The sequence below is a fragment of the Eleutherodactylus coqui genome, chromosome 8, assembly GCF_035609145.1.
Source record: "Eleutherodactylus coqui strain aEleCoq1 chromosome 8, aEleCoq1.hap1, whole genome shotgun sequence".
In the NCBI taxonomy this organism is placed as follows: domain Eukaryota; kingdom Metazoa; phylum Chordata; class Amphibia; order Anura; family Eleutherodactylidae; genus Eleutherodactylus; species Eleutherodactylus coqui.
In genome coordinates this window covers 86,918,175-86,990,263 of record NC_089844.1, presented here as the reverse complement: position 1 = coordinate 86,990,263, position 72,089 = coordinate 86,918,175, and the positions used below count along the sequence as shown (strand labels likewise).

Genomic DNA, 72,089 nt, shown 5'->3' with positions numbered 1-72,089 from the left:
TCAGAGAGAGAGATGTAATCGATGGAGGAGGATGTGTTAGAGGGAGGCTGAAGATCGCTTTTGCTTCTGCCTACGCAGAGCTGTGGGCCTATAGCATTTACCGTGAGATGCTCTTCCCTTCAGGAACTGAAGCACCTACCCTGTTTCCCTGAAAATAAGACATAGCATGATTTTCCAGAATTTTTGAGGATGCAAAATGATTTTTCAGGCTTTTTGAGGATGCTTGAAATATAAGCCCTACTCCAAAATTAAGCCCCGCTAACAGTTAATTAAAAAAGTCAATTTAAATAGTGTCCAGGCAGCTATACATGTAAAAAAAGTTAAACCTTTTTGAATGAAAATTAATATAAGACACTGTCTTATTTTCAGGGAAACACAATAGTAGAAACCCCTGCTATGATGATTCATGAGGAGTATCTAGATGCAAGGAAAGGACGCAAGAGTTGTATGTTGCCCCACAGTGTGATGAGAGGACCCCCGGGGATCGTACCTCAGATAACTGGGATTGAGGACATCTAGATTACGGAAAGCAAAAGTGCCTCCTAAAACAGCATGTGTGTGAGTAACCAAATGGAAGTAGAAGACGTTTGTCAGAAGTGTTGTGTCTAAGACTGTTAACTTGTGCTGTTCCTGAAAGAATCAAAGTTGGATTCAGTGAGTAAAGAGAAACAGTGTACCCCCGGTTTACAAATCTTTTTGGTTTGTGGACGCTCTTATTTAACGATGAGCATTCGTTTGTTGGAACAGAGGTACTGGCGTCATGTGACAACACAGTTTGGGACTAATTATCATCATTTACCATTTGTCTGTATTATTTTACATTGTGTGTGACTGAGCTGGCCACGTTTTTTCGCCATTGCCGGGGAGAGATCACAGAGCAACCCGTGACAACCATCGTAACCACCTTGTGGTCTCACGTGCAACAAAGTGGTCCACGGCACCTGAACTTCCCTTATGGAACAATCCCGGTTTCACTGCACTACAATCGGTCCCAGACCCACAATACTGGGTGTCTCAGGGGATACACACACTGGATGATGTGTACACGGACGAGACACTCCCTACATTCACTCAACTACGCGACAGGCTGCAATCCCCACATCTCCAATTATTCAGATTCTTCCAGTTGAGGCATGCGCTGAATTCTCAATTTCCACCCACCTCAACTCAAATATCCAAATTTCCCATAATCGGCATCCTTAAATCCCAAGGGCCCAAAGGGCTAATCTCGGCTCTCTACTCGCACCTTCTCTCGGCTAAAATAGATCACAATCCACTTTCAGTGTATGACAAATGGAAGCAAACCATTCCATCTCTCACACCTGAAGACTGGCAAGACATCTCTAAATCCCACCTATCGGTCTCCCCTGCCATAAATAACAAATTGATTCAGTTGTACATAACACATCAAGCCTATCTCACCCCCGCCATCTTCACAAAATTGGCAATATATCCTCTAACTCCTGCCACAGATGCCGCCAGCCGGAGGCAAATTTTTGGCACCTGATATGGGAATGCCCCCTTGTCAACGAATATTGGTCCCAAATTGTTGACCTCATAAATTCACTACTCCCTCCCCCACTTACTGTTAACTTAGACCCTAAGATGGTATTATTTGGCCTACTGGAGGAGGAGGTGGGGCCATACCACACCCGCACTTTTCTCGAGAAGATGCTATTCTTAGCACGTAAGGTGATAGCCATGAAATGGATGGCTGCAGAACCCCCCTCAATTCCACACTGGATTCAAATAGTGAATACCGTAATCTCCTATGAAAAAATTATTTTTCAGAACAGAGGCTGCACGAGCAAATTTCAAAAAGTGTGGAGTATCTGGATAGACTCCCATTCCACCTTGTCTACAGAATAAACCTTGAGCCCCAATTCCATTCCCACCCCCCATAATCCCCCTCCCTCCCCCTCCACCCTTACCAACAAGCGCTTGAAGACTTGTAGTATTTTCTTTTCTTAAAATCAGTATTAGACAGAACGGAACGGTTTAAAAAAAAAAAATAAGTTAAAAGTTTATTGTTATAAATGTTCAAACAATTTATTCAAATAGTACGGCAGCAATTACTGTATTAAATCGTACACAGTTCAATAACTATGTATCTATTGACATATATCTGACAAAGTTTTTTCTTTGATTCTGTACTTTGCAAATTTTTCAATAAATAAAACGAATAAAAAAAAAAAAAAAAAAAAGTGGTCCACGTCTTGGCAACCGTCTACTTACCGCATCTTCTCCTCACTGATCTTCTCCTGGCTCCTGAAATCCCCATATCACATCACCTCTAGTCGGCCGAATTCTTCTCCCGGTGACGTTACGTAAATTGCCAGCATTCTCCTTCCTGCAGGACAATGTACGCTACGTCACTAGTGACGTAGTGTTCACTGCCTAACAGGGAGCGCTGAATACTATGCCGAGACTGCACATGTGAGCTGTCTCACGGCGAGAGTTGCTATACTAAGAGGATCCGGATGGCTTGCGGCGAGGTGATACGGGGGGACTGGAGGAGCCAGGAGAGGATCGGTGAGTTGAAGATGCGGTAAGCAGACTGCCTGGAAGAAATAAGTATAAAAACATAGTTTTTTTGTTTTTTTTGACAAAACCCCTTTAAGGCCAGTCTCACACATGCATTCTGGAAATGCTGCTCAAAATTGTAGCATTTTTACCCCAATTTTGAGTAGCGTTTTTGAATGCATATCACAGCTTTTAACAGCGCTTTTTAACATACCATCATTGTGATGGGTGATGAGGTGGGTTAAAAATTAAAAAGCACTAAAACACTCGAAAATAAAAACAGACAGTGCCTGAAAATCACGGCGTTAAAAACACCGCATTTGAATGCAGTTCTGCGAAACCCCATTGAAATGAATGAGAGTGTTGTACCACGGTTAGCGCAGCGCTCGGGACACCGCGCTAATCGTGGTAAAAACTGGTGTGTGAGAGTGGCCTTAGTTTCAATCCGTTTTTTTTGTACTGGAACATAAGCGCAGACATTGGCACTTTTGTTCCCAGTTCAAAAAATAAAACAAAAAAACGGATCCACCTTTTTTTCTTCTACATTGTAGTTAATGGGGGACAAATAATGGAAAATACGGGTAATCCGTGTTCATCCATCTTTCCTTTCTGTTTTTGTGCGAGGTTTTACTTCTGAGCGTGCACAGAGGAAACGAGACAAAGAAGACCAAGACGGATACGTTTATAATGCAACAAAACAGAATTGACAAGGAAATGAACATGAAGCATGCTTTCCGCTTTTTTGAAGGATTCGCTTGATGGATCCACCAAGAAAACCCGAAAAAACAAAAAACAACTTTTCGTTCATTTCAGTTTCACTTTTTTGTATATTTCCGTTTTTTGTAAAATGGATCCGCCAAAAAATGCTAGTGTGAACTCAGCCCAAGGGCTCATGCCCACAGTGTATACGTAAACCGCCTAGGGGCTTCCTGCATTGTTTTACGGATTTTACAGCCATAAAGAGAGCCGTCAGACTTTTAAAAAAAATTTCCAACTCTGTTCAAAGCAGGGATGCGTGTGCGAATTCTGTCCGTAAGCAATGTATTGCATATGGATAGCGTATTACACGCTGCCCATACAAGTGTATAGGGCTAATGCTGCATGCGAATGCAGAGAAATAGAGCGCACTGTGATTTATTTATCTTGCGTATTGATATCCAATGTCTACACGCCGATGCGCATGGATTAATGAAAGTCCATTGACTTTCATTGACTCCATTCACCATATATCCCGCGTCCGTGAATCGTGGCGGTAATATGTGCTGAAAACACGGTCGTGGCCATGAGCCCTAAGGCTTGATTCACATTTGCCTTCTTCCATCCATCATTAAGCTGCTTTCAGTCGAGCGTATTTTAGCTCTGTATTCGGTCCGTGTTTTATGGAGAGTAATACGGAGCTGATGTAAATCTATGCATCTATTCACATGGTTGTAATTTTCGCAGTCGTTTTTTTTAACGTAGCATGACCTATTTTTTGTGTTCTCACCTCTGTTTGACTATTGTTTTCTAATGGAAAAATACGGATCATATTGCATAATGCGCTATTTGTGCAGTTAAAGCTAAACTAAATGCAACCGAAGCAAGCGGAAACCCTTCAGGTTTTTTGACGATCCAGTGAAGTCAATAGCAAAAAAAAAAAAACTGAATCCAGGTGGAGCTAGAACGAACTAATATGGAAAAAGTGGGGATTTTACTCGATCAGCTGTTTTCCAGTTTTTCTGCTCTTGGGATGGAGCCGAAAAATGGAAAATAAAATGATGCTGTGAACCCGGCCTGACTGGTGCAGTTACTGTCACTGTGGTTCCTGAGTGCCAGTCACAATGGTCTTCATGGTTAATTATTGCCTATTTACTTGCTTCTAGGTCAAGAGGAACACAATTTGTAATTCATTTATGTATGAATATGGGGATGTACTTAACTTTTCTATTAATGACCGACAGGACATACATGATCCCTACAGGAATTCCCACCAATGCCAGTCATTATGCTCAGAGGAGGAAGCAGTAAGGCCACTTCCACATGGACTGTGAGAAAATTTCAGCAATTTTGCAGCTATGTTCTGTGGGATATCACTGCGTTTTCTCGCGGTGATATCGCGATTTCGTGGCGCTACAAGTCATGCGACTTTGTCGCCCTCTTTTGCTGGGATTTTCAGGGGGCTTGAAATATAAGAGCTACCCTGAAATTAAGCCTTACTACCTTTAACAAAAAAAAAACAATACATCACCCAACAGGCTCTGGCCACTCCGACGAACTTCTCCTCCGCAGCTCCGGCACTTGTTTGTAGTCTTCAGCCAGAGCTTCCTGGTCAAAGGGCTCAAAAACCCCGCCTCCAGGAAGGGCTGGCTGTAATTGGTTCTTGAGCGCCACGGCTTAGCACTGCAGCGCTCGATGAACCAATCAAAGCCATCGCATTGAGCGGACAGCGCCTGTTAGGTGATGCATTGTTTTTTTTCCCTAGGCAGCTAGGAAATATTTTAGGACTCAAACAGTAGGACTTCCTATCCCTATGGCTGGGTTCACACGGGACGTATTTGCTGCGGAAATTCCGTGCGGAATTTCTGGGTGGCAAATCCACCCACGGCTCCTAATCCCGAGATTAGCCAGCCATGTGGACGAGATTTTGCAAAAATCTCGTCCACACGTGGCGGCCAATTCATCGCGGCAAAGCCGGATAGCACCGGCGATGCGGCGCAGAATTGAAAGCCGCAGCATGTCAATTTTTTTTTTCTTTTGTTGCAGCCTCACTCCTCTCTATGGGGAGAAGAAGCTGCAAGGGAATGCCGGCTGCTCCAAAACCCGCGGCTCTCCCATGGAAATATCACAGCTTTTCGGTGCGGCCAAGCTGCAAGATTTTCGCAGGATTTTCGTCCCGTGGGAACCCAGCCTAAAAGTTGCATTGTTTTTGTACAATACAATATAAAGGAAGGCTCTATAGGGAAACATGGGCTGCAAAACATCGCAAATCGCGGCTGTATAGAGCATGCCGCAATTTATTTTTCTCACAATGTAGCAGCCTACAAAACATGGCTAATGTGAGGGAACACATTGGAAAGCACGGGCTTCACATACATGTGATTTGTAGCGCTGTCGCATCGTGGTAAAATCGTGTGTGAAAGCAGCCTAAGAGCTGACTATAGCGCAGCATCCCGATTTGGTATTGCAGGTGCAGCTCCCATTGAATACAACGAGAGCTGCACTGTAATACCAACCCAGGCCGCTGCGCTATAGTCAGTGCTTTCTGCTTTGTCTGCTGTCTATAACAGCAGCAGCAATGGGAATCAGCTCATCAGCAGTCCATGGGAGCCTCCAGCGTTTTACTCAAAAGATAGGTCAAGACTAGAGATGAGTGAGCACCAAAATGCTCAGGTGCTCGTTACTCGAGCTGAGCTTTTTGTAATGCTCGAGAGCTCGTTTCGAGTAACGAACCCCATTGAAGTCAAGGGGAGACTCGAGCATTTTTCAAGGTGATCCTTGCTCTGCATTGTTTTCAATGGAGCCGCCAGCAGCAGCAGAACAATGGTCTGCCGGTACCCATGAATTGTTTATCAGGGAAGGGCTTTACATATAAGCCCTTCCCTGAAAAACAATAATTTTAGTGTAAAAAATAAATAAATAAACTTACCTCTCCACCGCTGCCATGTTCCCCCGGGGATGTAGAACATATCTGCCGCAACTTACCAGATGCAGCAAAGGAATTCTTTATCCCTGCGGGGAATGAAGAATTCCCTACCACAGCCGTCACAGATGACAGCTGCGGTAGAGGATCCTGCTGCTGGCATCCAGTAATTGTTTTTCAGGGAAGGGCTTTAAACATAAGCCCTTCCCTGAAAAACAAGAAGAAATGGTGAATAAAATAATAATAAAAAAAACTAATACTCACCTTTCTTCAGCTGCTGGGGCTCAGCCACATCCAGCTGACTCTTCTCCGTGCACTGTTCTCAGTAGTATTTAGCAGGCAGCTCTCAGCTATTGAATGACAACTGAGAGCTGCCTCTGATTGGTCCCTGCGCTTAGCCAATCAGAGGCAGCACTCACCCATTCATGAATTCATGGCAGCTGGCTCCCCTACCACAGCTGTCATCTGTGACAGCTGTGCTAGGGAGTTCTTTATTTCCCGCAGGGATGAAGAATTCCTTTGCTGCATCTGTCACAGATGCGGCAGGTGCAGCAGGGAATTCTTTTTCCTCGTGGGGATGAAGGAAACATCTGCCACATGCGGCAGATGTGTTCTTCATCCCCACGAGGACATGGCAGCAGCGGACAGGCAAGTTGTTTTTTTGTTTGTTGTTTTACACTAAAATTATTCTTTTTCAGGGAACGGCTTATGTTTAAAGCCCTTCCCAACAATTGCCGGGTGTCGGCAGCAGGATCCTCTACTGCAGCTGTCACACATGACATAGGGAATTGAAGAATTCCTCTGCTGCATCTGTCACAGATGAGGCAGATGTAGCAGCAGGGAATTCTTTTTACTAGCGGGCATAAAGGAAACATCTGCTGCATGCGGCAGATGTGTTCTTTATCCCCACGGGGGACATGGCAGCAGTAAGTTTATTTTATTTACACTAAAATTATTGTTTTTCAGGGAAGAGCTTATGTTTAAAGCCCTTACATGAAAAACAATTCAGGGGTGTCGGCAGACCATTGTTTTCAATTATGTCGCCGGCAGCAGCTGCAGCTCCATTGAAAACGTGGGGAGGAGAGGGCGAAATTTTTTCGAGCACCGCGTGGTGCTCGGCTCGAGTAACGGGTGCATCGAGCAGGCTAATGCTCGAACGAGCATCAAGCTCAGACAAACATGCTCGCTTATCTCTAGTCAAGACCTATCTTTTCCGGCAGCATGAAACATTGGCGACTGAAGACGGTTGTTTTGATGATTTGACGGTGTGATTTTTTTCATGCGCCCGAATATCGCAGCTAAATAGCTGTGTAAAAACGCTGGTGTAAGGGGCAGCTTCACATGGATGTATTTGCAAAGGTTCGTTCTCGTTCCGTAAGTAGGACCTGCTCTATTTTTGTGCGCATTTGCGCACTGAGGGTTCCTCATTAAAGTCTATGGGAAGTGCGCAAATGTGCGCTCAATACATGAACAAATGCAAAATACGCTAAGCACTTCCATGGAAAAAAAAAGGAGCACATCTGGACCTCATTAAGCTAAATAGCCATTTAAATCAGGGTGCGTTTGTCTGCTGCACGCAAATAAACATGCATACGTAAAAACCACAGTAAAATGCGCTCATACGCATGCAAATCAACCTCGTTCATAGCCCAAATATGTTGCACTAAAGTGTGCGCATTTGCACATACCCCCGTGTGAAGTCGCCCTGAAGCAGGATAGGAATTATCTGGTATTCTAAAAAAACCAAAAAAACATATATATAATAGAAGTTCTTAAGGCTTTAAAACCCTGGAATGTAAGGATCCCGGATACATCGTCGGCTCGTTCAAACGACAAATCCTTCAGACTTGTTCAGTATTTCATATTGGCTGTATGAGAGGGACAGAATGAACGCTGCTTAAACCGAACGATAAGCAAATGAGCCAATAATGTTTTTAATACCTGCATAAAATGAGCGACGAGTGAAAAGTGAACGATTATCGTTCGCCGTTGGCACGCTTCAGACTCAACGATTACATTGTTCACTTTCGCTCATTTGCAAGATAATCGTTCCGTCTAAAAGCACCTTAAGTGGCGTAGATAGATAATTAGCTACATAGCCTTAGGCTAGGTTCACATGGGACGGATTTCCCGGGATTAGCAAGCAATGTGTACAAGATTTTGCAAAAATTTCGTCCATACGGGGCGGCTAATCCGTTGAGGCAAAGCTGGGTGGAACCGGAGATGTGGCGTGGAATTGACAGCCGCAGAATGTCAATTTTGTTTTCCGCTGTGGCCTCACTCCTCTCTATGGGGAGAGAAAGCCGCAATGGAATGCCGGTGGCCGAACCGCTCCAAAGCTGCGTCTCTCTCGGAAATCTCGCAGTTTTTCGGTGTAGCCAAGCCGTGAGATTTCTGTCCCGTGAGAACACAGGCTAATTTATAGAAGAAAAAAAAAAAAATCGGTCTATCATGCTACTGTTGAGTATTGTATTACTATCTCCATAGTCAAAAACCAGAGTGGACTTTGGAACGGCATGGGTTAATCAGTAAACGTTCCCGTTCACAGCCTGAGAAGTAGGTTTGTACTTTCACAAAGAGCTCAAGAATCTTTAAAAAAAAAAAAAAGTTGTCCCCTTTGTGTCCCCATCACTTCGCAGCTAATCCCGCACAGACCTCGGCTCCGGGCTCGCTGGGCTACCATCTAGTTGCTAGTTTCAGGCCCGGACATTTGACATGTGATTGCTTATCTGCTTTGAATGTAAATTGTACTTCGTGGCCAAGTGAGCGCATCCCCTCGGGGGATCTGCCGCGGGTTCCCAGGAGGGTTTCCACAGACCGTGTTGTGCGGCCTTCTAGGACGTCAGGAAGGAACACACAAATAAAACAGATTGCATTTTAGATATTATAATCCTCCTGTTCGCCGCAGAGCGTTGTGCGCCGGATTATAAGCCATTTAGTCTCATTTGCTTTACTGTTAACAAGTAAAAAATTATAAAACAAATCAAAATAAGTGAGAGAGCTTTTACACGGAATGGAAGAGACCGCACCAGTCGCGGGAAATTGCGCAGCACAATCCGCAGGATGTAACTGTACCGTCCTGTGGCGTTAAGGGGTATGTAGCATCATTTGTCCCCGTACAGTTGTCATTGGTTGGCTGCACATACGTCTTTATGCGCACATAAACAGTCAGGTCAGCTAACGAACGAGTGTTTTGCTAATCATCTGATGATTGTTGGCCCTTTTACCTGGCCCAATAAATGTGTCATGTAAATAGTTGGTAACACATGCAGGTTTTGTGGTGGATTTGTTTGAGGCCTATTATGTTCACTCCATGTGGGTATCCACCACACAGTCGATTTCACATCTACATCAGAACCTCCGGCTGGAGGTTCCATCACCGGCTCAAAATACCAGAAGGGAAAGCGCTGCATGCAGCGCTTTTTCTTCCATCCAAAAGCCGGGCATCTGGGCGGAAAGCGGGCGGACCCCATTATAGTCAATGAGGCCACCCAGCGCTGTTTGGTTCCATCCAGAAATGGAACCATTCAACTGCGGGAATTCCCCTTTCCTGCAGGATGTGGAACCCTGAGCGCAGATGTGAATTCACTTTAAGGCCGGGATTACATAGTTTTCCGTGAGCGTATATCTGCAGTGTATGTCCGCATATGAAGCGAATTGCGTATGGTCACGTATGCATACGGTTTTCCGCATGACTGTACAGTGTATGGACAGCGTTTGCAAGCAGGGAATGACATCAGAAAGTTGCCCGACCCCTGAAAATGCCCTTCTATTGCTCAGGCGATATTCTCTGGTGCTGTTGTGGAGAGAGCGGTTCTGAGAGCCTTCGGACCGGGATATTGCTCTCTAGGCATCTCTGGTTTATACTACTTATTTTAGAAGTAGTATAAACCACTTTTTAAAAAAAACAAAACAAAAACCCTATTCTTGTGGAGGAAGAGCCCAGAAGAACAAGCAGAGGTTGCAGCCAGCAGTCTGGATGGTGTGCTGCTCCCCAGACTGTCTTGCATTGTCTGTCCACATATTCCTGTCTTCTTTATACCATTTGTGTCCTAGCAACGTGCGTACGAATCCGCGTCCATTAGCGATGTTCAACTGGGCTCATATGTGCGGAATCGGCGGCAAAATAGAACACGCTGTGATTTTTCTTCCGCTTGCGGAATACGCAATTCTTACATGCAAGCGTGAGCGAAAATGCGTAAGTCAATGTATTTGATTGCCCACGTATTACCGGGTATCATACGCTGGAACGGCAATCTGCTATTCAAATGCGATCGCGTGAACCTGGCTTTAGGCCATCTTGACACCCTATTGCATAAATGCTACAGAATTTCCGCCAATGGAATCTGCTGCGGCATTTACAGCATAAGCCATGCGGAGGACATTTCTAAAATCTTACTAACAGGGTGCGGATATTTTTGCAACGAATCTACAGCTTTTTTGAAAAATGCTGCAGATTCTAAATGCACAGCAAGTCCGTCCGTCATGGCAGGCGGCCATGCGCAGTGCAGTTAATTGCATGCAGTAAACAAAGATACACCGATTGAAATGGCTAACTAGTTCCAGATGTATTCTTCTTCCAGCGGACAAACACAGCTTTTCACGCATCTCCTTGCGTATTGTGTGCACATTTGCGCATCCCCATTGACTTCTATGTGGATCTTTGTTGCGCCAATATACAGAAAAACAGAGCACGTTCTACTTTTTTTGCGCGACCGAGAAGCGCTGCAAAATACCGAAATGTAAATGAATGGGTTCTAGTCTCTGCGCATTGCACATGCAAAATTTGCACAGGCAAGTACACCCGCGTGAAGCCGGCCTAGATCATTTGAAGGCTGGTTTTATATGAGCATACTTTACCTTGTTCGTATTACGGATAGCTTACAGATGACATCACAACCGATGACATCACAATGCTTCTGTATTCTTTTTATTTCCTACATGTCGAATACTTATCCGTATTTGCCCCATAGAAAATAGCAATATGGAGGCAGAAACACAAAAAAATAGGTCAAGCTGCGTTTTATTTATTTTTTTAAAAGGGCGTGAAAAATACATAGATCTATATTCGCTCCGGATTAGAAAACATGGACTAAAGCGCGCTGGTCTGAGATAAGAGAGGGGGCTGCTGGATAATGACATATTGCCCGACCCTGATGAGACTTATCAAGCAGGAAGAGTCCGCCATTGTGAAGAAGTATCTCTAGTCCTGTTTATTGTATTTAGAATTTTTATTACAAATGAAGGCGAAAACACAACAATAATTTAGGAAAATAAAGCGTTCCAAATAAGAAAAGCAGGAGGAGGGGGGTGGGAGATATTTTCTATTTCAATTGAATAGCCTTGACAGCGAGGTGACACCGGGGTGTCGGCGCAGAATGCAGATGAGTTATACTCCAGCAAAGCAACTTATTTGCATATAGTGCTAATAAAATAATAGTTTGGATGAATAATAGATAGGAGGCGGCGGGTCGGGAGTAGGTGGTCAGGCGCAGGACACAAATCGGAATACAAATAGAATGAAAAAAAATCTACACGCAAACATGGCCATTAGTGCCGACTGCAAACCCATCCCAGCTCCATGGGCACAGTAAGTGACTGGTATACAATGTAGGCATAACCATAGTGCCACAGCTTCTAGCACCATCTAAATACTCCCCCCATACCTCAGGTATGTCCTTAGCTGGATGGCGGCTGGTATGGATACCACGTGGGCACCCCAGCTGGAATAGTTAGGCAGTGATGCCTCCTGTGCAAGGGCTGCTTTACACGGGCGTACTTAGTTTTGGTCCGTGCAATACAGATCCAAATTGTGTGTATTCTGTGAGTTTTGCAGTTTTTTTGTGTGCGTATTCACTGCGCTTTTCACACGTGCAAAAAAGATGCAAGAAGTCCCCGTTGATTTCATGCGTTAATTCACAGTGAAGAGTATTATGCGTCTTCACTGCGTGTTCACACGATCCTTTTGACTTTATTGGGCTATTTCAGACCATAATAGGGAGCAAAATAGGCCATGCTGTGATTTTTCTTCCATGTGCGTAAACTTGTAAAAAATACACCAATTGATTTGCACACCAATGCGCGTAAAAAAAAAGACATCAATGTGAATGAGACCCAAGACTGTATTTACATGGGTGATTATGACTGGTAAAAAACTATTTTCACGTGCGATTTCCATCCGTTTTTCACAAAAACTAGATCCCCACTTTTTGGCGCGCCTATTTTTTTCCATGGTCTCTATGGTTGCATGCATAAAATGGATCACGCTCGCATTGACTTGAATGGGCAGTTCTCATCCAAAATATGGACCAAAATAGGGCATGCTGTGTTTTTTTTTTTATCTGAAAGCGGTCTTAGGTTTCCATTCATATTGCCAGCACAATATCTGGGCTGAGAAACCCAGCCCCATATTGCGCTTGTCAATGTGCGTTTTGCCTGCGGGTGCAAGGTATTTTTCACGCAAAACCATCTCGCATCACTTCTCTGCAATTCCGATCCTCTGGCGCTTTTTTCACGAGTGTTGGAGGATCGGCAAGCGTTTCTCATTGATTTCCATGGGAAACATTACTTCACACAGCATGTGATGTGTTTGACTATCCTATTGGAAACAATGGCCGACGTGTTCCAAGAGACGCAGAAAATTAGAATATGTACTGATTTTTTACCTTGCAGCATTGCTGTGAGGGGTTAAAATAAACAAAAAAAATCGTTCATGTGCATGACTCCATTGAAAAGAATGGAGTTTATATTTGCGCGAGTTTTGTGCATATCACAATGCAGAGAATTCGTGTGAATGTAGCCATTGAGTAGCCTGGAAAAGAAGTGTGACAACCCTCGTAGTCACTATATTGGCTGCTAGGCGAGAAGAAACTGCATGCATTTTTTTTTTGGTGAAATGATGATTTTCACGTGTGATAGAGGACCACAAGTGTTTCCCATTGATTTCACGCCATGCGATGTCTTTTAAGGTCCCACTGAAAACAATGGTCATTGTGTTCTGTGGAACACGAAAAAAAATAAGACTTGCAGCGATTTTTTTTACCTTGCAGCATCGCTGTGAGGGAAAGCATCACTTACGTGTTTTGCTCCATTCAAAAAAATGGAGTTCATATTTGCGCGACTTTTGTCGCAACACACACAACTCCCGTGGGTTTCACATTCGTGTGCACGCAGCCCTAAGGAACATAGGAATCTATGATGATGAGAGTTCCGGTTAATAAACCTTATGGTCAGGACAAATATTACAGACATAGACATGGGGCTGTAACTAGTCCATGGGAAACTGGCCTTACCATTAATAAGGGTGCTCTCACATGGGCGTAATAAGCCCGCAATCCGCACCGCAGGATGTGGTAAATTCCGCACCAAAATCTGCAGCCCGTGTCTGCGTGAAAACACTTGGCAGTGTGTGCTTCCCTACTGACTATTATGGGTCCGCTTGCTGTCCGCGTGTCATTCATTTTTTTCACGTCTCATACACAGGGCAAAAAAATGCTAGTATTTGGAACGCTTTGGTGCCATTTGTGCCACAGGAGGAAATGCTTTGCCAAGTGTGTAAGGCGTGCAGTTTTCCTATCCGCTTGGCCAGGCTGTAAAATGCTGTTTTGATTTCAAACAACTTAAATTTTTTTTCTAAATTTCACCCTAGAAATATGATAAATCACAGAAATGATGTACGATTGGAAATTCAGTAAAGCCTTATTATGTTATCTCTACTGCCACCCAGTGTTCAGATCCCAGAACACCACCAGCGTGGATAAAGTCTGGGCATTCAGTGATGTAGCTAACAACATGTTAGAGCCTGCACGTTACACTCATGGGGCGATGATGTATTTCTATTGATACATTCTTATATCTGGGACCTCCTGCACTGCTCATACAGAGCTTCCTGGTTCATGCATACGATGCCAGAACTACTATGCCCATAGGAAGCATGGGATACCACAGACCAAAGGGGACATCTGTCCAACAATTCTTACTACAAACCAAGTAATAAAGTGACAAGTCCTCTTTGTATTGCAGGCTCCCATTGGAACACCATTTTAACATTTTAATATGTGGTGCGATGCGAGGATCAATACGTCCCCACAGTCATGCCAGGCAGTGTTGAAATAAAGACGCCTCTCATTCGCAGGGATATCACATGTTGGCAAGCGCAATATTGGGCTGTGAATTACGGCCCGTTTAAACCCAACGATTCTCGCTCAAAATTCGCTCGAAACTGTCTTGAGCGAGAATCATTGCGTCTAAATGCACGGACATTGTGCAGTTTTCGTGAATGAGTCGTTCCTCGCTCAATTCTAGTTTTCTTCAATTGAGCGATGAACTCTTATCAGTGGTGCAGGCTGTTATCACAGTCGGCAGCACTGATAAGATTCTTACAGCCCCTGTGCCACTGGTAGTTCACAGCGGGACATGAGCTGTAATCACAGAGAACAATACAGCTGTTTGCTTATGCAGAACATCTGTATTGTTCACCGAAGGTTAGCGGTGGTGTCCTGCTCTGCCTGCATAGCTCTTAAGTAGCTACTTAACAACTATGCAAAGATGAGCCCTCAAAACTGTCACACGAACTGTCGTTTGAGCGACGTTTGAGCAATCATCTGTCAGTGTAAATGGGGTCTTAGGCAGATATGGAAATGATTACAACTATGGAGTGATTAGATAGACGGTCTTGCCATCTGAGGCCCTAAGGCTAATTTCCCAAGGGCGAGTGCAATATTGGGTGGTATAACTTGGCCCAATATCGCTCTTGCCAATGTGTGATTGCCCCGCAGATGCAAGGTGTTTTTGTATCAGAGAAGTAGCAATCATGTGGCGCGGCTGCATCTCCCATTGTTTTCAATGGGTAACATTGCATCACACTCGATTGCACCTTGCAATGTCAATTGCGGACGGGCCGCAGAACGGACGGTTTCCATTGACTTCAATGGAAGCCGTCCGCACGGAATCTGCGCTAAAATGAAGCATGCTGCAATCCGGAATCCGGAAAACAAATCCGCATGTGCTAATTGGGGTGTGGATACCCATGCTTCCCCATGGGCGGCTTGAACTGTGGGTCTTTCACAGGCAGAATTAAATTGTGGAACCCGCGCGAATGATCCCCAGTTCAAGCAGCACATAGATAAACATGGGCATCGGCACTGGAAATAAAGCATGTGGATTTGTTTTGCGGACCATTTCAGTGTGGATCCCACACGGATGGCTTCTGTTGAAGTCAATGGATGCCGTCCGATCCACGGCCCATTTGTAATTGAACTGTGGACAGGCCGTGGATTCTGCGGGAAAGCAGGAGTTCAAAAGAAAAAAAATTGTAACCACGCATGTATGCTGGCCGGCACACCCGCACGCATCCACGGCCCAGAGAAGAGAAGACCCAGACAGGTAATCACAGGGTCCTCGGTCGCGGGCAAGGTCGGATTCTGATGTTGGCTCCCGCATATGGAATCCGATCCGCCTGTGAACATGAGGCCTATGGCTCATCCACATGAGCGCTAAGGGTTCCTGTTTTCCTGCTCTGTTAAGCCCCCCCGGAGTGAGATCGGGGGAGCAGTGCGGGTGTCATGGCAGCCGGTGTCCTTCTGAAAGACCCCAGGGCTGTCATGGCAGAATGCCTATCAAGCCACCCCCATGGGGTGGCTTGATAGGCTGCCTGTCAGAATGCAGTATGATCTAATGCTATGGCATTACATCATACTGCATAAGCGATCTAAGCATCGCTAGTTGTGGTCCCCCAGGAGGACTAAAAGAAAAAGAAAAACAATAAAGTTTTATTAATTATTTTTTAAAAAGTAATAAAAAGTTTAAAAAAAAAACGTATTGCCATATTTACAATAAAAAAATCTGAATAATAATACATATTTGGTATTGCTGGATCCGTAAAAGTCAGATCTAGCTAAGTAATGCATTATTTACCGCGCATGGTGAACGTTGTCCGAAAAAAAACAAAAAAAAAACACACACCATAAATGTACTTTTTTGGTCACTGTTGCCAAGAAAAAAAATCTAATCAAAAAGTCCTATGTAATCCAAAATGGCACCAACGGAAACTGCAGAACGTATCGCACAAAATGAGCCCTTGCACAACTATATTGACAGAAAAGTTAAAAAAATATTGTGTGCAGAAGATGGAGACAGAAAAAAATAAAAAAAAATTAAAATACTTAAAAAATATATATATAAGTAGTCCTGACCCATAGAAGAAAGTTATTGTGTCATTTTTGTTGCAGTTTGTACGCAGTAGAAACAAGAGGTACTGAAAGATGGCCGCTTTTTTTCCATTTCTCTCCACTTAGAATTTTTTAAAAGTTTTTCAGTACATTTTATGGTATGTTAAAGGGCACCATTGAAAAACACAACTCGTCCAACAAAAAACAAGCCCTCATACGGCTACCTTAATGGATAATTACAGGAGTTACGTTTTTTTAAAAGGGGGGGGGGGAGGAAAAAACGAAAATGGTAAAAAGCAAAAAAGTGTGGTCACTAAGGGGTTAAAGTCCATTAGTGAGGTCACTAAAAAGGAGCATTGGCGGTCACTAAGGGGTTAAAATAGGACAGAATTGGGAACAATCGCAGCATGCAACAACATTTTAAATCTTTTTTTGCCAGAAAATTGTGTTTTTCTTTTTGTGACTATGTGGCCAGTTTCACACCACAGTGTCCCAGCGTGACCAAGGGTCTGCTCACCCGAACACGGAGCATCGTCCATGATGCCCCCCCAAGTATGGTTCAGTAGGCCAGGGGTCGGGCCCAGACACCAGTCTGTATCACAGGCGCCCAAACGTGTCCAGTATATGCTTGTTTCAAACTGGCTTAAAACGAGGAATAATAATGGTGTCATTATACCTGGGCAGTCCACTAAATTAGATTCCAAGACAGGTCAAACTGTTCACCAGGTGGACACATCAGGGGGCTTCTAGAAGGAAAGATAACTCTTAGAGATGAGCGAACGTACTCGGATAAGCACTACTCGTCCGAGTAATGTGCTTTATCCGAGTATCGCTGTGCTCGTCCTGAAAGATTCGGGCGCTCCGCTGCTGACAGGTGAGTCGCAGCGGGGAGCGGGGCAGAGCGGGTGGGAGAGAAGGAGAGAAAGATCTCCCCTCCGTTCCTCCCCGCTCTCCCCTGCAGCTCCCCGCTCCGCAGCGCGTCCCGAATCTTTCAGGATGAGCGGGGAGGTACTTGGATAAAGCACATTACTCAGACGAGTAGTGCTTATCCGAGTACGTTCGCTCATCTCTAATAACTCTATGTAACAAAATGTAAAACATTTTCTGTTCCTGGTTTGTTATTTCCTGCCTAATTGTGCGGTACTTACCTTGAATGTAGTTGTTATACTTCAGAAACCTTGTTTCTGTGGCTGCCACAATAATATTCTAGTATTTACGTATTCTAATATTTACCCACTATATTCCAATTTCTTTGTTCGTGTGCATTAAAGGCACAGTAGTATAGGACAACTAATTTCTGTCTGTTTCACTCGTTCGATAAATACTAATAAATATATTTTTTTCCCTATTTTCCGAGTTCTGATAGAACATCCCTGAATTCACTGTTACTCGTTTGAATCTGTATAAACACATAAGTACATCATGGTTCAGCTTAGTCTTCCCACAACTTTCCCACTGTTTGGGCGCAGATATAGCTGCAGGCATCCGGCAGAGGCGTTTTGTTAGATTTGTGGGGAATTTTTTAAAGCAAAAGGAAAAAAGTTCTCCATTTCATCAGCAATTAAGATGTGTGAAGCGTACGAGGCAGACCCTGGAGACCAGGGCAAATGATGTGAGAAGTGTAAGAAAACTCTGGGAGGACGGTCCGCAGGAGAAAAGGGGGCTATGAAGATTGGTGTTCCACAGATTTGGCGAGAACCCATTTCATTACTTGGATCGGTACCAGACTGTACAGAAATTCTGATAATCCAGCACGATATAAAATATAATCCTGCGTCCTATTCTCTAATGTAATGACCTACGGAGTCTCCACGCTGGGGCCTGCATGAAGGCTACACTCACAAGTAGCGGAAATGGAACAAAAATGCTGCAGAAAATTCATATCATGTCTGCATCAAAAACTGTATTAAAATCTGCCCCGTTAACGCGGATTTTGACTCAGATTTTGGTACGAATCCACAGCCAATTTCGCCCTTTCGATAGAGGGGGTGAGGTCTGCTGCAGATACATGATGCCGATCTCCGCTCTGTGTGATCATACCGCGTGAATTCCGCCTTAAAAAAACGTGTAAAAATCTGCATCTGCGTGCAGATCCACGACAAAGAAGTTCTGCAGTAAATTCCGCCGTGTGAACGAATGGTGCCACGTGGCGGTTAATTAAAACCACACAGGCATGATCAATGAACAGCTAGTGAACTCTTAATTCATTAGCAACATCAGCCATCTGCATGGACCTGCATCGCCCTCGGGGATCTCGGCCACATCGCTGCCACGCAGCAGTCTTGCAGAAACTGCGACTACGAAAGTCCTGCCATTCTAACTGCGGATTTTGATGCCAAATTGCAGTCAGATTTCAAGCCACATTCAATTCTCAAAAGTCATCAGAGACAACCTCTTGGAAAATGTAACCAGCAGTTGCAGCAAGTCGCTGATTTGACCGGGGAAGCTGCATCTAGCCAAACATTTACTAATGTAGTATTGCACTGTGGTCATTCAGTTGGACGGCCATCCATGTAATACAAGGCTGGCTCTAGTGTGGCAGAACGCGAGCCACGTGTACAGAATGGCTCTTCATTATGGCTCAAAGGAGTGCGATTAGGAGGAGGACCCTGGATTATGTGTAATAATAATCATATGATATACAAATCAGCTTGAAACAAACGGAGTGGGAGTGATACAGGAAGGACGGGGGGGATAAAGCACAGGGGAACACAGGCAGTATGGGAGTTACATGTGGAAATCGGTTATCAGGAAGCACATGGTGTGGGGCGCTAAGGAGGTGCAGGGTCATATGCGATAAGCAGGATGGAAGGTGTGGAGAGCCATAGGGAGGGGCAGGGGGACTAGGTTACGAGATTTGGTATGCCTCCCTGAAGAGGTGTGTTTTTAGGGCGCGTCTGAAATTTTGTGCTTGGCAGATTGTCCGGATGCCTTGGGGTAGAGCGTTCCAGAGGATCGGTGCGGCTCTGGTGAAGTCCTGTAGGCGAGCTTGTGAGGTTCGTGTTAGAGGGGTGTTTAGTCTGAGTGTGTTAGCAGATCGGAGAGTGCGGGCTGGGTGGTGTACAGACAGAAGGGAGGCGATGTACGGTGGCGAGGCACCATGGAGAGCTTTGTGGGTGAGGAGTTTAAATTTAGTTCTGCAGTGGATGGGCAGCCAATGCAGCGACTGGCATAGCACAGAGGTGTCTGAGAAACGGTTGGATAGAAAAATAAGCCGCATTAAGGCCTCATGTCCACGGGGAAAATCAGGCCCGCTACGGATTCTCCATGGAGAATCCGTAGGGGGTCCCTCCTGCCCCGCGGACATGAGCGCTTAAAATAGGAATAAATCAGAATTAACTTACCTCTCACACGCTCCGGATACTTCCTTCGCTGCGGCGTCCTCTTCTCTCGTCGCGGCCGGATCTTCTTTCTTCGGCTCGGCAGATGTGCATGATGACGTCGGTGACGTGCCCCGCGCATGCGCCGGGCCGAAGCAAAATGATCCGGCCGCGACTGAGAGAAGATGGCGCTGCGGCGAAGAGAAGAACCGGAGCGTGTGAGTAAATGCCGATTTTTGTCTCCCGCGGATCCGGACGGCTTCCATAGGCTTCAATAGAAGCCTGCTGGAGCCGTCCCCGCGGGAGACCCGCATGAAAATGGAGCATGGTCCAGATTTTTTCATGCTCCATTTTTTTTAAAATCACTTTTATTGACGATCCGCGGGTATTTATCTACCCCGCGGGTGGTCAATGCATCCCTATGGGGTGCGGATCCGCGGGCAGGAGAAGAGTTAAAATCCGCTGCGGACTTTAATTCTTCTTTTGCCCGTGGACATGAGCCCTTAGTATGGATTAGAGAGGGGAGACTCTGGTGCAGGGAAGGCCAATGAACAGCAAGTTGCAGTAGTGAAGTTGGGAGTGGATGAGAGCGACAATGAGTGTCTTTAGCGTGTTAGTGGTGAGGAACAGACGGATTTTTAGCCATATCTCTGAGATGCAGATGGCATGTTCAGGCCAGAGATTGGATGTGGGGGGTAGAGGAGAGGTATAATGGGCATGGATGGTCTTCAGGAAACAACTCTTTTCATATAGGACTCCGACAACCATTCAATAGTCCAGCATATTCAATCACGGGGCACCTGTGTTCCTGGGGATTCTTGGAAAGGTGCTGTACAATGATGAAGCTTGGACAGGCTGTGAGAACTGAGTATATTTGGGCTCTGCATTGTTAGTGACCCCCTAATTTCCCTCATTTAATGCAATTCTAGGTAATTATTTCAGATTCCTAGAAACTCTCCTATATACATCATGTCGGAGCTCATCTGGAACACAATATTTATGTTTCTGTGCAGTCTTTGATGTGCCGGTGACCTACAATCCACATATGGCCTTGGTATGAGTCACAGGAATAATATGTATCCCTCTTCTGCAATGTGTAACCTGTTGCCTCTCCAGATTCCGCAGGGAAGCGCAGCGCCTCCCTATTGTTTAACATGACGGAATATTTATTTAGAAGATAGGAGAACAATGTCGCAGTGATACAACACAAACACAACATGACTGGACGAGGACATGAGATAAAAGGGGCAAAGTACCTGCCCTAAAATAAAACCCGTCAGTTGGGGTTGGAGTCTCTGTGAAAGCAGGGTGACAACTAGTATGGCAGCCATTACACCCAGGGTGGTCACCCAGCTTTCCGAGCCTCCTGAAAGGTAAGCCTGCCTATTACAAGCACAGCCGGTGACATAGAAGGAAGTGGGGATTGGTTTAGGTGTGGCAGCTCTTGTCTACACAAGCTCCCAGGCTGCCAGACATAAAACAGGTTTGATAAGAATTGCTCTGGACTAAATACATGACTTCCCCCAAAGTAAACCTAATTAAAGGAACACATTCAGGCCGGCTCACACAGGCTATTTGTCATTGCCCGTCGTATGCGCGATTTTCCTATGCATCACACGTGATGCCAATAGTCTGTTGATTTTTATCGGCCACTCTCACCTGCGTTTTTTTTCGTATACATGCTACTTGCACGGAAAAAAACACAGCACGCTCTATCTTGGTGTACCTGTGCATGAGGGATTCGCGTGCGGCAAGTTGTGTGAGCCCGGGCTCACTGACAAAGACTACTGGATACCCATAAAAGAGCCTATACCGGGATTACACATTAGAGCCCTTTTACACAGGCCAATAAATCGCTAGCTTCAATGGGGCTAACAGAAATGCCCGGGCGCTGGCCGTCCGGCTATTTGTGGCAGTCCCAATCAAAGCGAATGGAGCAGGACCACACCTCTCAGATACTGAAGGTCTATCCTACGGATAGGACAACAATTTTAGAAAGTTGGATAAGCCCTTTAATAACTGTAATATAGCTGCATTCACTTGACAGTAGCTGTATTACTGTTCCCTGAACAATGGGCAGCTGTGAACAATGCGATGCTTCATTGTCGGGATCAAGCTTGGACACTGAAGACTGCCATATTGGTATTTGGAGACCTGGGGGGGGGGGTTACGCCTTAATCCTGCCTTTGCTGTGGAGCGGCACATTGGCCCCTGCTGGTGTGGTGGTCTGGGGGGCCATCGCATACAACAGTCGGTCACCCCTAGTAGTGGTAGGAGGGACAATGACAGCTCAGCTAGAAGTTCAGGACATCCTGCAGCCACATGTGTTCCTCTCATGGCAGGACTTCCAAGAGGCACCTTCCAGTAGGATAATACTCAGCCGCATATACAAGGGGGGTCACAGGAATGTCCCCACAACATTGCTACAGTTCTGTGGCCGCCCGTTCACCAGATTTACCACCAATAGAACATGTATGGGACCATTTGGGACGCCAATTTCAACAGCCTATGAGCTTGCACAACTTGAGGCTCAGTTATAGCAAGTGTGCAGCGATATGCCGCAGGATATCATACAGAACCTATATCACATCTTTTATCCAAGCCAGAGTTGGTACAACAGGGAACTAGAGCCTCCATACCCAACCACATGATATCTTTTATGGTGGTGAAACAGGGTACTAGAGCCCCCACGCCCGCGTGTATCACATCTTGTAATCAAACTAAAGGCAATACAACAGACACTAGAGCCTCCATGACTGCCCATATCACATCTTATATCCAAGCTAGAAGCAGCCGAATATGGTACTAAAGCCTCCATGCCCACCCTTATCACATCTTGTATCTAAGCTAGAGGCAGTACAACAGGGTACTAGAGCTCCATGCCTGCCTGTATCACATCTTGTATCCAAGTTAGAGGCAATACAACAGCGTACTAGAGCCTCCATGCCTGGCTGTATCACATCTTGTATCCAAACAAGAGGCGGTAACAACAGGGTACTAGAGCCCCCACGCCCGCGTTTATCACATCTTGTAATCAAACTAAAGGCAAAACAACAGACACTAAAGCCTCCATGCCCGCCCTTATCACATCTTGTATCCAAACAAGAGGTAGTACAACAGGGTAATAGAGCTCCCATGCCTGCCATTATCACATCTTCTATCTAAGCTAGAGGCAGTACAACAGGGTACTAGAGCCTCCATGCCTGGCTGTATCACATCTTGTATCCAAACAAGAGGCGGTAACAACAGAGTACTAGAGCCTGCATGCCCACCTCATCACATCTTGTATTCAAGCTAGAGGCGGTACAACAGGGTACTAGAGCCTCCATGACCGCCCGTATCTCATGTTGTATCCAAACTGGAGGCGGTACAACAGGGTACTAGAGCCTCCATGCCTACCCATACCACGTTTTGTATCCAAGCTAGAGATTGTACAATAGGGTATTAGAGCCTCCATGGCTGCCTGTATGAAATCTTGTATCCAAGCTAGAGGCGGTACAACAGGATACTAGAGCCTCCATGCCTGCTTGTATCACATCTTGTATCCAAGCTAGAGGCAGTACAACAGGGTACTAGAGCCTCCATGCCCGCCCATATCACATCTTGTATACAAGCTAGAAATGGTACAACAGAGTACTAGAGCCTCCGTGCCCGCTTGTATCACATCTTGTATCCGAGCTAGAGGCAGTACAACAGGGTACTAGAGCCTCCATGCCTGCTTGTATCACATCTTGTATCCAAACTAGAGGTGGTACAACAGGGTACTAAAGCCTTCATGACCACCCATATGACATCTAGTATCAAAGCTAGAGGTAGTACAACAAGGTACTAGAGCTTTTATGCCCACCCATATCGCATCTTGTATCCAAGCTAGTGGTGGTGCAACAGGGTACTAGAGCCTCCATGTCCACATATATCACATCTTGTTTTCAAACTTGAGGCGGTACGAACAGGTTACTAAAGCCTCCACGCTTGCCCGTATCACATCCTATATCCAAGCTAAAAGCTGCCTAACGAGGTACTAAAGCCTCCATGCCAGCCATTTTTTACATTTTGTATCCAAACTATAAGCGGTACAACAGGGTACTAGAGCTTCCCTGCCCGCCAGTATCACATCTTTTATCCAAACTAAAGGTGGTACAACAGGGTACTAGAGCCTCCATGCCCTTCCTGTAGCACATCTTGTATCCAAACTAGAGTCGGTACAATAGGGTAATAGAGCCTCTATGCCCAAAGGCATAACATCTTGTGCTAGAAGTGGTACAACAGGGTAGTAGAGCCTGCATGCTCACCCCTATCACATCTTGTATCCAAGCAAAGGTGGTACAACAGGCTACTAGTGTCTCGATGCCCACCCATATCCCATCTTCTATCCAAGCAAAGGTGGAACAACAGGGTACTAGAACCTCCATGCCCATCTGAATCTCATCTTGTATCTAAGCTAGAGGCAGTACAACACGATACTAGAGCCTCCGTGCCTGCTTGTATTACATCTTATATCCAAACTAGAATCAGTATAACAGTGTACTAGAGCCTCCATGCCTGCCCATATCACATTTTATATCCAAGCTAGAGGCGGTACAACAGGGTTCTAGAGTCTCTATGTCTGCCTGTATCACATCTTATATCCAAGCTATAGGTGGTACAAAAGGATACTACAGCCTCCAATTCAGCCTGTATCACATCTTGTATCCAAGCTAGAGGCGGTACAACAGGATACTAGAGTCCCCATGCCTGACTGTATCAAATTTTGTATCCACGTTAGAGGTGGTACAACAGGGTACTAGAGCCTCCATATCCGCCTGTATCACATTTTGTATCCAAGTTAAAGGGGGTACTACAGCTTCTATGACTATCTGTATCACATCTTGTATGTAAGCAAAAGGTGATACAACAGGGTACTGGGGGGACATGAAGGCTCTAGCATCATATCTTGTTTCCAAGCTATAGGCAGAGTACTAGAGCCTCAATGTCCCCAGTTTCAATGGCCATCTTCTGTGATTGTTTTAATTTTTTTTATATTTCCCCTTCTGTGATGCATTTATATTAGTGTAGGGACCCACTACAATGCAAGGAACAGTGAAGTGGTTAGTGGCAAGGGTGTAACTATAGAGGATGCAGGGGATGCGGTTGCACCCGGGCCCAGGAGCCTTAGGCCTCATGTCCACGGGGAAAATCAAATCTGCTCCGGATTTGTAACGCGGATTTGGGCCGCGGATGCAGTGCGGATGAGCTTAAAATAGTATTTTATTGCATGCGGATGACACGCGGATGCGTTTTTTTTCACGCGTGTATGCACGCGGATGGCATTTTTGCATCTGCGCGTGAAAAAAAATGCAAGGCCACTGAAAAAGAAGCCAAACTTGTAATCCGCATGCAGATTTCACGCGCCCAAATAAATGGCATTTAACACCCGCAGCGGATTTCCCGCACCCCATAGAGATCAATGGGGCCATCCGGAGCGTGATCCGCACCTAAATGGAGCATGTCCATTTTTTTTCATGCTCCATGATTTTTCTAATTCACATTTATTGACCATCCGCGGGTATTTAGCTACCCGCGGGTGGTCAATGCATTCCTATGGGGCGCGGATCCGCGCGCGGGTGATCCGCTGCGGATTTTAATTATTATTTTCCCCGTGGACATGAGGCCTTAGGGGGCCCATAAGACCTCTCTTCTCCATATATGGAGCCCGGCACTTTGAATAAAGCATTATAGTTGGGGGCCCTGTTACAGGTTTTGCATTGGGGCCTAGGAGCTTCAAGTTACACCTCTAGTTAGTGGGCTCATGTATCTTGGCCAACATCCAACCAATGCCTTGCATTTATTATCTATCATTCACATGCAGTGTGGCTTTAAGACTCCAGGGGGAGCCCAGGGTGGCAGTACCAATGTGGTTCACTGATGGAAGTGCAGGGCAACCCGCCGAATAATTATGAAGCAATTACCATAATAGGTTGCTGGTCTGCATGGTGAACTACATGTATCAGAAGGTCTGGCACTTTGTATCCACTCTGTGTGGGAGTATACACCAAGCAGCTACCCCCTCTATATTAAGAGGCTGTGTCATTGGCTATCTCATCGGTGTCCTGCACAGATGTAATTCGCGCCCCCATTTGGTAGTCAGCTACCTGCATGGTGAGAGGATGCATCTATATGCACTCCTCAGTCAGTAAGTAATGGCTGTCTTCTGTGATTGGTTTCAGTTTCACATCTTGTATCAAAGGTGGTGGTGGTACAACAGAGTACTAGAGCCTCGACGCACACCGGTATCACAACTTGTATTTAAGCTAGAGGTGGTACAACAGGGTACTAGAGCCTCAATGGCCACCCATTTCGCATCTTGTATCCAAGACAGTGGTGGTACAACAGAGTACTAGAGCCACCATGCCCAGCCATACCACATCTTGTATCCACGTTAGAGATGGCCCAACAGGGTACTAGAGCCACCATGCCCAGCCATACCACATCTTGTATCCACGTTAGAGATGGCCCAACAGGGTACTAGAGCCTCCATGCCCGCCTGTATCACATCTTGTATCCAAAATAAGCATGAATGGCAGCAGATCAGCTTCGGTGCATAAAAATAATGTTTTATTCCATCTTTTAAAACATAGTAGGCAGCGACGTTTCGACCATATACTGGTCTTTATCAAGCATGCCTACTATGTTTGTAAAAGATGGAATAAAACATTATTTTCATGCACCAAAGCGGATCTGCTGCCATTCATGCTTATTTTGGAATTCCTTAGAGACTGGAGGACTGGAGTTCATCTTCTGGAGTGGCTGGGCAGACTCCCCGGAATAGGGTCATATTTTGCTTGTGCTGCTGGTGCAATTTCTACTTGGACTCACATCTTGTATTCAAGATAGAGACAGTACAACAAGGTACTAGAGCCTCCATTCCCCCCAGTATTACATCTGGTATCCAAGCTGGAGGGAGTACAACAGGGTGCTAGAGCCTCCATGATGCCTGTATCCCATCTTGCATCCAAGATAGAGTTGGTACCACAGGGTACTAGAACCTCAATGCCCGCTCGTATCACATTTGTATCTAAGCTAGGGGCGGTACAACAGGGTACTAGAGCCTCCATGCCCCTCCGTATCACATCTTGTATCCAAGCTAGATGCAGTACAACAGGATACTAGAGCCTCCATTCCCGCCCGTGTCACATCTTATATACAAGATAGAGGAGTACAACAGGGTACTAGAACCTTCATTCCCCCAGTATCACATCTGGTATCCAAGCTGGAGGTTGTACAATAGGGTACTAGAGCCTCCATGCCCATCTGTATCACATCTTGTATCAAAGCTAGAGGCAGTACAACAGGGTACTAGAGCCTCCATGCCTGCCCGTATCACATCTTGTATCTAAGCTAGAGGTAGTACAACAGGGTACTAAAGCCTCCAAACCTGCCCATATCACATCTCGTATCCCAGCTAGAGGGGGTACAACAGGGTACTAAAGCCTCCATGCCCGCTCGTATCACATCTTGTATTCAAGCTAGAGGCAGTACAAGAGGGTACTAGAGCTCCATGCCTGCCCGTATCACAGCTTGTATCCAAGCTAGAGGCAGTACAAGAGGGTACTAGAGCTCCATGCCTCCCCGTATCACATCTTGTATCCAAGCTAGAAATGGTACAACAGGGTACTAGAGCCTCCTTGCCCCCCATATCACATCTTGTATACAAGCTAGAAATGGTACAACAGGGTACTAGAGCCTCCTTGCCCCCCATATCACATCTTGTATCCAAGCTAGAGGCAGTACAACAGGGTACTAGGGTTTCCATGCCCCTCGTATCACATCTTGTATCCAAGCTAGAGGTGGTACAACAGGGTACTAGAGCCTCCATGCCCGCTCGTATCACATCTTGTATCCAAGCTAGAGGCGGTACAAGAGGGTACTACAGCTCCATGCCTGCCCGTATCACATCTTGTATCCAAGCTAGAGGCAGTACAACAGGGTACTATAGTCTCTATGCCCGTCCGTATCACATCTTGTATCCAAGCTAGAGGCGGTACAACAGGGTACTAGAGCCTCCACGCCCCTCCGTATCACATCTTGTATCCAAGCTAGATGCAGTACAACAGGGTATTAAAGCCTCCATGCCTGCCCATATCATATGAAGTGTTCAGTTCTCCACAATAAAGTCTCCTTCTGCTCTGACATTGTAACCACTTACTGATATCCATGTTACAATCACACAGACAGTGTTGTTCCCCTCTGCCCTCTCCTAGGGAAGGGGCTGTATTTTCACAATGAGTGTATATAAGGCCCCCTGCCCACGGGTGTTGCGGTATCTCCGCTGCGGGAGCCGGCGCCCGGGAGCAGGAGCCGGTAGACGGTTCTCGGCGGTCAGCCTATCTGAAAGATAGGCTGACCGCGGAGAATCGGGGCAATTCGCAGCCGGCGAAATCACTGCCGTGGACAGGGGGCCTTAGGCTGACTTCACACCTGTGAGCGTGATATCATGGCCCCATATCGCTGTAAAGTCTCTGTGGATGCGAGGCATTTTCATGTTTAAACAGCCTCCCTTCAGGGAAGAAGCGATGCTCTGCAGCAACGGAGGATCACGGAATGTCTCCCATTGTTTTCAATGGGAGACCTCGCATCGTGTGCACCCAGCACGTGGCGCGCTGCTGCCGCCGGCCCCATTAATAACAATAGGTGCTGCGATGCAAAACACACAGAAAGTTAAAACACTCCTCGATTTGTATCCTGCATCGCATTGCTGGGCAGGACCCCATTCAAAAGAACGTGGTTCATGTTTGTGCGTGTGAAGGCGGCCTTAGAGGCGGAAACCTTGAGATAAAACCTGTTTTAGGCCAGATTCGCTGCATGGTTATTGCCAGTTTTTAGTCAGCAGTGGTTTGGTGGAGCGTACAAATGACAGTTTTCGTCAGCTGTGATGTTGGGACTGCACTGGGTGTTCACAATGGCTGCACCCTGATTAGCCAAAAAGGTTGTTATATATATATATAAAAAAAAAAAAAAAATAGAGGAGATGAGCAGCGGCCAGACACCAATGGCACCGCTTATCTCAAAGAAACAGTACCTTGTCAGAGTCATTGAAGCTATGGTTATCTTTATCCCTGACTGGAGAAGCTACACATGTGAAGAGGAGACCTGGCATTACATTTCCATTTCACAGACATGGCTAATATGTTACCTCACTCCTCACTTCCGGGCAGTAGCCAGTAACAATCATGGCGGAGCAGGGCTTCGGTACCCGGATCTTGGAGGACGTCAGGACGTGTAGCAATGAAGGAGAAGGCGGTGAAAAATTGAAGAGTCAGCTGACTGGCGTGTCGGGGCCCGTACACAATAAAACGAAGACGCCATTTTATTTTTTTTCTTCAGGACGGGCCGAGGTGGGTGAGATGTGTCGGTCGGTGTATGTATGCAGTGGGGAGGGTCGGCTGGTGGGCAGTTGTCAGTTCCTGGCGGGAATCCTGGCAGGTTCATGGTTGTGCATGTACTGTGTCTTCCCTAGAGCTGATATTTACCTCATGGTGACGGCCTTAAGTAACCCCCTTTCCTCTCTATTTGGTCAAACCCAGCTGGGGCTGCTGCTGTGGAGTGGACTGTTCCATTCCCTTTTGATGGGGGTGTTGTGTCTAGTGCAAATGTTTGGGAAGCAGTTTCTTCTGATATTGAAACCATACATAAATATAAATCCTCCTGTTCTGACATGGGAAAGCTGGGTGGCAGTCAGACTCTCTGCACAGCCCTGTGGGGTTGTCACACAGCTTTCCTGGGGTTCTATATAGCAGTGTTGATATAGATTGTGTTTTCTGTTCAGGGCTGTAGAAAAGTTGTGTAAATTCCTGTGCTGTATAATCACTTCACTCTTGGTGGCTGGTTGTCATCCAGCTGTTCTACAAACAAAGGTCTCTTAAGTAGCTTGATTGTAGTCTGTATTTGGGAAAGCAGGGTGGTGGTCCACCGAATCGCTTGGAGGGAGGGGTGGGGGTCCACTGGGGATGCCTGTGTAAGGGGGAGGGAACCAGGGTGGCGGTCCGCCTGTGTAAGGGGGAAGGACGGCAGTCCACCGGGGCTACATGTGGGAGGGGGGACAGTGGCGGTCCACTGGGGATGCCTGTGTAAGGGGGGAGGGAACCAGGGTGGCGGTCCGCCTGTGTAAGGGGGAAGGACGTCAGTCCACCGGGGCTACATGTGGGAGAGGGGGACAGTGGCGGTCCACTGAGGCTGCCTGTGTAAGATGGGAGGGAACCAGGGTGGCGGGCCGCCTGTGGGAGGGGGGCGGCAGTTCACCGGGGCGGCATGTGGAAGTGGGAAACACTGGTGGTCCCCCGGGGCCACCTGTGTAAGGGGGTGGCGGGCCGCCTGTGTATGGGGGGGGACAGCAGGGCGATAGTCCACCAGGGCCGCCTGTACAGAATCCTCTGTAAATTGACTGTAAAGACTGATTGTCAGATTGCACCAGGAATAGGGCTTGGTGATCTGTGGGGTTTTCTCTCATGGCCGTCTCCTATAGGTTTGCTCGTACGTTTATATACATTTGTATTATGTACTGTTTTTGGGAAACGAAGCACAGGATGTTTTGTCAGATAGTACTTCACAAAATTGTGTATCTGTCAGTAATTCATATAGCTGGAATCGGATGGATCACCCTGATCAAATGATCACCTAACCTTAAAGGTGCCTGTACATGTGGTGCTGTTCCCATTGAAGTCGCCTGGCTTGGTATTGCAAGTTCTGTCTAAGAACTTCACCTGCATTGCCAAACCTGGCCACTGCAGTGGGAACGGCGCTGTCTGCTTCCTGCAGGAATCGGTGCATGGACACACCAGCCTAGATAAGAGCTAAATGGCTGCCATCCTGGGTGACCAACCAACACCACTTTACTTTAATTTGAGGATAGACTACCAATAGGTAACTGGATAATCTCTTTTTAAGGGTAATTTCCTCCTGAGACATTCATAGCCTATTAATAGGTATGCACTAAGTGTCTAATGGGGGCAGATTCCACTTTGAGGACTCCTACCTATTGGCTTCATGGGCCAATTGTGGGCCTCTGGGGTTCAGGTTATCCCTGATGAACACAGGTTAGGGCACGCATGGCACAATTCTTTGCATCAACACCGTGGCCTTATTTGGGTGAAGTGGCAGCACATTCACACGCTCTTCAGTGTAGGGCGGACTTCCCGATGTCTGCCGCTGAATAGTCATGGTGTGGTAGTAGTTCATTTTCTTGCATGTTAAAGAAAAGGATTCTGCTTGGTAAGTTAACTGGCTGCGTCTTAAAAGCTGACTCTATCTTGTATGGCATAAAAGGTATAGAAGCTCAGTGGAAGCCGTCCGTGCGGAATCTGCACAAGAGAGCATGCTGCGATTTTAATTCCACGAGCGCAAATTATGAAGGCGGACAGGCCAATACTCTATTCTTAATGGATGGGGAATACCACGGATCATCCGTGCAGGTGACTACCGCGGATTCTGCAATCCAAATCTGGTTGTGAGAGACCAGCTAAGGCGTTTAGTTTGTGTGTAAAGAAGCCATTAGTGTCTTGTGTATTAATAGTCAATGAGTTTATCTGGAGAAACCCTTGTGCATTTCATCCTGCTGGCGCTGACCTTGTTACTGAAGTATGAAGGAAGGAAAAACTGTCAGACCTGTGAACAAAAGTAGTTTGCGAAAAGAATATAAAATAATCTGTCAAACTTTGATCAAGAAGTATAAAATGACAGGTTGTGTAAAGACCAAGCCATGGCTGCTGCTTAGACCAAGCCAGATTTCACACAATTGCACGGATCATTTGTTGGTAGGTAAAGAACCCACAAACCACTTTTGCTGGAAGCCAAGCTGCTGTGGGACCAAGTGGCGTCGTGTCGGTGCGCACAGTAAGAAGATTCTGGAAATAAATGGCCTGCATGGTAGGATTGCCAGAAAAAGGCCAATACCACAAAACGGTCGCTTACAACCTACTAAACGCTTCTGCAATGAAGAATTGTAATGAGACCAACACTGAAGGTTCTATTCGTGACCATAGAAGTATCAGAGGACTATGAAGTACCACCATCCCTACTATGAATATGGAGGTGATCCCCTGCTGCTGTTTTGGGGGATGTACTGAAACAGTACAGAGAATTTGGTTAACATTGATGGTAAAATAATGCAGCACCCAGCTGTTTAGCAGCCCCATAAATTTTTGAGCTTGTTCTCCGCTGTTCCATTCAGTAACGTGAAGTGGGGCGAGGGGCCTTGAGGAGCCCTTTCCAGTGATCTGGCATGTCCTTTCCTGCAGATAGTTGATGTCCATTGTGGGGAAAACTTCTTTTAATCCCTTCCCAGACAATCTAATATGCATCGTTTGGAGTTTTTGCGTAGTCCTACTTTCTTGGACACTTGGCCTCTAATATAAAAAGTTTTGGCACCATACACCACAGACTATATCCTGCTCTCTGGAGGAACTTGTTCCTTTTTTTTCTGACTTTCTTGCTTATTTAACTTGTTTAAAGTCAAAACTGTTTTATGACACGTGTTGGGACTCAATGGGGCCCATTTGCTAAGACCAGCATTTCATACACAGGCCTCCATACAATGTCCTCTGGAGTAAAGTGAGACCAATTCCGAGCTGCACATGTCTGACCAGCCCTTGGCCCAGGACGCCTGCAGCAGCCATGAGCTGGTACAGATATGTGCTATGTTTTGCTGGTTTCTAGCAAAGTTATAATAAACTTGTTGTTTTGTGCATGGCCCATTTCCTTCAGCCAAGCTGCACCCATGTATTAGAAAAGCAGTGGTGTTGGTGGAAAGGAAAAGCACAATCATAAAAAAAAAAACTTTTATTTTCTTTTGACTGGTGTTAAAATAACAAATTAGACGATCCTTAACCCTAAATATCCAGCTGTGTTCGAACTCCTTCTGCCGTGTTTTGCAATGGCCACCACTTTGCTGCCGCCATTTGGAGTTATAGTGCAGAGGTATAGCTTTCTCGGCATCCTCTTGTAGCATGCCAGCGGATATATTAGAATGACACCTGGGCACTGTGGCCTCTGGCTGCAGCTGTCAAGTGGTAGCCAATCCAAAACAAAAACTGGGAGGTCCATGGGGCCGAGGATGGGGGGGGGCGGGGTGCTGCTGGTTTTGTTGTGTTAATAGATGTACTCCTGTTCTGAAAATAAAAATCCCGTAATATTCCTAACGCTGCCTTATCAGACTGAAGGCTGCTTCCACACATTCTCCTTGCTCAGAGTTGGGTCTGCACCGCACCCCTGCCGTGGACCTTTACTCCAGAGTTGGACACTAGATATGGAATATTTCCCAGCATTTGCACAAGATAAAGTGGATCTTTGAGAACACTTGGTCCCTCTGGAACACATGCTGGATTCTCGATCAATCCTACTTTGTAACCTTTGCGGCTCATCTGTGACCTCCTCCATATGTCCCATCTGTTCCTTATGGTGTTGAGATGTAGCCTGTTATTGATAACAAATGTTTGGCCTCCCCCTGCTGATCCTCCCTTAGTCTGTCTTCTCTTGGCTACCAAACCCATATTGTGTATTTCTAACTTGATACTTACTGGAAGCTTCGCTGTAGTGACACAAATGTTGCCTTTATTGGACTTTCACATGTTTGGCACTTATTTCTTCATGTTCTGCCATTTGGTCACACTTTACCGTTGTTGGCTGCCTTAGTATTTACTGTAGTTGTGTCTGTACACTTCTAGTAAACTTTCCCTACGGGTTTATGTATGCGTAGTGTTTTTGATGCGCTATTTACTGTGGATTTTGATGTGGTTTCACTGCTGTTCCGCATCAGATTTTACACTTTTTTTTTTTCTCAGTTTAGGGATTGAAGTCTGTTTATTGCTGGCAAAATCTGCACCATTTTTGATGAGCGAATTACGCTAAAGGGGTTTGGAGACTCTAATATTGATGACCTATCCTCAGAATAGTTCAGCACTCTTAGATTGGTGGAGTCCAGCCACTTGGGACCCTCACTGCTTGCTTTGGCTGCGCCGCTAGCCACGTGGCTGCGTACCAAGCACAGCGCTGTACATTATATAGCGTCTTCGCCTGTTCTCATTCACGTGAATGGGAGCTGACCGTGACATCACACTTCTGAGCACAGGTTGCTGTGCTAACACAATCTTTGCAGCCTTTTCATACAGCTGATCAGGGAGGGTCTCAAGTGGCAGACCACCACCACTCTGATATGGATGACCTATCCGGAGGATGCCATAAATGTCTCATATGGGAATACTCCTTTAACTGTAGATTGGAACTAGTGAAATCCCTTGGATCCTAGAAGACGGAAGCGTTCGCCTCTTGGGGGTGGCTATAGGTTTGTATGGCAGTAATGCTGTGTAAGGAGGGAGGAGAATGAGCTGTTTGTTCTCCTGTTGGTGCAAGAGATCAGATGTCCAGAGAGCGCCTGTCCCTACCCGGAGTACAGGAAGCCCTGCGCCTGCTCATACCGGGAAGCTGTTTTATATTTAACTCGCCGCCCCATTCCTGACAATCCTGTCGCCCTGCTCCAACAAGACGCTCAGGAAGACATCTGCTCAGACTTCATACTGGTAATTTCCTCAACTTTGCAGGCTCTGTAGGGGGGCTTAGAGCATTAGAAGTCTAGTTTGGGTGCCAAGAGTGAACTGCAATTGTAACAATGTAGCCGTCTTGTGTTTAGAATATCAGAAAGTGACTTTTGTTACTTTGTGACCTCCTTTTGTTTATTTATAAACATTTCTTAGACGGTGTTCATCATATTACTGCCTCAACAGGAAATGCAGCACTGGGGCTCGGCATGAGGAATGCTTCTGCGGCTTGCTTTTACAGAAGTGCTTGTGTGATGCAAGTGTGAAGTTCATATATGGCCTGGCCTCTGTTCAGCAATGCTTTGTGAAACACTGCAGGATTCACATTTGTTGCTTGCTGTAATTTTTACAGCTTCATATCATCTATCACGAGTGGGCAATTAATGCATTGATCAACTTTGTTTTGGTACCACTTCAAACCCTCCCACCCCTGTCGTTAATATCCAAAGGTGTCCTACAATGAAGCCCTAATACAGCTGTCCATTTTGGGGGTGGGAACTGGTTCTCTAACACTCTGTTGATGAGCAGTCCATTTACATGGTACAATTATCATACAAGTAATCCTTGGATCAAGTAATTTGCATAATGATTAGGTGTAAATGCGTTCATCAAATCGGTGCTAGATTATCGTTGATCAGATCTTTCTCACAGACCGGAATTGTTTGTCTGCCGCTGCATCACTTGATATGAAGAGGAGTGAGCAAATCATACGACTAAGGCCGGCTGCACAAACGGGTCGGATTCTGAATGCAGGATCCCGCAGCGGAGTCTGACCCGGCGCCCAGCTGGTAACCTCTCTGTACCTGTATGCAGTCTTTTAATCAGTGCTATGGATGCACTGGCAGGCACACATGCGCAGCACAGATCATGCCGCGCCATCGCTAGGCAATGACGCGGATCCTGCGACTTTTCCACCGAGGGTGACTGCTTTCATGGACTTCAATGGAAACCGTCTGTGCAGAATCCGCACAGAATCACAGCATGTTCCGACTTCTTCTCTGCGAGCAGAAAACCACAATCTATTTCCGCTCTTGTAGAGGAAATCACATTTTGCCATAGCATGCTATGGGCGGTATTTGCTGTGGAATCCGGAGGCGGGTTTCTGACTCCCAATTCTGCAATGCAAATCTGCCAGTGTGCAGCCAGCCTAAAAAAGTGGTTTAGACCTGGTTATGTTCTAATGGATAATTGAAGCTACCTAGTTCAGTGTAATGCATACCCAGCAAGCTACATACAATCCTACATCACCGATGGTTGTATGCTGGTTCTGATTTCTTGCCATGTAAAAGGGCCTTTACGGTCCTTCTGTTCAGCAAGATAAACTGCAACAAGCATACAGCCAGCGGCGATGTAGCGATCGTATATCGTTCACTTGGCCTTCGTTTATACTAACCAATAACTGGGTAGTTTTCAATCATTCGTTGGAACATGACTGCACTTGTAGTCATCCCGTCTGCCACTGCTTTCTAGTCGGCAAATGATTGATGCCGGTTTACACGAAAGGATTTGCTTCTATGTAATAAAGATCCTCTTTTGACACCGCGCTCCAGAAGCCGCCTTCTACTTCTGATTGCATGAAAGGATTTGCAGCTAACAATGACTTTTAGGTCCAATCGGTGATAATCTGACAATTTATTAAACATGGATCGCTGCGCATGTTTATGCCTAATGCTTGTGCAAATGGCTAATTCTGCCAATTCACAGGTTAGCCATGTTATGTAGAAGGGTCCTCAGAATGCAGACAATCAGCTCAGTGGCTGTCGGATGTCTGGCGCCGCTTATGTCTGGGGAGAAATATGGTTACATGGCTATCGCTTCAACCTGTCCCTTCAGAGTACTTTCTGGTAGTCCCAACAGTCAGATATAGTAGTCTAAAATTGGTGTTTGCTGGCAGAAACCATCTCTGGCCAGTTTGATTTCTCGCTCTATGAAATGGCGCAGCATGCTATACTATTTCATATAGTTGGGGGAAGAGTGTACAGACCTTTACCAGCCCTAAGGGACTTGTCTAGCCTTTATCACATGGGGTATGAATTGTACGTGCCCCTGTAGTCACTAAGGGGATATTCTGGGACTTTGACTACTGATAAACTATTGTTGACTTGTGCCAAGGATCGATTATCGGCAGGGACCCACCACTTGGGAATCCCAAAGATCAGCTGACCCCTCGGCCCACTGTCAGTGCAGCAGGGCTGGGCATCGTCTGTCAATGGCGCGATGCCTCTTATTGCTCTGACTGCAACAAGGAGCTAGAAGTAAAATAGCCATCACTCCTATTTATTTGAGTGGAGTGAAGCCCATTACACTTCCGGCCTCGAACACTTATGACATCTGGCCCTCTGCGCTGACAGTGGATGCATGCGACTAGGATCCTGAACAGCCAACCCCAATTAAATATTGATGACCTACCATGGGAAAAGGTCATTAATGGTAAACGTCTGGGCATAGTCCCATATGGTCGTCTTGGCCAATGTACATATCTGTGAATCTTGATCGTTCTGCAGTATGATGGCCTAGATTTCCAGGCTGGCCGCACAAGTCTAAGTTTGCTTCTACCACTTTTTACTGTTCTGTTCTCCCTTTTCAAGCCAAATATATTTCTTCAGTAGTTTGCGCTAAAGCATTTGAATAAAAGGTGGTGCAGATTTGGGCAGTGCCATATATACGGTGGAGATGACTGGCAGACCGCTATTTTTAAAAGATTTTACAGAATGACACATTATCAATTGCTGGGGGTCTACTTCTTGGACCCCCAGCGATCAGCTGACTGAAGATGCTGTGGTGCTCGGGTGAGCGCTGCTGCCTCTTCTCAGGCCCGTGATGTCACGTTCATCAGTCACATGATTTAAGGACAGCTGAGTCCCAGTCAAGTGATTGAGCTGCTATATCAGGCACAGCTGCCATGAAATGTACATTGGTGTGCCCGGTATGCAAAGTCATCGCTGTGGCCACTTCATATTGGTGAGGGTTGCAAATGGTGCGTCCCCCACTAATCACATATTGATGACTTATCCTGAGGAGTCATTAGTTTCAAAAAGGTGCCTAGACTGAACCATTATCGTTCAAAAAAAAGTTCAAATGAGCAAAAGTCGCTCTGTCTAAACGCAAGCCAACAACTATACGACAAACTAGAATTAATCACTTTTGTCCGTCCGTTTTCTGCAGGCATAAAGGCCATCCTTGACTTGGCGTTCAGTTTAAATGGCGATGGGTTAGTATTTCACATTCACTTATACAGCGACTAGGAAAGACCTATTATGAAGGAGCCAACGATGCATTTGCCTGTCTGCACGAGAGCGAACGGGCCGCATGTGAGCGAATGCGCTAATGAGGACATCACTCGCTCAGTCAAACTTGCTGACTCGTCTAAAAGGACCGCAAGTCCCAGAAAATACTTAACATTTCCTTAAAGGGGTTGTCCCGCGAAAGCAAGTGGGGGTATACACTTCTGTATGGCCATATTAATGCACTTTGTAATATACATCATGCATTAAATATGAGCCAAACAGAAGTTATTCACTTACCTGTTCCGTTGCTGGCGTCCCCGTCTCCATGGTGCCGTCTAATTGCAGCGTCTAATCTCCCGATTAGACGCGCTTGCGCAGTCCGGTCTTCTCCCTAATGAATGGGGCCGCTCGTGCTGGAGAGCTGCTCCTCGTAGCTCCGCCCCGTCACGTGTGCCGATTCCAGCCAATCAGGAGGCTGGAATCGGCAATGGACCGCACAGAAGACCTGCGGTCCACCGTGGGTGAAGATCCCGGCGGCCATCTTCGCAAGGTAAGTAAGAAGTCACCGGAGCGCAGGGATTCGGGTAAGTACTATGCGTTTTTTTTTTTTTGTTTTTTTGAAACCCCTGCATCGGGTTTGTCTCGCGCCGAACGGGCGGGCTATTGGAAAAAAAAAACCAAACGTTTCGGCGCGGGACAACCCCTTTAATTAAATCTGTTGTTTTTCCAAGGGAATTTAGTAAGATGTATTATATGGCAAGCAGTGGGAATATTTCCTGGGTCATGGGTATGACGGGCAAGGGCAAAAACTAGTGTGTGTGTGTATAGGTTACCTCCTACAATTGGGGACTTCCTCGCCATCCTTATCTTGGGTTTTTATGAAGCACCCATCATGTTATATTAGAAGTATTCTCTACTAGAATCATTGCACTTAGGACTGAACCCAGCACCCCATGGAGGTACTGTCCAGTGACACATGGCCCTTATGGCTCTGTAATAAACAATATGGCTACTCCAAGTGCTGATGCCATTAAGTGGTTGGCTTCCTAAGAAGAAACTGGTCCCTGTGTGTATACAAGGACAATAAATCAAGTCCCATTTGGAAACAAGGACAAACCTGAGTAAGGCCCTCTTAGAAGGAACGATTACCGTTCAAACAAGCAAAATGACCAATAATGGAGTGTAAACATGGCCAAAGATTGAATGATCGCTTTTCGCTCTTCCATTTTAGGCAGGCATAAAAATCATTGTTTGCTGGTTAACTAATTGTCTAACCATCATTCAGTTGTTCTCAGTCACTTACACAGCAAATGTGACCGACTGAACGACTTCTCGCTTCCACGAGCCAATGATTTCTGTATAAACGGGCTGCACAAGCGCACTGACATTTGCTCATTGTCTGTCGCTTTCTCGCTTGAATCTGCACGCTGCACTACAGAGTCTGTTGGTGCTACATAAGAAACAGGAAACAAATTAAAAATTGACTCAGAGGTTGAACTTCGTCCCCCGGTGTGTCCGCTCACATGGCTGAGGCTGCATAGTACACATCCTACTTCCTTCTGCTATTGACCTGGCTGTCAGCGGGATGGACAAGGGCTGATGCTGTGTGTTCTGTACAGAGCAACCCGACACTGGCACGGCCTTCTCACTATCTGTTTTGCTCCTAGTGTCCTAGATAAAATCGCCGACGTCTAAGTTTAGAGCTCGCAGGGGGAAGTGCGCAGTTCAGGTATAGTTGTTTTTTGCTGTACGGATGTTTTGAGATGAGTTACTTTTTAATATACCAGAATAGCTTTCTCACTGGCGTCTCCAGACTCTTCCCCATTATGATGATACGGCCACTGGTGTTGGGATGTTGAGCAGGTCGGAGGAGTGCAGTGGACAGCAACTGCAGGTACTGGTGGTATGTTACAGGGGTCGTCCCTCAACAGAGGTGTGTATACCAGCTGTGGTCTGGCCATTGGGATCCCTTCGGAGCTATCACTGAAATAATGGCAGTAAGATTCTAAAAAAGAGGGGAAGATGTCAGACTCTCATTTAAGACTAATGGAGAAGAAGACTTCAGACTCATTTAATACAGCCATAGAACAAAAGCAAAAATTACTGCATACCAGGTCTGTCAAACGCCCGACACTAGCGGAGCCAGATGCAAGGCATGGACTATAATGTATAAAGGGTTCCATTTGGTTTCTGTCATGGGTTGTGGTATTTTTTTGAAATTTTTTTTTGGGAAGGGGGGGGGGTGTGAAAATTTCAGCACAATGGGTTTTCCAGTACTGATTAGTTTCATCGTAAAAAATTGACCGAGCGGATGGGGGTGTCTCTGAATCGTCAGGCATTGGTGGTAGCCTTGGTGAAATATCACAAGCAACTGTTCATATGCCGTATTAAACCTGGTGGGCTTGCATCGTCCATGTATTGAAGTCATTCCTCTGTCGGCTCCTAGGTGCTTGTACGCCAGCAGCAGCCGCTCGTTACCTCGCCTGTCGAGACGCCTCCTCCAAGGAAGTTGTGTATTTATGTTCTACCTGCAGGAAACAAACAATATCTGATGCTGCTGTTCCTTTGTGGTTGCTTTGCTTAACAGATCAGATACAGAGCAAAGGATATATAGTAATCTTTAGTTTAGTTTTTTTTTTTTTGTTTTTTTTTTATTTAGGCACAAAAATGGAACCCAAGCCATCAAGATTGCCCCGGCGGATAACTGTTCAGCCTTCCCCCTCTTCTCCCATAAGTGCTCGGATGCTGAGGACTGGCAGATTAAGTGGCCATAGTGAAACATATCACTTGAGAGACAGCTCCCTGAGACACGGCACGGACCTTCGGGTAAGCTTACTTGCATATCTCTCCTACTGTTAGCATGTGTACATCTATAACTGGGTCTTCAGGTGTCTGGCCGTCAGTAGCTCTGTGCTGCTCTTATAAATCCGCCAGGATCTTGCAGTGGAGATACCCTAGACGTGACATTGCGGGACGCCTGGGTGTTACATTGCTCATCTATTTGTGGTGCTGCTCCTGTTGCAGTTGCCGGGCTAAGGTGGGATTTAACATGTTTTTCACTGGCACCTTTTTTGCAAAATGTTGCAACTTGATGCTTAAAGTAAGAGGCAAATTATCGAATAGTCTAGTTGCACTTGTTTTGTTTTTGTTTTTTTTCCCTCTATGCAGCAATCTCTAGATTTGCCTTTATTGTTTTTATTGGCCACTGTGAAAAACTGAAGGAAACAGTTGAATCTTGTTACAAATTTTTTTTTTATTAGCATTTTAAATGTAAGTGTAGGAAACCTAATATTGTGTTTTTCCCCCTCAACGCCTTGCATTGCCAATTTGTTTTCCATGGAGCCAGCACACCATTGAACAGCGTGTGATGTGCAATGCGAGGTTGTCCCATTGAAAACAATGGTAACACTTTGATTATCCGCTGCGTCTAATCACTACTTCCCTGAAGGAATGCGAGGTGGTTTTAACAAACGCCTCACATCCATGGTCAGCACCATAGCTGAGTGAGTTTTTCACATTGGCTGTGTGAAATTAGCATAAGGCCTAACACATGATCAAAAATACTAGTAGTCCTTTCTTTTTTTTTTTCTTCTGTTGTCTCTTCTCCTGCGTTGCTCACTTCTAAACACACTGCTTTCTGTAAATGTAATGCATATATTGCTTTTAAAAGTCTTTTTGGCATCTGAACTGATACTCAAGGTCCCTTTTTTTGGCTTGAAAACATATGTTGACTTGTCATGCCTCACAGCCAGAATACACACAGGATTGGCTTCTTATTGTGTTCTTGGAAAAACAGGTTGGGTGATTGGAACTGTGACTTTCCACTGCAGTATCGCAGCCCTAAGTTTATGGCCCTCCAACGGCTCCAAAGGATGAATTGGTTTCTCCATCAGTGTGGAACACTTAATATCGAGCTGTACTGTAAGATACCAATTCATGTCATATAATTCAATATCTGGATCACCGTCATGTCTTCTGGGTGACAGTCAAGGTAAGGCTGCTTCAAACACATTTTATTCCTTTTGATGATTTTCACTGGAAATATCTTGTATTTCATGAAAATGTCGTGTATAGGAATAGCTTCTTAAAGCAAATGTGTTATTGGCAGCATAGGGCCCTCTTACCTGGGACGACCTGTTGGGCGCAGATGCCCAACAGGCCATCCAAGCGATGAGCATTGCTGTGCTTTGAGAAAGGAACGATTCTCGCACAGTGAATGGGGGACGGAGCGGGACAGGAGTTGTTACCGCTACAATTCACAGTAAACAGGCAGTCATTCATAGATGAAGAATTGCCTGTTCACACGACTGATCGTCATTCAGTGTTTATACATGTGTAAAAGGAATGATCCAGCATGCATTTAGACTGAAGTAAAATGGTCTGTATTTAGCTCTCCTTCCATGGCATGTTATGAATGGTATTTGCTGCGGATCCACTGTGCAGAACGACCGCTGCAGATTCCGCAATGCAAATCTGTTTGTGTGCAGCCGCCCTAAATGGTAAGCAGAAGTTCCGATCTTTGGTAAAATAACAAATCAAGCAGTACTTGCCGGTCCTGGGCCCTGACGATTCAGCAGTGAAGCTCTGCTTTTCTCAGTCTTTACTAGTGGAAGTTAAGTGACCACTGCCCTTCAGTCAGAGGCCACAGTGTCACCACCTTCTTTGCGTCTGGACTCCTATCCTAGGCACCATGATGCCACAAGTTCCGAACAGACGCTGCGGCCTCTGATTGGCAGGCAGTGGTCACCTGACTTCTATTGTTAGACTGGGAGAACAGCAGAGCTGCAGCGCTGGATTGCTAGTGATCAGGATGGGTAAGTACTACTTGACTACAACTCCTTTAAGTGGTCTGTACCAACTTGCCCAATACGTAAAGCATTCTTCTGGGAAGGGCGAACTGTACATATTCCTCATTTGAATCTGTTACAGGTAAAACATTGTGACTATTGCTTGTCTATTGTCAGTTGGATACCACTATAGTTTCTCTGAGACTAGGTTATGAATTGTTCTGTCACCTGATTGGCTTTTGAAGGAGCTAATCTTCTGCCTCCATCCAATTATTTAGTAGTCCTTTATGTATGTGCTGCTATTGATAAAAGGGAGTTTCTTAAACTACAGCCCAGATCCACATAGCAGACATATCGTTGCAATCAGTGTGACTGTCACTATCTTGTGCTGCCCTTGGAGGTCCAAAAACGTGGTGACCGTCTTATACTTCTAGGTCTGCATGTAGATAGAAGAGCAGATATTGTGCTTCTCAATCATGTGACAGTGTTAGTTCTGCAAACAGCTGACATGGTGGACTATGAACAGTCTTCTATAGATCAAGGTTTTTTTGCCCTCCAAATGAAGAAAACTTGCCAGATTTTACTATCTTTAATCATTCTGATTCCTTCCTCTCTAACAGTTTGTGTAAAAAGCTGTTAATGTCTCCACTTGAGATGAAATGTGACTTGTAGCTCTTGTTATCCAGGATGCCAGCCCATTGCGGACTTCAAGCAGAGACTGGACTTTTAGAGAGAGGGACGGCCTTGAGCATTCTTGGAAGACTCCTTCTTCTACTTACCAGCGCTGCTCAGGAACATATGACCTCCCAATATCTGGTAGTTACTTGGCAAACAGGAACAGAGTTGTAAGTGTCCTGAGTTTGTTTTTGTTCTGTTTTTCCCTCTTTCTAACAATCCCATGTGTTGACTGCAAAAAGGTGCTTTACAAATGCAGCATGGACAGTATTTTCTCCATTCTGAGATCGGGGCCTTGTCAAGATGTCAGTTGTAAAGGGGACCTATTCATGCTGCCCAAAACATAGGCAGCATAAACCTGGGACAGGTATGCCCATTCAACCCATGTATGTTTAACCCCTGAAACACTGCAACATTTCAGTAAAAACATACAGGGGTCAAATGTTCAACTGTAAACTTGGCTTTCAAAACTTTGGAGTAGAATGGGTGGGCTGTGCCAGGCTCTCCCCATCAGCATAAAGACTGATTGTGTGTCTATCCTGATGGTGGGGAGAAGTTGGTGCAGCTGCGATTTGAAGAGATTGTTCAGTTTTGAGGGCTGCGGCCTCTACGTTTGACTTGCCATCTAACAGACGGCCTAGCAGCAGCCCAGTCCCATTCCAGTAAATGGGATTGAGCTGCTATACCTTGAATGGACTACAACAGTGCTCACCTGACTGGCCCTCTTCAATTGGCAGATTATCGAGAGTCCTGAGCGACAGACTTTTGCAATCAACTAATTGATGACCTGTCCTCGGGGACAAGTCCTCAATAGTTCAGTTCCTCTAGAGGGGCTTTCTGGGACTAGTCCACGTGAAAATGATCTGGGCACTCCTGCAATAACTTAAGTGTTCAAGTTTGTCCAACTGCTTTACTTGGCATACGTAGAGCTGAGGCTCTTCTACAATACCATGGTTATCGTAGAATTAAAGCAACGTAGAAAATGTTAATATTAAAGGGAAAATGGCACAATACCAGCATGTCGGGCTGAAGTGCTTATTAGGCTGGGTTCACACAGGGCAGACTTGCCGTTGAAATTCCATCTGGAATTTCGCTACAGAAAGTCCAGCTGCCAATCCTGGGATTAGCAGCCATGTGGACGTCCACATGGGACAGCCAATCCAGGGCAAAGCTGGCAGAAGTGGCGCAGATTCCTCGGCTTTTTTTTTTTTTCTTTATTCCTCCCGCTGTGGCCATGCTGCTTTCTATGGAAGCACCGTCCACAACAGAAAAGCATGTGGCCAAGCTGTTTCAAAACCCACTGCACTTTGCCGCGGGTTTTGAAGCTGCGCTTTCCCAGCAGAAATCTCACGATTTCTCACTGTGCCAAAACTGCTAGATTCCGCCCTGTGAGAACTAAGCCTCGGTTCTCCAGCAAGTTGTGAAAACACAAAGTAGAAGAGCAGGCTAGGGCCCTTTATCATGTTGGCTTGGGTAACAACATTGTGGTGCTGCCACAGTGCGGGTTAGCATATTTGTACGGCTTTTAATCCACGTATTATATTGTGATGCATTGTAGCAGAGCTGACGTGTATGTGCATCCATGAAGCACCATTGTTATGGGGTTACTATGATGCTGCTACCTTCTATGTTGGCATCTCAACCTCTGAGCTTCTGAATGGCTTAAAGCGTTCCAGCCCATTATATAAATAAAACCTAGCGCTACAGTAAATGGGAGGTTTTCATATACCCAATTTCCCTGAAAATTAGAGTCTTGTATTAATTTTTGCTCCAAAAGATTTTACTTTTTTACATGTATAGCTGCCTGGGCATAATATAACTTTTTTTTTTTTTTTTTTTTTTTTATTGCTTATAGTTCAAGCATCCTGAAAATCATGCTGGGGCTTATTTTTGGGATAGGTCTTATTTTAAGGGAAACGGCGTATTTGTGCTAAATTTGATTGTTGCTCCTCCATATGTAGTTTGATCTGAGGACCAAAAAAAGGTGCTTTTAGAGTAGCAAAATATTTCTGAAAGATGCACATATGCAGGAAAATGGCTCAAAATTCCACATCTACATGCAGATCTTGGTGTGGAATTTGTTTGCATGTTTCACTACATCTTGAAGTATTCTGCACATCTGAAAGCACCCTCAGTATGGGCTCACACGAACGGGTTGGAATCCCACGTTCAGATATCTGCAGCTGAAGACTTGTGGATTATTGCGGAAGCGAATTGTCGCATATGCGTTCAGTTTTCCGCACTAATGTACACTTAAGGATAGTAGTCCAACCCCCTGGAAACTGCCTTCTATCACTCAGGTAACATTCCCTTGTGCTGCTATGTTCTTCAGAACAGGATACTGCTCTCTAGGCTCAGCTGGTTTTATACTTTTTTTTGAAGGTAGTATAAACCACTTAGAAAGAAAATTAAAATGCACTTGTTCTTGTGGAGGAAGAGCCCAGAAGAATAAGCGGAGGTTTCAGACAGCAGTCTGGATGGTGTGTTGCTCCCCTGACGCTGTCCTGCATTGTCTAACCACAAATTCTTGGTTTTTTTTGATACTATGTTACCTGGAGTCCTAGTAATTTGCGTACTAATCCGCGTCCATTCGCGGTAAAATAGAGCATGCTGCGATTTTACTTCCACTCGTGAAATCTGCAATTGCCGCCTGCAAGTGTGAGCGAAGCAGCAAGTCAATGCATTTTAATGCTGCGTATTAACGGATATCATACACGCAGACGGCGATCGCGGAATCCGCAATTCAAATACGTTGGTGTGAGACCGGCCTAATGGGTGGCAAGTTCTCTAACAGTGTTTTGTGTGTTTTGTTTTTTTTTTTTTTTGTTTTTTTTTTGTTCTACAATAAATGTTTAAAACTATTACATTGACTCGTGTCCCGCTGACAGAGCTTCAGAATAAGACTGCAGCGTGCAACTTATGTACAGAAAGTATTCCAACAATTTATTGGTCTCTGCTTACAAATGTTAATACCATATGACTAACTTGCAGGTGAGGTTGGACTGTAGTTGGCTTATTTAATTTACTTCATATTTGGGTCAGAAGATAATTAGTCACCACAATCGGCACCAGACATATTTGGTCTCTGCAGTGCTCCTGTCTCTGCCTTTGCCCAGCGTGTGGTCCACAGAGGTCTCCTCTGTCTAGACGCTGTATTCTAACTCCACGTGATGTCATAATACAGGCTGCCACAATCATCTGCAGCAGAACTGCCCAGACTAATCCCATTCCACACACATCTGCTATCCACTGTAAGGTCTGACTGGAAGTTTATAATCCCTACTGTAACTGGTAACTTAATCGACTTCTTGTTCAGTCCACAGCATCCTCCTCGCAGCCTTCTTGGTGTGATCCAGTGGAAAGGTCTCAAAGCACTTACTCAGGATTGCATAGTCAGCAGCAAGACTGGGATTCTAAGAGGCCAAAGCTGTCTTATTCTGGCCGTACCCCTCTGCCTGGTGTAAGAAGCACAAGTTCAAGCCACACTTCCAATGCAGGTATTGCATGTACCCAAACCAGTGTGCCTTAACTTCAGTCCTCCAACAGGTTAGGATTTGAGGATGTCCTATAAACACCTGTGGCAATTTGAGTATTGCACAATCACCTGTGCAATACTGGGGAAATCTTGGAAACGTGACCTGTTCGGGGTACCTGAGGACTGGAGTCAAATGCTGCACTAAATCTGCAGCTCTGATTTGCCACCTTTTTAAAGGGATTGCCCTATTCACAGGATAGGGCATAACTTGCTGATTGGTGGGGTACAACCTCGGGCTTCCACCAATCCCAGGAATGATATCTTGCAATGAAGCCTGCGTCTATTACACGTGCACCGCAGTTTTCATTGCAGTGGTACTGCTGAGCATATATGCTAACGACTAGCAATAGTTACAGGGTTAATCTATTCCAGTGTATAGCTGGGATAGATCTGACTGGCGCACAGAGAAAGGAAATGTGCCTAATTCAAGTTGTGCCTCTTCATAAACCAGTTGGGTTTTAATCCAGTACAAGTGAGATTAAAGGGGTTGTCCCGCGGCAGCAAGTGGGTCTATACACTTCTGTATGGCCATATTAATGCACTTTGTAATATACATTGTGCATTAATTATGAGCCATACAGAAGTTATAAAAAGTTTTATACTTACCTGCTCCGTTGCTGGCGTCCTCGTCTCCATGGTTTCGGACTAATTTTCGGCCTCTGATGGCCAAATTAGCCGCGCTTGCGCAGTCCGGGTCTTCTGCTTTCTTCAATGGAGCCTCTCGTGCAGGATGCCGGCTCCGTGTAGCTCCGCCCCGTCACGTGCCGATTCCAGCCAATCAGGAATCGGCAATGGACCGCACAGAAGAGCTGCGGTCCACGGAGGAAGAGGATCCCGGCGGCCATCTTCACCGGTAAGTATAGAAGTCACCGGAGTGCGGGGATTCAGGTAAGCGCTCCGGTAAGCTTTCTTTAGGTCCCTGCATCGGGGTTGTCTCGCGCCGAACGGGGGGGGGGGGGGGGGGGGGGGGGGGGGGTTGAAGAAAAAAAAAAACCCGTTTCGGCGCGGGACAACCCCTTTAAGGCCTTATTCACACAGGCTACAAAATCGTGCAATTTTGTAGCACTACAGAAACGCATGTATGTGAAGCCCATAGTCTCCAATGGGTTCCTTCAGGCTACAAAACAGATTTTGTAGCCTGTGTGAACAAGGCCTTAGACTGATAAATGTCCACTATTGTAGACTTTAAAAAAAAATAAAAAAAAAAGTTTGCTTTAGACTGGAAAGTAACCTCAGGTCTCAGCAGCCCCGACAAAGCCTTGGAAATGCTGCAAACTGCTTTCTAAAGATACCTTTATGCGGGACAACTGTTGTGCACAGAAGCGCCCTATAGTCGCTCAGTGAGTGGAGGTGGAGCGTGTCAGACACCTTCTCGCTTCTAGCTCCCTGCGTTTACATTGACAAGCAGTCGTTCAAAGATTGAATGACTCCTGTTTACATGGAGCAAGAAGCCGCTCGCTAGTCTGTTTCATTGAGCCGAAATAAAGGGATTACGGAGTTACTACTCATTCAAGTATCCTGTCTGTGCGTACACAGTATGACTAAAGGCCCATTTACACGTAACGATGATCACTCAATTCCTTCAAAGAATAAATTTGAGCAATAATCATTCAGTGTGAAAAAATGGCTTATTGTTTGCAGTTGTATACGCTGACTTTGCAGTCGGCTTAAACCTCGTTGGCTTGTTCCGTGTAAATGCTCAGCACTTCCCATAGGAGAAGCGCTGCGCAAGAAAAAAAAACAATCCAGTGGCAAGTCTTTCTGTGTAAACTATCTGCAGGAGTGCTGACTACCTTACCGGTGACAATTATGTCAGCAGCACTTCGTCTGCATATGGCGAGGCAATTATCAATATATTAGTATATTTTCTGTTTACCTTAGTGGTGACATCAGTGCTTGTGCAGTCATTTGAAAGACCGTTGGCCCATGTAAAAGGGCCTTCTTTCTGAAAATCACTTTTTCTAGTTATTTAAGCAATAATGGCCCCATATAAAGGTACTGTAAGTTCAGACTTGAGTTTCCTCATCAATCCTGTGTAACAAATGGATGATAAAGCTCAGATTGATTGGAGCCGTCCTGATCTTTATTGTGGAGCTGGAAACTCCAGTTTTCCCCATCGTCTGTCTGAAGAGTTGTAATTGACTGCCGCTGCTTGCAACGTGGAGGTACAGACCCGGTGAAGCTCATGAGATGGAGCTAATTGCATGGTTTCAAAGACCTCCAGTTTAAAGGTTTACACTATAACTTCAAACTCCTAATATATGAAGTTGGTTGCACTATTAAAAGGGAACCCGTCAGTGGAAATGCATCTGGGTTTATGGACTTGTAAGTGCAGGAGGAGCGGAGCAGATTGATTTTATGGGGAAAAGATTCAGTTTAACTTGTATTATATTCATATATGGGCTCATTCTGAGCTTTGGGGTCCAATGGGCAGTCCTATCAGTGATTGACATCTACTTCTGTATGCACACAGGTGGCTGTCATCACTGATGGGCCTGCCACTGGACCTCAAGGCTCAGAACGAGCCCATATACCGAATTCCCTTCCACAAAACTATAGAACTTGTAGTTTATTCCTTTATATCAGTCTGCTCTTCTGCTCTATAAAATGCCTGTAGTTTAAACAGTGTTCAGCTGACAGGTTCCCTTTAAAACCTAAATGTAATGTGGGAGTCGGGAAGAATGTCTTAAAATAATAGCATGCAGCCGACTGTCAGACTTATAAAAACGGGAAAGCTACCCTTTTAAATTGCCAGACAATGCCTAGGAGACATGCCGCTTTAATTGCAGTGTACTTGGCAATTGTGGGTGATTTTGTCATGAGTTTGCTTGATCTACAGTGTGTGGGTTTTTTAATAGGCATCCTTTTTTAATGGTCTATTATCATTTTCAGACACGTCAAGCAGGTATGGGCGGTTTCCTAGGACTTCTGCGATGTTTGATTTAGCAAGTGAGCATGAGAGAGAAAGGAGGACAGAGACCTCTGCAAACGGATTTATGGATTATGGACATAGAAATAGTGATTCAGCGACTTCATGTAAGTGATTTTCATCTGAACAGATGCTCTGTTAAAGCCAGATTTTTCTTTTTACCATTTGCTTCCCCCCCAACACTTTTTCTCCTTTTGTAAAAGGAGTTCCTAACTTGTCCAAACATGGCTGAGATGGGAAGACTCCAATTACAAGGTGGCAGGGCTGACTAAAACCAGCTGAGCTATATGGTTTCTGTAACTGCCATAGAAATCAATGGGAGTTTCCCCAACAGTCTTAAAGTGGACTGCAGTGTTTTCACAGCTTGACTTGTGGAATGAGCTTGACTCGCTGCGCTGTTTGAGTGACTCCCCATGATTTCTATGGGTATTATGGAAGCGGTGTAGACACTTAGTTATTATTATGCTCCTGGCCACAGCAGTGGTGGCCCTAATTTAAGATGGGTGCAGGTCTCAGATGTGGGACCTGTAACTATCACACTCTGCATACTTTATGGCTCTGTCATAAACTGAGATGGGAACACCCCTTTAATGGAGAAAAACATTTTTTTAACTCAATTGTCATGCATTGCATTATACTTGATTATGGGTTTTAATTGTGGAATCTAGTAAAAAAAAAAAAATTATGCCATACACAAATGGCCTAATAGTTCTAGAGCTGCATTCACAAATGTGCAGGCATCAAAGAGGAACTCGTCCAGTATTCCTTTCTGCTAGGAAACAAATCCATATCCAGGCAAAGATAGATGCTGTGCATGAACTTCAGTAATTTGCTATAGACATTAAAGTAACTCAATTAATGTGATGTTTGCTACACGAACATAAAATGGGTTCATTCACATTTGTGATATTTCCCTGCATGGAACTACTATGCGATATTGCCCATTGCTTTTAATGGAGGCTGGCAGCAATGGCGCCGGCCCTTTTGGAGGGGGGCAGGTGGGGGGTAGGAGGGGGGGGGGGGGGGGACACTGCAGCAATGCACATCACGGACAGCAGAATCATTCAGACCTGCAAGTGAGGAATCTCGACAGCCACTCTGCTACAGGGGGCATCACCCCCTCCCCTGTCTGTCTTGTCTCCACCAGGACTTCCTGGTGTCGTCAAGATACAATAATACCATGGGTCCCATTGGCTGTAGATTGTCTTCATTTGTTAGCCTTGCTGAACACTTGTGACATTCCTTACTTTTTTTTTTTTTTTTTCTCTCCCCCCTCCTGTTAATATAGATCTTCAGGATCGAGTTTCTTCATATGCACAAGGCGCAAGACCAAAAGAGAATTCACTAAGCACAGTACAACTTAACACATCTATCAACCGCCAGTTGCCTTCTCGGAGTTCCTCATTGCTCGGAAATTCCAGCAGAAGTTCAAGATCTGTCATGTCTAGAGACCGCCGCTCCCCGCAAAGAGACAGTTCGCTGGACTTTCGCCATACTTCTAGTAGAAATGAAGGAACGACAAGGACTGCATCAGGAAGAGTATCCCCTGCTCCTCAAAGGCCTACAAGCGAGCAAAGTACAGATGCTGAAAGCAGACGTACCACAAGGCACTTGTTTTCGCGCCTTGCTTCTAGTATGTCTTCCACCTTCTTCTCTAGGCGATCTAGCCAAGAGTCCCTAAGTGGAAGGTCAACAGAAGCAGAAGAAGCACATTCAAGTTTACAGAACCCTTCTCAGCCTGTAGCTACAACTCCTGCCAATACAGAGACACCAGAAACAAGGCCTTCAGAACAATCTCAGGGATTTGCATTTCTTAGACGGCGGCGATGGGGCGTATCATCAGTGTCTCCAAATCAAAGTTCTGATTCTGATGCCGAAAGCTATAGATCTGAAGATTCGGAGACCAGGACTTCTGGGTCATGGCTGCCTTCATCTTTACGGAACAGATGCACACCTCTGTTTTCCAGGAGAAGACGAGAAGGAAGAGATGAACCATTCAGAGCATCAACTACCTCTGATTCTAGTAGGATGCACAATCTCTTGAGGAGGGCGTCTCAAGATTCTTCATTAGATGAAGTACAAGCTGTCCAAGGAGCTGGTGCAACTGCCGACAGCCCTTCACCACTGTCATCGGACTCTCTGGGTGGCGCTGCCCAGGCTGCATCTCTAGCAGAATCCCTTTTCAGTAGGAGAAATTCAGGAATATCAGGCATGCTTCCTAACTCCTTTTTGCATTTCTCTGTGCCAGCTGCACTTGGGAACTCCTTATCAGACAATGTCATGATAACCGTAGACATTGTTCCCTCAGGTAGGACAAATGACTCACAAGAAAGTGAAAAGTCAGAAAACTCAAGGGATCCCGAGAAGCTTAAGAAAATTAAAGAAAGGCAAGTGTCTGACTGGCAGTGGGTAATGCAGTTGAATTCATTTATGGAAGTTGGGCAAAACCCAGATGTATTAAAGCAGATGTGTGAGGTCTCCTTACCTGAGAGCAGCATAGAAAAGTGACAAATGCTGTACTTGGAATAGTTTTTGGTAACTCAGTATTTTTTATATAACTTTTTTATTCTATATGGAGAAGCCATGATTTAAAAAAAAAAAAAAAACTACAAAAATAACCAGAACCAAAGCATTCTCTGATTTTTTTTTTTTTTTTTAAAAGGCACTATAAAAAAAAAAAAGCTAAACTTGTTTGTAGGATGTTTCATAATTTCCTCTCTACCTACAGCTAACATCTCGATGTGGCATCTTTTTGGTAAATAATGCCAGCGTTAAAGCCTTGGTGGCTTTGAAACGAAACCCTGTCAACAGCCTAATACTGCCAGGACCTGACACACTTGGGTCCCACTTTCCTTGCCTACAGCAATTGACAGCTTTTCCTGCACACATTCTTATAGGAAAGCTGATTGCTTGCTGTGGGTGGATGGAAGCGGAACTTTCTGGCAACATTTTAACCCCTTCCCAGTGTGCCATATATGTATGGCACACATCAGGTCTGTGTATGGAGTGGACTCAGGAGCAGAGTCTGCTATATAGACGCTTATTAGCAACAGCCAGGATCATTTTTAAATGCCGCAACCAGACACCTGCAATTCAATTTGGGGTTTGCTATTCCATTATGGCAGCCTCTGGCCTTCTGGAGAGCCAAGGCTGCCATGAATGATTGCTTATCAAGGTGTGTCTGTGAGGCTGCTGTAAAGTACATCTCGGATGGAAAGATTGATCCTCTAATTCTGTACAGAAACTAGAATAACTTGTTTGGTTTTTTGTTTGTTGCTAGGGTTTTGTGACTTCCCCTCCCAATGCTGCTTTTGTTTAATGAATAAAATAAAAAAAATCAAATCTTAGACTAAAATATATTTGCGTTCAGAATCTCCTTGTCCTATGCTGCCCTCAGATTGAGGTAACCTACAAGATCTGACAGTCAGCTGTAATATCTGGTCTTTGCGATGTATCTGACACTTGGCCGTGTGCCTCGTCTAGCATCCAGTCTTGACGTTCTCTTACGTGGGCTGATTCTTGGCTCAATGTAAACTCCATTCGACAAGCTCATTGATCTCTGCTTGTTTCTTTGGTTTACATTGACAGTCGGATATGGGGATGAATGACTTCACATGGGGAGAGGTAGAATTCGATGAGCATTTTTATGCTTGCTGAAAATCAACAGACAAATGAGCGTTTGTTCGCTTGCAGATTATTGGGCCTTTTATGTGGCCCAATCGTTGACCTATTGTGCAGAGGAATGTTCTTGCCTGACAATCGGGCAAAATGGCCTGTAGATGGTCACGGAGCTAATGGAACAGAAGGTGTAAATACTGAGTAGCAATTGTCTTGCTGCTGTTTGAGTGTATTTGGGTGAGGCAACACTTAAAAGAGAACAGGGTTACAGCCGACGACTATGGCTTGCTTTTACACAAGCTGTGATCACTCAGTGAATGGAGGCAGAGCGGTTTAGATCTCGTCTGGCTGCCCCCCTCCATGCACAGTAAATGGGCAGTTCGTATGCTGGATTTACACGGGACGACTGTCTGTGACTGCACAAGCGCTGACGTCACCGCTAAGCTTGTCAGCTCCTGTGCAGAGCGTTTAGACAGACGGATCATCGCTGGCTTCTCGCTGAGCACTTCACGTTCGATGTGATGCGCTGAGCGTGGAGCATTTTACACGCAGCAAGAAGTCAGCAATTCAGCGTGTTTTTTTTTATACTGATTGAAAGTGAGCTTAAATTAACGAATTGTTTTTGCATTTAGACAGGATTGTTATTGCCCATATTTGTTTTGAACAAATTTTGCGCAATAACTGCCCCATGCACATAGACCTCTAGATGAACTGGCCGATCTTTGATCAGTTTAGGCAGGTATAAAAGTTTAACTTCAAATGATAAGTGAACGAACTCTGATTTGTCGTTCAGTCACTACAAGCATTAACCCTCAACTATTCCAATGATCCAGCGAGCATCTGAGCGATTAATTTTTGGTGTAAAAGGGTCCTTAGAATAACTTTACTTGGATGCAGATGTGATGGGACTAGTTGTTTCAACTTCCCAGTACAGTTCGGCTTTGTCGTCATCTGAGTAACTAGAACTGTTTTTATATAGTACTACTTAATGCAATACTTACAAATCTTTTAACCAAATCTCATCTGTCTTTTTAGCCTCTTACTGGAGGACTCTGAAGAGGAGGATGGGGACTTGTGTAGGATCTGCCAGACCGGTGTCTCATCTCCAACCAATCCTTTTATTGAGCCATGTAAATGTTCTGGAAGTCTTCAGTACGTTCACCAGGACTGTATGAAGAAATGGCTGCATGCTAAAATCAGTTCTGGTGAGTCCTCTCAAACATACAGGCATAATGTACACAAATCCACATGTTGCTGCGCCACTTCTAACCTCTGGGCAAGCAGTTGTGCTATTGCACAGGGAAGCTGTAAAGGGCTGTCCACTTTCTAGTAACATATTTTTTAACTGTTTCCTATTTTACAATTATTCGATTATACACATATTTATCATTCTTCTGCACCAATAAATTAAGCAAGCAGAATTTTAAAGTCCATGGACTGATGTCTACAAGGTAATGGATGTCAGGTAGGTGACCCACAAGCTTGTTATGTGACTCCTGGTCTTCAGCTGACACTAATCGGGCATTAGGGTGAATAGTATCGCACTGAAGAGCAGGCATTATATACAATATCTTATAGTACAGCATTGTCTGGCGAAGCGGCTGTTTGGATGCTTTCACATGTAGCAGAATTGGTGTGTTTTCTACAGCAAAAAAACTTCTAAATTTTGCTGCAGATCCATAGCGCAATTCACCTTTTCAATTAAATCTGCTGCGGATCCATAGCATAAAGTATACCACATGTGAACATATCAGAGACTGGTAGAAGAATGTAAGAGCAGCTTCTCCTGACACGAACAGACATGAGGTCCTGCTGTAGTAATATTGTATGGATTCTGCTCCCCAAACTACTTCCCCCCCCTTCCCTATTAAATCAGTGTTAGTTGAATGCCAGGGTGCATACCTGACGTCCATTACGATTACAAGCCTGTCTGTAGGCTCTAACCGTCTTCTGTGCAAATAGGGGCTGCTGCCCTGGTGTAAGTAATGTGAGCAGAACTTTAAAAGCATGTACACATTATGCAATTTGCAGTGTATATTCAGATAAATTATGCGGCTACCTGCATTTTCCTGTCAATTGTGATCTGTGAACAGAATGAAAGGAAAATCAGTCTGTGGTAACTTTGGTGATGTTGCACCACAAAACAAAACGCATTTTATGCCTTGTCTGGATAAATGGGTGAAGATGCCTCTAAGAGCCCATAAGCTTAAATAAAATTAAAGGGGTTGTCCCGCGGCAGCAAGTGGGTCTATACACTTCTGTATGGCCATATTAATGCACTTTGTAATATACATTGTGCATTAATTATGAGCCATACAGAAGTTATAAAAAGTTTTTTACTTACCTGCTCCGTTGCTAGCGTCCTCGTCTCCATGGTGCCGACTAATTTTCGCCCTCCGATGGCCAAATTAGCCGCGCTTGCGCAGTCCAGGTCTTCTCCTGTTCTCTATGGGGCTCCGTGTAGCTCCGCCCCGTCACGTGCCGATTCCAGCCAATCAGGAGGCTGGAATCGGCAATGGACCGCACAGAAGAGCTGCGGTCCACGGAGGCAGAGGATCCCGGCGGCCATCTTCACAGGTAAGTATTGAAGTCACCGGAGCGCGGGGATTAAGGTAAGCGCTCCGGTGAGCTTTCTGTACGTCCCTGCATCGGGGTTGTCTCGCGCCGAACGGGGGGGGGGGTTGAAAAAAAAAAAAACCCGTTTCGGCGCGGGACAACCCCTTTAAAAAAAACTTATTTGTATAGCGCCAACTTATTCCGCAGCACTTTCAAGTAAAGCTGGGTACTCATTTTACCGACCTCAGAAGGGTGAGTCAACCTTGAGGCGGCTACCTGAACCATGCAGGGATTAAACTGGCAACCTTCAGGTTGTGAGCGAGAGCTTAGGACTGCATACTGCTGCCTTGGCACTCTGTGCCACACGAGCTTGGCTTTTAGTGCTCAAAGTAGCTGAGATGCTTATTTCAAGATGTAAGTCTTATACTTGCCTTTCGCATCATTCCCCTTGGTTCACAAACATGCGCTTCTGGAGGACTGCATGGGCATGCATATAAAATGAGGACTATATGGTGCGCACATGTAGTCTGCAGAATGTATTGCCACATGTGGATGTGAGCTGACTGGGAAGAAGGTAAGCATAAAACAACCGTAGACTGTCAGCTACTACTCTTAGCCCATAGGTCTAGCTTGACAGGCTCTTGAAGCAAAGACTAGGTGTGATAAAGGAACATTGGGGTTACCAAACAGCAAAATCATTTGCCCTTTTCTCTTCAACCTTTCTTGCAATCGTTCAAGTCTAATGAATGCCAGTTGATAAACACAGCGGGGTGATGGCTTGTCTGTATGGTGCCGGATGTTCTCCCCAGCAGAAGTGTCAGCTGGATGTCACGGCTCGTCTCCGGAGGCTGACAGGCGCTGCACACAGACTGCATTGGCCCTGACAGAACTCCAGTGGGATGTTTTCCTACATGTACAACAAACCTAGCAAAATTCCAGAAGTGTATAACTGGCCCAAACCTTGGATTAAGATTGTATTCTGATGAGTGATGCTGTGAAAAACTGACTGTTTTACCTGTGACTTTACTGTGATGTGCATCATATTTTTTACTTTTCTTTTATTTCAGGTTCTAGTCTAGAAATGATAACCACGTGTGAGTTATGTAAGGAGAAGCTGGATTTAAACTTGGAGGATTTTGACATACAAGAACTTTACCGTGCCCATGCCAATGAAAGGGTGAGTATCGGATCCACAGTTGTAATTCAGGTTAACTTCATATGGGCAGGTATCGTGCAAGACTTACAAATATGATCCCCGTTCTTTTGAATGGGGTCACACATTCCTGCATGGCACCGCCACACTATCTTTCTATCTTCATTGGAGTGGGTTTTCATTGGGGTGGGTGGCAGCATTGCATCACATGCTAGGTGCACGGGATGCAAGGTCTCTCACTGAAAACAATGGGAGAAACTTCACGAAGCTCCGCTGTGGCTGACTGCTCTGTCGGATCGCTACATCCCCAAAAGTGATGCAAGGTTGTCTTGACACTAACTGCTCATATCCATAGGGAATTCACATGGTGGGGAGTATAGTATTGGGGCGTGATTCCAGACTCGTTCCACAGCGCGGAAACACTAAGAGTAGACCACATTCAAAAAGTGGTGTTGGTAAAGCTGCGTTCTAACGCTCGTTTGAGAAGCCCCATTGAAAGTCATGTAGGTGACTTACAGCATTTGAAACGCTGCACTAAACGCACTAAAAAAGGTTAGGTTAATTTTGCCCACTAAGGCCACTCTCACACAAACATAAGATAGGGGCGTTCTGGAGAAGTTGTCTAAATATTTGTGGGGTATTCATATAGATTGCCAGGATTTTTGACCAGTGATCAGGACTGGGGCTTGAGAATTTCTTCCAAGCTGTCTAAATAGACTTCATACATTTGGAACTGCTAAGGTTCACACAGTGGTGTCCGTGGACTTGGTCTGCAGAATATTCAGTGTTTTTACTATGTGTAGTTATGCCTGCTTACAGTTTTTTTTTTTTTTTTTTTTTTTTTTGAAGATGCATGCAGAAAACGACTGCAAACTGTCCCAAAGGATGTGAAACTGACTCTCGAGTTCTAGTAACACGCGTGTTCACTGTGGAGTTTATACACCTATAGACTTGAATGCGTGTATTGCGCTTTTATTACGAATCAAATGGGACATGCCATTTCATTTTTTCACATGTGTATTTTACACATTTGATAAATGGTTATGAATACCCCGATGCAAGGCAATGGGGGCCATGCTTTCTGTATTATGTCAAAAATGTTTATGCCAGTGAGCCCTTAGGAGTTTCCTGAATTTGCTATGTACTTTCGCATGGCAGCATTTTCCACTGGCATTTATAAGCCAAAAACAGCAGGGGGTCCAAAACAGATTGTCGTTATACCCATTTGGTTTGGGGCTCTCCTCCTGTTTTTGGCTTTTACATACTGATGCAAATACTTGCCCAACTACTGCCCTGTGGAAGTGACCAGAGACTGAATGTAAATGACTTGTTTAGCTGCCTAGTTATCTTGCATAGTAACCTGTATTTTTCAATTAACCCTTGCACCTCATTGTTCCCACGTCTCTAGGCGGAATATGAATTTATAAGCTCCGGTCTGTATCTCGTGGTCTTACTGCATCTATGTGAACAGCGCTTTTCTGACATGCTGGGAGCTGCAAACGAAGCAAACACTCGGGTTAGAGTGAGTTCCTGTACTTCTACATTACCTCTTCAGTTGTCATGCTTGTTAGTAAAAAAGGGTGCCGAATATTAGACTAATTTCACATGAAGACTGCGATATCGGGCTGTGAATCATGGCTGCTTTTGTTTTTTCTTGGATGCGAGGCATTTTTGTAATAAAACTGGCTCGCATCCCTTTTGGTGAAGTAGCGATCCTCCATAACTGCAGAGCTTCTCCCATTGTTTTCAGTGGGGAAGACCTGGCATCACACTGCGTGCACCTAGCACATGGCGCGATGCTGCTGCCGGCCCCACTGAAAATAATGGGAGATGCGATGCCAGAGCACGCTCAAAAGAAGGATTTGTGGCGTATTGCATTTTTTTTTCTCTCCCCTGCATTGGGATGCAGGGGAAAAAAAATCAGTTTGGCTCCATTCAAAAGAATAAGTTTCATATTCGTGCGTCTTGCAAAGCACAAATCTTGTGTTTTTGTTTTTGTTTTTTGTTTTTCTTTACCCCCTCACCTGTGTGGAGTTTCCCTTAGTGTTAGTTGTCCACCTTTACAATTGATGACTTCTCCTCAGGATAGGTTGTCTTGGTTGCTCAGTGCCTCAGCTGTTCTGGCAGCTGTTGGTGAGTATGGAGCAGGGGATCACTTATTTATTTTTTTTTCAGTTGGAGACTATGGCCAAAAAAGCACTTTTTTTTTTTTTTTTTTTTGGAGGAGGGCTGGGGGTGTTAAGTCAAATTAAACTTCTTTAGTCATGTATCTTCTGAAATCGGCTGCCTCCCCCCACCGCTGTCAGCGAACTTGCTCCTGTGTTACAGTGCAGGAGCAAGCACCACTGGGACGAGCTGCCGGACATCGTTTGCCCCACAGCTCATCCTGTGTAAATGGACCTTAAGTAAATGTACTTGGAAAGGCATACTGCTGGCATAAGTCAGTAATGTGAGATCATAAAGTGTTAAGATCTTGACTCCACAGGACGTAAGCTTACATCCTGGCTGCCTGGTACTTAAGGCAACAGGAGTAATCTTGCATCCTGTGCCATCCACAGCAGGAGCTGACTGCTGGTGCAACTAGAGGCCAGCTGTCAGATCGGGGAGAACACCAATGCCTGATGACCTTTTACATGCCGGGATCAATGTTGATCGTGGCATGTAAAATGTTCACAGAGGGAGCATGTTCCCTCTGACATTGGCCTGCTGCTATGTCATCACATGGGACTGATGTAGTGCTATGGCAAACTGATGCCATTTTCTGGAGTTGGGGTCTGCAATGGTATATGATCGTTACCAATAGCGATAATACGTTGCAGTACAGACATTTCAATTGACTTGACTTCTCATTAATTTCAATAAGAGCTGTGCCTGCAGTTACAAGCTCCGGCCAGTACACAGGTCGGCACAGAGGCTTACACTCCAACCTCTATCTGTGGTGCTGACAGCATGCACCCACTCAGCTGATCAGTCGGGGTCATGAGCAACGGACCCTGGCCAATCAACTACTTATGACCAATTCTGAGGATAAATGATCAATGGTATTCTCACTCGAAAGCCCCTTTACACGGCATGACTATCATTTGATTTAGTTTTTAAGCAATTAAATGTTAACATTTTACTTTACAGTTTTTTTTTTTTTGTCTTTTCAGTTCATTAACCTTGCTAGGACTGTTCAAGCATGCATGGAAGACCTTGAAAGTAAGTTGTCACTTATTTTTAAGAATTCCCAATAGAATGTAATTTTTGGTGCTTTTCTATCAGGGGCCTTATAAGACTCCTAACAATTGCTTCTAAGGCAACTAAATATAACAATTTACTCTTCAAAACCGTATTTACAAATGGTTCATCAGAAGTGTATCCACAGCATCTCTACAAGTATCTTATGATGGACAGAATTGAAATATTCAAATGGCGGGTCAGTATATCAGATAAAATGGCAAATGGAGCCATGGGTTTAGGGTCCATCTTAATAAAGATGCCCATGGCTTTATATGCATGAGAAATAAGCTCCCACAATCTATCATCTGCACCTTCATCTAAAGGATTACAGCGAACTAGTAGTTGGTTGGACACTAAATTGACACACTACATAAACTATGCTATGGAAACTGCCTAGAGAATGGAAGTCGAACAAATGTGGATTTCGTTACAGATTTCACTCCTCGCACAGCTACAGATGGGCACGTTGCAGGGCTTTGAGTTTCCTGCTGAGTGAATGGGGCATTAGTCTGTTCAGTGCTCTGCCATGTTGGGCTGGAAAGCCCAATACAAAGTTATTACAAATCTCCCCAATTTTATGAAACTCATAACTCCGTTTAATGACACAAACAAACTTGATATTGGTGGAAACTGTTTTTTGTTGCACAACATCAAAAATGTTTTCCCGATCAGAGGTGTCAATGTGACCCCTTTGTCACCAAACGCTCATGGAGCCTGTGGTCAAGTTGCTGCCATACATGTAGCAGATCATGATTGATGCAGTAGCTTATGGGATGCCACAAATCATGCATGGTGGGTGGTGAAAGGGCATGTAGACTAAGACTCCCACAGAGGAAACACAAGGTTCGGAAACATGTGGACTTCTTCTTTGGCCTCTATAGTCACACCTGCATGGCCAATCCATCTGTTTGGTAATGGCTGCTTACTTCTGACTTCATTGTAAAAATAGGGGCTGGTGAGGGTGCCCCATCTTGTTGCAAGTTGAAATATAGTTTGTCGCAGTTGGAACAGGAAAGGCGATATCTGTAGTGTCCAGGTACCAAATCACAGGATAGCTTCCTCATGGAAAAAGGGGCCGTACACTTTCCTACAGGTTATAGCACAAGACACCTTCACCTTGGGAGTCGTACATGCCCTCCACGTAGACATGTGGGTTCTCTCTCCCAGATTCTGAGTTGGTGATGCAGCTACCTTCCACTTTTCATGTGCAGTTAACAAATGTAACCCCTGAAGACGCCATGAAACCATCGCTTTCCATCAGTTCACGCCGAAAGAACTAGTCTGTAGGGATGACTGCACAAGTGTGTGCGCAGAATCTCCCACAGTCGGCTGCGGGATGTCCAATTCTCTGCTCAGACGGAGGATTTCTGAGGAATTAATGTGAAACTTGCATGGATACACTCCACTGTTTCTGTGCTTAATGGTGGCCAGTCAGATGATTTTCACTTACAGTTGCTATCTTTACTTTAAAATTCGGGTGCCACTTATAAATTGTGCGCCTGCTGAGAGTCTTTTCACCAAACTTTATTTTAAAAATTACCTTTCACAATAATAGACTGGAAGATGGTCTCCTTGATTTTCACATCACCTTAGTGACCACAGCAGAATATTTAGGCCTCATTAACCAAATTGTCTACTGGCATTACATACTGCAGGAGCGATCGAAGCATCGCAATTTGTCCCCTCTGGAGACAAAAAAACAAACTTTTGATCTTCACTTTTTTTACTAATAATTTTTTAAAAAGTGTAACCCCCCCCCCCCCTCCCCTTCCCCATCCTTGCCACTTTTATAATAAGAGAATCTAATAAAATAAAAATACTTATTTGGTATCTCTGCATCCATAAGTGTCTGATCTATCAAAGTAACACCTTATTTACCCTGCACATTGACCGTTTTCAGAAAGATTAATGCCAGAAGTGCCCTTTTTTTGGTCACCCTGTCTCCAAAAAAATTGCAATAAAAAGCGATCAAAAAGTCATACGTATTCCAAAATGTTACAAACTCAAGCTACAGGACGTCCAGCAATAAAATTAGCCCTCGCATAACTAGGTCGACGGAAGAATAAAAAAGCTATTGTGCACAGAAGATGGCAGCAGAAAATTAAAAATTAAAGCTTTGAAAAAAAAATGAAGCGGTTTTTTGCTGTACCAAGTTTGGCATTGTAGTAGTAGTAATCGTACTGACCCGTAGAATAAAGTTGTCATTTTTGTTGCAGTTTGTGTGCTGTATAAACAAGATGCACCAAAAGTTGGCGGAATTGGCTTTTTTTTTTTCTCCATTTCTCTGCACTTAGAATTAAAAAAAAAAACATTAAATCTCAGTACATTATATGGTACATTATAGTACCATTGAGGAAAAACCACTTGTTCTGCAAAAAACAAAGGTGTTTCAATTTTTGTTTTTTTTGAAGGTGGAGGAAAGAACTAAAATAGAAAAACAGAGAAAAGCTTGGTCACTAACAGGTTAAAGTGTGGTCACTAACAGGTTAAAGTGTCAAGTTTAACACGCCATGATCGGCTCTGTTCAGATGTGGCCAAGTTAATCAAGGAGTTAAAGGGAATCTGTCACCAGTTGTGTTGCCCCGTCTGTAATATTGAGCGAACAATCTGCCTTTTGCTGTAGCTTATGGAATGCGGCCTATGAGATCCGTCACTCACAACGTTGTCTGTCTTTTTAGCATCAGAAGATGATTCTGAAGATGAAAGAGTGTGAAGAACAGCAAATGTGTGGAACTTGATGACTCCTTCAAAATTAAAGTCCTTCACCTGCATATCTTGCTTCATTATTACTTTTGCTGCGGCTGCCGGTGCTGGCAGGTCTGTCGGCTCACTCACTATTTTTGCTGTCTGTTCACTTGTTGCACTTGATCGTTTTTCCTTATATGGAATCTCTAACAATTCCTCAGATCCAGCTTGGCCTCTTGTACCTCCAATTCATATTTTCTGCCTTTTTTTTGTTTTGTTTTTCTTTATGCTGAAAGCTGTGACCGTTTGCTGCAATGTGTCTTGTTTTTGTTTCCTTTTTGTGTGGTGTAACCTAAACTATTGTCCATCTCTGTTCGGACGTGTCTCCTGCACATAGTGGAGGGGGGCGCTCTTCAGCTACACAGCGATTTATAAGTTTACCTAATCTGTTCGATTGACAAGACTGGCCTCATAGACTCTAGGCGGTACTATACTGAAGCCTTGGTGATACTAGTAGGCCAAGCCAATATTCAGCCTACCAAACTGCCTCTGCTCTAGATGTAATGGGTACGCCACAAAAAGTAGTGACTTTATTGTGTGAATTGGGGGGGGGAAGTGGATAAATATATTCTAACAGGTATAAATGTGATCATTTTAAGGGATGAAGCCCCACGCCTTATCTTGCAGGCTCTTGTTTTATGTCTTGCCTCCAGTGTTGACTGTTTAATATAAGAGGTTTTGTAGAGCTATTTTTTTTCCATATCTGCCTTTTACTGACTCGGTATAAAGGCCTTTTGAGGTTGTGAATTGATGACTTTTTATTTCCCTTTCCAGAATCGGTATAAAGCACATTTTACAGTAAGACTTTGCAAAAAAAAAATATAAATGCTAAAAATTTTAAACACTTGTAATTGCTAAACAATTGTAGACCCCTGTATATTCACTCTAAATGCACATTGATGTTTTAGTTGTATGATAAAAAAAACAATAAAGACTATGTATGGATCGGGGTACTTCAGTTTATTAACATTATATTGAACCTACATTTTACAAAACTTATTATGAATTTCTGTTTCTATCCCTTCATTCAAAAGGGTCTGCTCCCAGCTTACATGGGGAGCTATTTTCTATAACCTTTAGATCATGGCTGGAACGTGTAGATCAGTGTTTTTTTTTTGTTTTGTTTTTTCTCCTCTGGACACTCCCATAAGAGACTGCCAGGTTTGCTGACTCCTGCCATTCCTGAACTCTTCCAAACCCCAACCACCACCATATTTCCATGAAAACACTTAATTTTTTTTGCCCCAAAAGAGGTACAGGGTCTTATTTTCAGAGTATGTCTTATACTTAGCAGATGGCATCTGGGTCCCTCCCGTTAGTCTCTGCAGTTCCCAGCAGGCTTGCTTGCTGTTCTTAGCTGGTAATGGGGTTTGTAAGAAAGCAATTGCTCTGATTGGTTCTCGAGTGCTGCAGCTTAGTCATTCAATATGATGGCTGTGATTGGTTGTCGAGCTCAGCCAATCGCAGCAAGCATTACCAGCAAGCGATGTTCTGTCAGCGCAGAGAACTGTGGAGAGCAGCAGGGACTTGGATGGCATCTGCTAGGTAAGCATTGCTTGTATTTTTTTTTTTTTCCCCACTTGGTGTAGCGAGGGCCTATTTTTTGGGGGGGGTTTTGTTTTTTTTGTTTAGGGCTTATATTACAATATATTTACCCTCTGAAAATCAGGGTAGTACATATTTTAGAGGTAGGGCTTTCAGGGAAACGCTGTTTGAATGCTGATCATAACTGATTTGTTAGTGTTTTCAAACTTGCAACAAACACCCACCCCCTCTCCATAGTATTGCACAGGTGATGTAATTGTCAGTGCCCCAGACCTAAAATCATTGACTTGTGTTTAGAGGGGTTAAAGAGTGGAGTCTGGGAAACCTTGCACTAGATTGTGGCCATGGAGGCAGGAAGGGATTGCAGCTGTCAGTCAAGTTAAAATGGTAGAATAGAACTTAAAGGGGTTGTCTTACGGCAAACATCAAAATTTTACTTTACCCCATTACCCGTGTCACCCCCCCCCCCCCCACCCGGCATAAAATAGCAATTTAAAGCGGTTTTTAAGCCGCTTGCTACTCACCGATGTGCTGAAATGTGAAGTTTTAAAAATCTTCTCCCTAAGATGGCCGCTGGTCCTTTCCCAGGGATGCACTGCGGTCTTCTCCCATGGTGCACCGCGGGTCTTCTCCCATGGTGCACCATGGGCTCTGTGCGTTCCATTGCCGATTCCAGCCTCCTGATTGGCTGGAATCGGCACACGGGGCGGAGCTACGATGACGACGCGGTGACCAGCTCTCTGGCACGAGCGACCCCATTCACCAGGCAGAAGACCGCACAGCGCAAGCGAGTCTAAAAAAAGCAAGAAGCCAGCGAAATTAGACGGAGCCATGGAGACGGGGGCGCTAGCAACGGAGCAGGTAAGTGAATAACTTCTGTATGGCTCATATTTAATGCACGATGTACATTACAAAGGGCATTAATATGGCCATACAGAAGTGGATTAACCCTCTTGCTGCCGCGAGGCAACCCCTTTAAAAGGGAGTAGATGCAACCAGCTCACCAAACCAGGAATCCTTCCACATACCCAATGTTAGAGATGTAAAGGTACCTTACATGAGGACAACTGTTGGGTACATAAGTACCTGCATGGCAGCCTCGGGGACGGGTGGCAACTATCGCTCCAGTGCTTATACAGTAGTGACAGGCATTCAAGTGAATGGAGGCAAAGCGGGGCAGGATAATTCCAGCTGGCCGCCTCCATACACAGTAAACCACAAACTGCTTAACCCCTTAGTGACGAAGCCTGTCTGCGCCTTAGTGATGGAGCCAAATTTTGGAAAACTGACGTGTCACTTAACATAACACCGTAAAGGTTTTGCATATTCAAGTGATTCTGGCATTGGTTTTTCGCCACATATTGTATTTCATTTAGGCGGAAAAAGTAGCTGATAGAATTTATGTATTAAAAGTGCCAAAATTGGGAGAACTTTGAAAATGTCTTTTCCCCATGACATCATGACAGCATACGCTGGAGGTTGCCTCTTCCTGTCCCTTCAGGTCAGCAGGTGAGCAGAGTATAAAAAGCACCTCTCCTCCACCAACAGTGTTTTTTCCTGTCCCTTCAGGACAGCAACGGCAGAGCTCCAGCAACGCTGTCCCATGCCGGAGGAGGACTTACCGGCGAAGCGGCGGCGTGGATTTTTCGGGCAGCCCCGGCAAACCCAGTGGGAAGGACCCCATCTGGGAGCTTTCCGGGGACTGCGTGGGCCGGGGCCCAAGTACGGGTTGCCGGCACCACTGCGGCCGTCATTTTGGGCGGCGGCCGCCATCTCCGGTGGGCCGGGGTCCAAGCACGGGCTGCCGGCACCACTGCGGCCGTCATTGCGGCGGCGGCCGCCATCTCCGGGTCCAGGGCCGACAGGAGCGCTCCAGGGGGCGTGGTTTTAGCAGATACAGCGCGGTGACGTCTGACGCTCCGCAAAGGGGGCGTGGCCTGGCGCGGCCGGCGCCAAATTCAAAAATTTGCTGCCCCTGCATCAGCTGGTGGTGTTTCTCCACGCTAAGGAACGATCCTAAGCACAGGAAGCGTTCCTGCAAGGCGCAAGATGTCGGCCAGAGAGGACCCAGAGACCCTCCAAACTGTAAGTGGTCCAGTGGACCAACCTACACCTGCACTACATACACTTCCCGACTAACAGAGTTTCCCTTGTCTTACAGGACAGGGATACTCAAAAACCGAGGGAGGCTAGACGAAGGAGTAAAAAATGTCCAGTATGTCTAACCAAACTCGACGACTCCTGCACAAAAACGTTATGCGCTACCTGCTCCGCAAAAGTTTTGCAGGAGGAAAAAACTTCCCTTATGGCCGAAATTCGGTCAGTCGTCCGAGAAGTGCAGTCCTCCCTCTCGGACCTCCAACCTGGGCCTTCCGGGGTTACACGCAGGTCGGTTCCGGCGGTGTGAGTCTGACTCCGACATAGCGGAAAATGTGGATTTTGACGGGGAAGTGACGCAGGAGGACAAGAAATATCTTTTCTCTACCTCAGACATGGATCAACTGCTAAAAGCGGTACGCAGGACCATGCAGGTGGAGGAAGACGTGCAGCAACCCCGCACAGTCCAGGAGGATATGTTCGCGGGGTTACTCCCGCAACAAAAATCTTCATTCCCCGTAAACGCCGCACTCAAGCAGCTGATTCTGAATGAGTGGGAGAGCGTGGATCAGGCTCCGCTAATCCCCAGGGAATTTAAAGAACGCCTGTTATTTCCGGGAGATGAAGTGTCCTTTTTGGACGAGATACCTAAAGTCGATGCTGCAATTGCCATGGTATCCAGAAAGTCTGGATTGCCCTTTGAGGATACGTCCCACTTAAAGGACCCATTGGACCATAAGGTGGACACAACCATGCGTAAAGCCTGGTCTACCTCCGGTCTCATCACGAAATCTAACATCGCGGCCACTTCCGTGGCTCGTTCCATGGCAATCTGGTTGGACCAATTCGCAGCCCTAGTCGACCAAAAAGCCCCTAGGGAGGAGTTCGCAAGTGGCATCCCTCTGCTGCGAATGGCAACAGGGTTCCTGGCGGATGCTTCAATGGAAACAGTCCGCCTCGGAGCCCGCATGGCAGTACTATCGAACACCGCTAGAAGGGCAGTGTGGGTGAAAGAGTGGTCAGGGGACGCAGCGTCCAAAAATAGGCTATGTACCCTACCGTTCCGGGGCGGGCGTATATTCGGACCAGACCTGGGTCGTCTGCTGGAGAAAGCAGCTGACAAGAGTCACGGACTGCCTGCCACCAGACCACCCAAGAGACCCTTCACTCCTCATCCCTCGTCTACGTACGCCGGGAAGACCGGAAGATGGTCTTATCCAAAGGGCGGAAGGGGTAAGACTTTAACTTTTGTCCCTCAGCCCATACTTTCGGGCCCGGTAGGGGGTAGACTGGCTCGCTGTTCCAATAGCTGGCGTAGTATTACAACTAATGAGTGGGTACTGCACCTAGTGGCGGAGGGGTACAGGATCGAGCTACTATCCCGCCCCCCCCCCCCCCCCCCCCGACAGGTTTATGATAACCCCAACCCAGTCTCCAGGCCTAGAACAGGCTCTGTTGGAGGGCGTACGGAGCCTGCAGGGTCTCGGCGCGGTTATCCCGGTCCCTAAGAAGGAACAGGGAAAAGGTTTCTATTCCCCCCTCTTTCTGGTTCCCACCACACCATTATCAATCTAAAACAACTGAATAAATTCATTGAATATAGGAGATTCAAAATGGAAACCATTAGAACTGCAACTCCTCTAATTGCCAGGGATAACGTAATGGCTACAATAGACCTTAAGGATGCCTATTTTCATATCCCTATTTATGCCAACTCACAAAAGTTCCTGAGGTTTGCGCTGAGGATGGAAGGGGAAATCCGCCACTTTCAGTTCGTCTGCCTACCATTTGGAATCTCCTCGGCTCCGCGAATTTTTTCCAAGGTCGTGATGGAAATGGTGGCCTTTTTACGAAATCAGGGTGTCATGATCATCCCCTACTTAGACGACTTCCTGTTGGTGGCAGATTCCCCGTCTACCCTGAGATCACACTTGGAGTCCACATTGCAATTATTTAAGGAGCTTGGCTGGATTGTTAACGAGTCAAAATCCAACATCTAGCCAGAAACCAGGAAGAAATTCCTGGGTGTCATCCTGGATTCCAGTCTACAAAATTCGTCCCTTCCTCCCCTAAGAAAACATCTTATCATAGAGGAATGTTCCAACCTCTATAAAAAACATAGGGTAACGATAAGAGACGCAATGTGGATCCTGGGACTAATGACTTCGTGCATCGGCATGGTCCCCTGGGCCCAGTTCCACAGTCGCGGACTCCAGTCACTAATTCTCCAGAATTGGGACAAGTTGCAGGCTTCGCTTGATCAGACAATCCCTATTCCTGCGGAAGCCAGAGCTTCACTCCGTTGGTGGGTGTCGTCGGACAACCTGTCTCAGGCATCCGATTGGAATTTGGACCCGGCTGTAATAATCACGACCGATGCCAGCACCAAAGGGTGGGGGGCCCACTTTGAAGGCGGTTATGTACAGGGGGCTTGGGACGTTCACGAGAAAGCTAGCTCATCGAACTTTAGGGAGCTTAAAGCTGTATGGAAATCCCTGCGTAGCCTGCAAACACGGTTAGTGGCGAAACATGTGAGGATCTTCTCAGACAATATGACAACAGTATCACTCATTCGCCACCAGGGTACCACCAGGAATCCTCCATTGCAACGACTGGCGGGGCGGATCCTTCAATGGGCGGAAGGCACAACAAAGTCCCTATCGGCCTTTCATATAAGAGGAACCGAGAACTCAGCCGCGGACTTTTTAAGCAGAAGGAAAGTGGACCCAGGAGAGTGGGAACTCCATCCAGAGGTGTTCAGCCTTCTTGTGGAGAAGTGGGGGGTACCAGAAGTAGACCTCTTTGCGTCAAGCGCAAACACCAAATGCCGGCTTTTCTTTTCCAGAGGCGCAGAGAAACAGGCCTTGGGCACGGATGCTCTCTCTCACCCCTGGGATTGGGACCTAGCGTATGCCTTTCCCCCTCTACCACTAATCCCACTTCTGCTAAGGAAATTACTGCAGTCAACCCTAACAGTAATTTTTGTAGCACCATATTGGCCCAAAAGACCGTGGTTCCCCCTCCTGAGATCCCTGTCAGTGGGAGAGCCCTTCCACCTTCCAACAAGACCGGACCTACTGTCGCAGGGCCCTCTTCTTTACCCGGAAGTTCACAAGTTCAGGCTTACGGCCTGGAGCTTGAGCGGGTAAAGTTCCTAGGGAAGGGTCTTTCCCCTAAGGTTATTTCCACCATTAGCGAGAGCCTTAAACCCTCGACACACAAAATCTACTCCAAAGTCTGGAAAAAATTTTCGGAGTGGTCAGGCCAGGACATCCAGCAGCTGGATCAGCCAGACGTCCGTAAAATCTTAGATTTTCTCCAGGCGGGCCTGGATAAAGGTTTGAGTCCGAATACGCTCAAAGTCCAAATTGCGGCCTTGGGGGCATTCTTCGATCTCGCGCTGGCGGAGCACAGGTGGATTAGGAGATTTCTTAGAGGGGCGAGCAGATTACATCCATTCACACGGCCCACGGCACCACCCTGGGATCTAACCATAGTCCTTCAGGCCTTATGCGACCCCCCATTCGAACCGATTACGGATCTATCCATCGCCTGGCTGACATACAAGGTAGCCCTGCTTGTGGCAGTTACGTCGGCCAGACGCGTGGGGGAAATCCAGGCCCTCTCACGAAGGGCCCCATATATGACTATCCACCCGGACAAAATAGTTTTTTCTTTAGACCCATCCTTCCAGCCTAAAGTATTGTCAGATTTCCACAGGGGCCAACCAATAGTTATTCCAGCCTTTTGCCAAAATTTCAAAAATGCAAAAGAACAAAAGCTCCATAATATAGACGTCAAAAGAGCGGTACTAGCGTACCTTGAGGCAACGGAAAGTTTCAGGAAGTCTGACAAACTTTTCGTTCAATTTCAGGGGCAGGCCAAAGGAAAGGCCGCTTCTAAAGATGCGATCGCCAGGTGGCTCAGGAGAGCCATCCAGGAGGCTTACAAGGCCAAGGGCATCCCCCCTCCAGAAGTATTGAAGGCCCACTCAACGAGAGCGGTGGCATCCTCTTGGGCGGAGAGAGCGCACGCATCGATTGAGCAAATCTGTAACGCAGCCACATGGACTTCAGGCCATACTTTCATTAAACATTATAGGCTGGACTTTAAATATAGTCAGGACGCATCCTTCGGTAGGAAGGTGCTCCAAGCCGTAATCCCTCCCTAAAAAGCCCATGCCACTTATTTGGTATTCCTCCAGCGTATGCTGTCATGATGTCATGGGGAAAACGGGAATTTTTTCTTACCGATAATTCCCTTTCTGGAAGACATCATGACAGCATACGGGCTTTTTTCCCCCCCTTACCAACATGGTTACCCTAGTTTGTCCAATACATGAGGTAATGTGTATGCTTTGACTTTGTCTTCTGAGGTGTGTGATGTCAATAAAAACACACCTTCTGGTTAAATAGCTGGTCACTGTGGTCATTTGGAACGCACTGGTGTTGGTGGAGGGGAGGTGCTTTTTATACTCTGCCTCTTCCTGTCCCTTCAGGTCAGCAGGTGAGCAACCTCCAGCGTATGCTGTCATGATGTCTTCCAGAAAGGGAATTATCGGTAAGAAAAAATTGCCGTTTTTTCACATTTTCAACTAATATCTGAAATATGTGCAAACATACTGTACAAATTTTTGCTAAGATATATATTTCCATCTGTTTACTTTATTCTGAATGAACGTTTGAAAAACTTTTGCGTGCTTTTTAACCATTTGGGAGACGTACAAATTTAACATTACTTTTCAGCATTTTGAGGAACACTGTTTTCCAACACCAAGCCAAGATTGTAAAGGATCATAGGTGTCAGAATGATATATCCCCCACAAATGACTATTTTAAAATTACATCCCTTAATATATTCACTGAGGGGTGTCGAGTATTTTGACCCCACTATTTTTTTTTCTCTAAATTGCATTAATTCCTGAAAACAATCTTAGTCTTGCAAATATGTCATTTTAAAGAGATTTTTATTTTTCTAGAGTGCACTTGAAAAATGAGGATTGACACCCCAAAATGGATAGCCCAGTTTCTCTTTTCAGAAACATACCCATTGTGGCCCTAATCTTATGTCTGGATGCACAACAGGGCCCAAAATGAAAGGAGTAGTCAGTGTCTTTCAGAACAGAAATTTTCCTTGAAGGCCTTTTGTTCCCTATTGTGTACTTGTAGAGCTCTTGAGCAGCCCAAACCATAGAAAACGCCCACAAATGACTCCATTTTGAAAACTAGACCCCTTAATAAATTCATCTAGATGTGTACTGCGTACGTTGACCCCACAGTTTTTGAATGAATTTAAGCAAAGTGGAAGGAAGAATTGAGCTTTGTTTTTTTGGCAATTCTGTCATTTGAAAAACTTTTTTTTTTTTTTTGTACAGCACACACTTGAATGGAGACTTGCACCCCAAAATGGATACCCCTGTTTGTCCTGTGTTCAGAGACATACCCATTGTGGCCCTAGTCTTATGTCTGGATGCACAACGGGGCCCAAAATGGAAGGAGTGGTCGGTGGATTACGTAATTCCAACCCACTGTGCGGAATTGTATAATCCAATGTGATTGATCTGTGTATTACCGCGGATCAGACGCATGCGGAATCCGTAATTGCTATCCAGTCACGTGAGACCGCCCTAAGGTAGATCACTACCTTTTTATCATGTGACCGGGGACCGCTCAACGAGGCCTCTGGTCACTGCTTTAGGCTCTTAGCGACCCTGGGTTGCTCGGAGCAAGGAGATTTTAAGTCTCCTGGGCTCCCTGCCTCCTGCACGTGTCCGGCATCTTGCCGGCGGTTGCATGCGCAGAT

The 72,089-nt window shown here is 45.4% G+C and overlaps 1 protein-coding gene across 4 annotated transcripts; it reads left to right on the top strand.

The window, feature by feature from the left end:
• The first annotated feature begins 28,887 nt into the window (after window positions 1–28,887).
• MARCHF7 (membrane associated ring-CH-type finger 7) lies at window positions 28,888–63,591 on the top strand. 4 transcript variants are annotated; one of them, XM_066575964.1, is made up of 12 exons: window positions 28,889–29,005; window positions 40,085–40,251; window positions 42,899–43,057; window positions 46,204–46,384; window positions 49,315–49,458; window positions 50,640–51,560; window positions 51,660–51,738; window positions 54,005–54,174; window positions 56,593–56,702; window positions 58,087–58,200; window positions 59,831–59,879; window positions 62,579–63,591. In XM_066575964.1, exons 2-12 carry the CDS (start codon window positions 40,093–40,095, stop codon window positions 62,611–62,613), a joined length of 2,121 nt encoding a protein of 706 aa, XP_066432061.1. In that variant the 5' UTR covers window positions 28,889–29,005; window positions 40,085–40,092; the 3' UTR covers window positions 62,614–63,591. The 4 variants fall into 4 exon arrangements, with proteins under 4 accessions (XP_066432060.1, XP_066432061.1, XP_066432058.1 ...); XM_066575963.1 differs by having other exon boundaries at window positions 28,888–29,005; window positions 50,640–51,738; window positions 58,087–58,194; XM_066575961.1 differs by having other exon boundaries at window positions 50,640–51,738.
• The last annotated feature ends 8,498 nt before the right edge of the window (window positions 63,592–72,089 follow it).

Coding starts and splice junctions, on each gene's coding strand:
- MARCHF7 (XM_066575961.1), top strand. CDS start 40,093: ATGGAACCCAAGCCATCAAGATTGCCCCGGCGGATAACTGTTCAGCCT. Junction 46,385..49,314: donor AAGCCACACTTCCAATGCAG/GTATTGCATGTA, acceptor TATCATTTTCAG/ACACGTCAAGCAGGTATGGG. Junction 59,880..62,578: donor ATGCATGGAAGACCTTGAAA/GTAAGTTGTCAC, acceptor CTGTCTTTTTAG/CATCAGAAGATGATTCTGAA.